The sequence below is a fragment of the Nycticebus coucang genome, chromosome 23, assembly GCF_027406575.1.
Source record: "Nycticebus coucang isolate mNycCou1 chromosome 23, mNycCou1.pri, whole genome shotgun sequence".
Lineage (NCBI taxonomy): Eukaryota > Metazoa > Chordata > Mammalia > Primates > Lorisidae > Nycticebus > Nycticebus coucang.
The window spans coordinates 268,985-341,073 of NC_069802.1; the positions used below are offsets into that span (position 1 = coordinate 268,985).

The 72,089-nt window shown below is 43.8% G+C and overlaps 1 protein-coding gene, 1 non-coding gene and 2 pseudogenes across 2 annotated transcripts; all 4 read right to left on the bottom strand.

The window, feature by feature from the left end:
- Positions 1-588: 588 nt before the first annotated feature.
- Positions 589-23,271, bottom strand: LOC128575783 (fructose-1,6-bisphosphatase isozyme 2-like; annotated as a pseudogene).
- Positions 7,973-8,106, bottom strand: LOC128576143 (small nucleolar RNA SNORA70). Its single transcript, XR_008377257.1, has one exon. It is a non-coding gene; the product is annotated as a small nucleolar RNA SNORA70 (small nucleolar RNA).
- Positions 11,236-11,648, bottom strand: LOC128576020 (biogenesis of lysosome-related organelles complex 1 subunit 2-like; annotated as a pseudogene).
- A 5,550-nt stretch (positions 23,272-28,821) lies between the features above and the next one.
- Positions 28,822-38,619, bottom strand: LOC128575784 (fructose-1,6-bisphosphatase 1-like; the record flags this gene model as incomplete). Its single annotated transcript, XM_053577445.1, has 5 exons — positions 28,822-29,204; positions 30,850-30,969; positions 32,052-32,189; positions 34,841-34,974; positions 38,529-38,619. Coding segments are annotated over 5 exons (681 nt in total), but the record flags the coding sequence as incomplete, so codon positions are not given.
- Between the last annotated feature and the right edge of the window lie 33,470 nt (positions 38,620-72,089).

Consider the following 72,089-nt stretch of genomic DNA (forward strand, 5'->3'; position numbering starts at 1 on the left):
GAGCTGTGAGAAGCCTCGGGTAGAGCTGTAGGAACTGGTAATGGCATTGCGTCTGGGGATGGGGATGCCACATGTGTACGTGCCGGCCAAGGAGCTCGCAGAAGATGTGCACGATCTCTTATTCAAGGGGTCCTCTGAGCTCTGTGAATCGGGACCTTTCTTCAGACACTCAGGCTTAGGCACCAAAGGAGCGGGGACTCCTTTGGCCACCAGGGGCTCAAGGGCTGAATGTCCAGTCCCACTGCTATCATGGCAACTTCTTTCATTTACCTGGCCATCAGCAAATATTTGGTCTTCTCCCCTCACTGTCTTTTTCATCCTGTCTTTGAGGGCACTCGGACAGTCTCCTTGGCACTTGGGTCTGGGAGGTCATGTGATGGTGAGGACATGCTGAGCTGATCACCTGCCCTGGTCCTGCAGAATGAGTCCATTTTCTGTCAGGAGGGGGGATCCTCACAGTCCCTGGGCGGCCACCCACCTGAAATGACAAACAGGTAGCAGGGTCTTCTTGTTGGGGCAGCCATTCCAGGACACCCTGGGAAGTACCCCCACATGGGAACACCCGGGCTGTCGAAGTGGATCCCATCTTCAAGGTACCATCGCGTAGCGCTTTGAGGACATCCCACAGTCCCTGTGGCAAGGCCTCCTGGAGGCGGGGAGCAGAGGAGTAGGGAGCAAGGGGTAAACATGGCAGGCAGGATGGGTTACCCTGGCGGGAGGTCGGGTCCGGGCAGGTGGGCGGCAGTCCGGCCTCTCCTGCGGGTCCCTGCCCTCCTGAGCTGGCGCAGGCTGCTGCGGGCCAGATTTGTCCAGGTAACTGTCCATGAGGGCAGTTCAGCAGGGTCAGGTCCTTAGAATAGGGTCCGCTACTCTGGGAGGTTTGTGTTGACTACTTTGCCAAGGTGAAGGGATCAGTGTTCGCTGTTCTGTATTCTGAGCAGTGCACTAGGTCCTAAGTTCCAGCGTCAGGAGCCTCCATGACCAGCCTGACTGAGCACTTAACTGGCAGCACCAGGTACAGCAGGAGGGCAGGAGATCAAGCAGAAGTGGAGGAGAAACACTCCGGATGGCCATGACACTCGCTCTCGGCCTGTGTATGTGCAATGTTGTCCATCTTTTTCACGTGTGACGCTGGTGTTGACAGCATGGCTACTACAAGAGGGCATACACACTACTCAGACTATGATGAAATTAATGGCCTGATTCTTCACCCTTGTCGGTATCCACCATCTCAGCCATGCAACTTTGCACTGCCCTTCTACTCAGCAGGTGGGTATAATTTTCCAACCCTGAGCTCAGCATGTGTCTGGCTCTGGTCAATAGGAAATCAGCCAAAATGAAAGCTGTTGTGAAGGTATCATTTGGCCTGCTGACCTTGACTTTCTGTCATCCCTGGGAAAACATATGGGATCCAGACATCTAGTCTGTGTAGGATGAGAGATTTGTGACACTGAGCTGCCCTAGCCAAGTCTAGATAAGAGCACATCTCCTAGCCAACCTGCTGATGCACAAGAAATATTCATTCTTCCATATCCCTGAGTTTTGTGGTTATTTGTTATACAGCTATAACTAACTGCCACATATTCTAATTATTTAAAAACCCACAGAAAGACCTTGTAGTAGACATTGACCAAGGACATGATTCATTCCTCAGAGCACTAATGGGAAACTGGAGGAAAGAAAAGTTGAATGATGAGGAGAATTAGTCGAGGAAGTTTTAATTCTTATATTTGGCATTTCAGAGGACGAAGACACCACTATCCAGAGAAAATCTGAAATGTGACTGTACTGAAACAAGACAGGAGCCAGAATCAAAACATGTGTAAAAGTGTCAAACAGGAACAATGGAGAAGGATGCAGAGCTGGGCGTCCACATATAATGTCACAATTTCAATATACCAAGGATAAAGAAGACAACCTAAAGGCTTCTGGGAGTGTGTAAGTGGAAGAGGTAAGATTAGATTGCCTTGTGCTTCTCACCAAGAAAAACAAATTCTGGAAAATAGTAGAGCAATCATTTCAAACTCGATTCTTTCTCTTTAGCCAGTGTCTGATATATTCTCAGCTATATCAGCAGTCAAATGAAATCACAAAATAAAAATCTGTTTGTTGTGAGGATTCTGAAACTTTACTCCCACAGATGTTAACAAAAGAAAAAAAAAAACATATTTCCAAGCATATAATCCAGCCAAGGGCTTCTTTACTCTTTGCAGAAGCTACATAGGAGTGCAAAGGCAGATTTGTAAATTATGTTCTCTGCTCCCTGCCCTTTTTCTTCCTACCACTGGCTCCATCTTTATCTTCAGCAAGGGAACTTGCACCGCCCATACAGAAACCAAAGCCTACAAGTCTGAGTTCCATCCAAGCCCACCTCAAGCAGGTTCTACTGGCTGGCCCTCAGCTCTCACGAGAACTTTGATCTGCCTGAGGAGGGAGAAGCCAGGGAATAGACCTGCACAGGCTCTGGGAGTGGCCTAGGGACCAGGTGCACAGGGAATTCTTGAATGTCACGCCCACAGTCCATAGTCTTGAAGGAGAGGAGATGAAGTCGGGGTAGGTCCCATAGACTCTTCACTGCCTAGGAAGGGGCAAGAGAAGAGCCAAAGCAGGGCCTTATAAAATCTGAGATGCACAGTAGGGGCCCCAGATGCCCAAATATTGGGGTGGTACTAAGTCCAACCACATGAAAACTGAATCCAAAACCAAGACCTAGAACACATTCAGGAAACAAGAAACAGACAAATATATCACGTACTTAGAATAGACCCATGCTTAAGTGAGCTTAGCATATGATAATTATAACAAAATGTAATACAATTATCATTTATTGAAAGCTGAGTATGTACGATATTCTCATTGATTTCATTTCATTTATGGGAAAACTAAGACTCAAGTGAAGTAAAATTTATAGTTCACAAGACAGTGCCATGACCATGCTTCTACGTGCTGCCCCTGTGTATACTAAATGTAACAGTATTTTATAGGATGGAAGCAGTGGTTCAAGCCTGTAATCCTAGCACTCTGGCTGGTGAGGCAGAAGATCACTTGAATTCAGGAGTTCAAGTCAAGCCTGAGCAAGAACAAGGCCCTGTCTCTACTAAAAATAGAAAAATTATCAGGGTAGGTACTCTGGATGCTGAGGCAGTAGGATCACTTGAATCCAGGAGTTTGAGATTGCTGTGAGGTCAGCTGATAACATAGCACTCCAGCCTGGGAAAGAGAGCGACACTCTGTCTAAAATAAATCAATAAATAAATACATACATAAATAAAGCATTTGCAATTAGTGGTGACTGGATGAATTTTCAGTAAATAATGTTGGAAAATCTTGTCTTAGATTAGTCCAGGTAACCTGGTTTCTATAGCCTCAGTGGTTTAACACCATAAGTAAGAGATCATTTCCCTCTCTCCAAAACCTAAATGGGTGTTTTGTTCCTGATTGGCAGTGATTTGGGGATCACAGTTTCTTCTATCATAGTCCCACCTTTAAAACAGGCTTTCCCAGATTCATGGTCATCTGCACTAGGCACAAGGGAAAAGATCAGTGAGGATGGCGGCGAGAGGCTTTTATGCATCAGGCCTAAATGGAGTTCCCACTTTCTACCCACATTCCATTGGCCAGAGCTCAGTCTCCTGGTCACAGTGAACTGCAGAATAGGCTCAGAAAGGTGAAGGGCTGTATACCAAGGAAAAAGGAAAAATGTTTCATCAAACATTTCTATCTGTTTGGGAAAAAAATTAAAAAGTGGGGAAGAGGAGCAAGATGGCGGCCAAGTAACAGCTTCCTTGCAACTGGGCATGATGAGTCTGGGGAGACAAGACTCCAGGCATCTCTGGCTTGTGGGATCTGATCATAATCATCCCTTTGAGGACACAGGGAGTCAGCAAGAGACTTCTGGACCCCAGCAGGAGGACAAAAGCAGTGGAAAACTGGCAAGTGGTTGCATGTCTTCATTCTGTCTAATCCTACTGGCAGCTGTAAGTAAAGCGTCAGTGAGATTGGAAACTGGAAAGGCATTACCTGTGAGATGCTTTGGTTTTTTGGATTGGCACTCAATTGAACTGCCTTGGGAGAAATTGGACAAGAATGTGGGGGACTTTGAGCATTGTCTTGGGCCCCAGACTGAGCTAATAGTGTTCATCCGTGAGCCACAGGGAGCCATTGTGAGAGAAGTACCACATCAAGTTCTGCCCTCAGGGTCGCAGAGCAAGGATCAGGTGGGAGCTAGTAATCTTGTGAGTGAGTAGCCTAAAGGCGGGGACTGAGATGCATTGCAGCCTTAACCCTCAGGGGCACTACCTGCAGAGCCAGTAAGAAATGACCAGGCTTTTGATATATTTTTAAAGCCAGGCCTCTAGGGGTGTTAATGAGTCACCCCTGGACTCATGACCACCAGAAAATCCAACCAACTCTCTAAGGAGTGATCTCCCTTAGCACATCTGCCAGGCAAATGAGTGGTAAGGTTTGAAATATAGTGAGACTCCATCTCAAAAAAAAAAAAAGAAAAGAAAAGAAATACTTAACAAGAGAAAGAAGAGCAACAATCTTCATATATTTTTCAGACACTCCACATAATTGGCTGAAAGCTTGATTCTTTCTTTCTTTCTTTCTTTCTTTCTTTTTTTTTTTTTTGAGACAAAGTTCACTGCGTTGCCCTTGGTAGAGTGCAATGGCATCACAGCTCATAGCAACCTCTAACTCTTGGGATCAAGCAAACCCCTTGCCTTAGCCTCCTGAGAAGCTGGGACAACAGGCACCTGCCACAATTTCTGGCTATTTTTTTGGTGCAGGTGTCACTGTTCTCCATCTGCCCCCTGGGCAGGGTTCAAACCCACCAGCCTGGGTGTATGTGGCTGGTGCTGTAACCAGTGTGCTACAGGCACCGAGCCAAAGCTCATTCTTTCAAAGGAACCATGCCATTTTCATTACCACTCAAAAGCTTCTATTATCCAGTGTTCTGCAAGTGTTTCTTTTTATTGCTTCTACCGAGTAGAAGCAATAAAGGGACATGACACCCTACATATTGCATCTATACTGTAAATTTTTGTATCAGTTACATATTCTCTTATATTCTTCATTAGTAATTTCTTGCATGTTAGTCTTGGCATAGAAATAAAATTACTGACCTATGGGCAGGGATCATACCATTCGTGTCTTTCCTGTCTCTTCCTAGACCTAGGAGTGAGGCCAATAATGATCATTGCTGTGTCCTCAGACATGAAGAAGCACTCAGCTCAAACTGAACACTTGGTTTCTCACTTGATCTCTCTTTCTCTCTCCCACACCCATACTTGTAATGAACAATTAAAATATAAATTGCACAAAATTCATACTCACTTTCATCTTTTCTAAAACATAGCCTATGAGGTAGTGCTGTTATTCAGAAAAACAAGTACAACTGAGTGAGTAACTCTATAGTTTGGAGCTTAAGAGAGATTCTGGACTGAATTTGTAAATTTTAGAAGTATGGTCCCTACCTTCTTTAGAAATAATTTCTCCTGCAAAAAACTCATTTGTAAAGGCAAGCATTACCTTTGGTAGGTAAATTTTAGCTATAAAAGATATTGATTGCTTATGAAGAAAGACAGAGTCTGCCACACTTACAGTGACCAGAGCCATAAACAATGGCATCAACTTCTTTCAGCTGGGTTCCCTAAGCCACCACCCAGACAGGACCCCACGGTGACAGCAGGCTCCATGTTGGTAGCCTGGACTAGCTTCACTCACCTCAGGGAATTTCTTTTTCTGCACATATTCAGCGGTGGAAGCATCAGAATACTTGGCATAGCCCTCATTTAGGCTGTAAATCTTTCCTTTCTTCTTAATCTTTACATATTTTTCCACCAGGACAAATTCAACAAGAGCCTAGGAGGATTAACAGAGACAGCAGGAATAAGGGAGGAGCCAGGGAACAGCAGCCAACAGCACACTGAACAGCACCCAGGGCATTAGGGGGTGAAGCCTGCTGGAGAAACCAGGGTTTGCTGTGGTCATTCTGGGAGATGGTCCAGGGATGTTTTCATGAATGGCAGAAAGGACAGTGACGATTTGGGGCCTACACAGAGAGCTCAAACAGCCACAACATGAGAAGCAAAATAATTCAAAGGAAAGAGGCCTGGCATGTTCTTTTTTTTCCTTTGCCCCTTCCACTGGCACTGAGGCCACTCACCTACAAGGACCCTGACCATACAGATGTCCCAGTTCCTCATCACCAGATTAATGTTTTCAGGAGAATTTGGGCCATCAGCAATGAAGGAAGAAGTTACCTTGACGCATGAAGGATGCTTGTTTTGACCATTAAATTGTGGGCCAGCTATGTTGTTTAATGATTTGGTTTTGGAAACCACTGAAGTCTCTGTATATCAACACTCTTACCTGGGGGAATAAATTCCTTCAGTCAGAAACTGGATTCACGGGGCATAAGGACCAAGTTATTAAACTCTAAAGGCATCCTCAGACTTATTAATAAAATTGTACCAAGTGCCCTGCAGTCCCTGAGGGTCATGTGGTCAACACCTGCAGGGCATTGTTCCAGCACCCCTTCATCTACTTCTGGCGGCAGCAGCCCCTAAGGATGTGGTCAGCTAGCTGCAGAGGTCACCTTAAACTCTAGTGACTCTCTAAGTCATTAGGAGGAGCATCAGGGCCTAGAATCCAAATCTATTTTGATGACTGACAAAGACTTTAAGAGACTCTCCAGATGACGGTTCACAGCTGGCAGTTAGAGCAAAAGGTTCACAAGGAACACTGAAGATACTTCCAGAATGGAAGGAGGCAAGGCCACCCTGACCATGTCTGAAATAAGACAATGACAAGGATACTCAACAACACAAAAATCACTACGCATTCCTCTCTCTGCCTAACATCAGTGATGACGGCTCCTTCACCAATGAGTCTCTACTCTCACTTTCATCTTCCTGCCTCCTAGATAAAAAGTATTAAGACATCTAATTATTAATTGCACCCACTTCCAAGTCACATCTGATCCAGAAGAGATCCTCTCTTCCTAAAATCCTTGAAATCACCAAGCCAACACTCAGGTGTCGAATAAGCCCAGGCAGACCCCTTCTCAGCACAGTGCCCCTGGTTCCTCTGGGGGCATCCCCCTGGCCCAGTGAGCCCAGCTTCTCTTTATTATAATTTTGCTCTTGATGGTCTTTGGTTCATGAGCTTTATTAACTCGCTATGGGCTTCTGTTGCTTTGGAGCAGTCCAGCACTGTTTTCACTTCTGAAAAGCACCCTAACTTCCACTAAAGAATTAGCTCTTTTCATTCATGCCAGTCTAGGAAGACTCATGTATGGGCCTCTTCTAGTCCAAGGTCAGACATTAGCTTGAAAATTAGATACTCATTGGCATTTGAAACCTGAGTGAGAAATAGAACTTGTGGTGGTTTCCAGACCAGACTGGCCAGGCTCTGAGACCACTCCTGAGCGCCCTGTTTTGGGGCCCTCCAGACCTGTCCATGTACAGCAGCCTAAATCTTCAACATGCCCATTAATTGAGCAGGGTCAACTTCTCTCTTGCTTTTTTTTTTTTTTTTTTGACAGGAAGTAGGATTTATTACTGGTAGGCACAAATGACAGGCAACACAGTATAAGTCCTCATGAGTGCAGGGCTCACCACTTGTCCAGGGCCATGACTGGGGATGTATTTGACCCCACAGACATCTGGGATGAGTTGCTTCTCAGCCACCATGTTTTCACATTTATCAAATTTAGATTTAAACTTGGTAAAACCCCACTTCCTGGAGATGTGAATATTCTGGAGGCCAGAGAACTTGAACTTGGCCCTGCAAAGGGCCTCAGTCACATGCTCCTTATTCTGTAGTTTGGTGCAGAGGGACATGATGACTTGACCAGTGTGAACCCTGGCCACAGTGCCCTGGGACTTTCCAAAGGTACCACACACACCTGTCTGGACCCTAGATTGTGGACAGCACAAGTTCTAACACATGAACAGGTATTGTAAAGGAATGTCTCCTAGGTCCCTTAGAGGAACCTATAAAGCAACAGGCTGCATACACTACCAAGGAGGCTGCCGTTTGCAGCCATTGCACACCAGGCCCCCATGAGGAAAGGAACATGGTTGGCTTAATTAGCTGCAGTTGTCTCTTGCTTTTCACCGAAGAGCATGGAGGATGCACAACAGTCATCTAAACAGTGGTAGTCACCAGCCTGTCGGCATGGAGGAGCCCATTCTGCATTGGTGTGGGCCACAAAGGGCCGGTTTATCCACCCCTGGGCCCGCGTGTGGGAACTCTCAGGCTCCTGGAACATTGTTTCCTGTTGTGGGGTGGCAGTGATGCCTTACTACACTCTGGAAAATATGTCTCTTGGTGACATATTGTTGTCTCTTGTGTGACCACCAACAACCACTGATGATTAACGTGGCCCCCACACACTTTGGTAAGAGGCACCAGATCCTTGTCACTACAAAGCAGTATCTCCCGTTTGTAATGAGCACCTTGATATTGAGTCTCTCTTTCATGGGGAGCTTGGTTAACCGTGGGTGGTCACTCTGCCCTCACAGCATGTGTGTTCTGACATCATCAAGTTATGAGCCCTGCAAGCCCACAGGTCAGACAGGTTCTGTGCACCCCACCAAGGATCTGTATCCTGTGTGACCCTGCTCATAACCTGCTGGCCGCCCTCCATGGGCTCTCTCTGTGACAACTGCCATAAACTACCTCAGCTTGACATCAGCATCCAAACAAGCCCTAAGCCTCAGACACTGGGTCTTTGCTGCAGTACCCTTATAAGTACCAATATGATCCAGAGGGTTTTCAGGCTAATAAACAGATCAGAAAAGATTATGCTTTGGTTCATCTCTTTTTATGTCACACAGACAAGCTCTGGTTCCCCTATGTGTCCAGATGGGCCTATCATCATGATTGAGGTCAGGAAGCAGAGGTTGTGTGCCTGTGACTCCTTGCATTGGGTCCCTGAGTCAAAGGCAACTCCTGCTATCTTTAGAACTGCTCAGAAGGTTCTGGAAATATTTTGCTTGCATTCCACATAGTGTGTTCCAAATTTAGGAACAGGTTAAACACAAAATAGCCTGAGGGTGACTCCTGACACCCAAGTCATCAGTTTGACCTTGGACAAGTTACTTACCCTCACTTTTTTCATCTGAATATAGGAATAATAGTAGCACCTGCCTCCCAGGGCTGCTGTAATATTTAAATACATTATAGATTAAAAATTCCATAGAACATGTATCTACATTACTACCACTTATTAAAAACTATATAACTAAAAAAAGACTATATAACTGTTAGCTGTTGTTCTAGAACAATTGTTGGAAGACCACTTTAATGTCTGATAGTAATATTTATAAACCATAAAATGTCTTTGAAAATAAGGGCAAATTGGGGCATCAGCCAACTGGCACAGCAATGGGTCTTGGTTTAGATGTAAAATTATTTCTATTTGAAAGTTCCTAGTGTCCATACTGCAAACTCCATTCTGTCAGTTAACTGTCCTGTTTTGAAATCTGCCAACTCCCTTCATTTTACATGAATGTATTAACAGGCAAACTCTACAAAGGCTGGAAAGTGTGTGTGATCAGGGCTGTATCTCCACTGCAGCAGTGGTGCTTTGTGAGATAGTGTAATAGATGGTAATAAACATTTGTAAATCAGAATTAAATTAAGGACTGACCTTTCATGTGTGTAACCACAAGAGGCTTTGAAATGGCCTTCAGTCAACATTATTTGAGTTTTCACAAGACCTGACTATACTTGGCAAAGCATCCAGCATTTAAAGGTGAAATTCACAGGTCATTGTACAGATGCTGCTGCTCTGTACAATGCATGCATGAAGCATGGATTCTTAGTGCATTCCACATAGTGTGTTCCCAGGCATTTTCATTCTTATATTATGGAGTTCCCACAAATTAAAAAGGTTGAATCCTTAAGGACAGATCTGAGTTGATACAATAGACTCTATAGACCTCCCTATTCCAAAGTGCCCTGACTTGGACAGAGGCCTTTTGCATTTTCTGATAATGGTGTTGGTTCCCTAAACCAGGCTCTCTCGCTCCCAAAGCAAGTATAAAGAAGGACCATGAAATTATCCCAGGGGACTGGAATTAAAGCAGGGGACCATGGAGTACCCAGGAATAGATGTCATAATATTCTTTTTAGAATTTATTTTATAAAATGCTTTCTTTTATGAGGGGCAACCTCCACCCACCCACTCACTCAACACAAACACACATTTGTCTTTGTTTATATCACATTTCCAAGTGGAAGCACATGTCATGATGTCAGCCATCCCCGGATATCTGACTCATATAGAAAAGAGACAAGAGGAGTCCATCCCATACAGCACGCTACTAAAACACTCTTTTCACTATTTCCACCCAGTCTAGAAGTCTCTACCTATTTGGGACTCTCACATGAAAGCTATAACCCAGCTACAACTTAACAATAGGGGGAAGTGGGAAAGGGGGTGGGTGGGTAGAGGGAGGGGAATCGGTGGGATCACACCTGTGGTGCATATTACAGGGGTATTTGCGAAACTTGGTAAATGTAGAATGTAAATGTTTTGGCACAGTAACTGAGATAACGCCAGAAAGGCTATGTTAACCACTGTGATAAAAATGTGTCAAATGGTTTATGTAGTGAGTGTATGATGCCCCATAATCATATCATTATATACAGTTATGATTTAATAAAAAGATAAAAAAAAAATAAAAAAAAATAAAAAGATTTTGGTGATATTTTCAATGTTATGGAAAAGTACATTACTGACAATCACAAAGTGATAAGCTGCAAAGAAGAAGTCTGTTTTGGTTTCTAAATTTAAAATCTCCTTAACAATACATTAGCATCATTAATTTAAAACCTGTTTACACAATAATTCAAAAACCAGCTTCTTCAGATGATAATGCAATTATCAACCACTACCAGAGACATTAGGTCCTTTCATTTGAGTCTGCTGGCAAGCCCAGGTGTATCCTGAACTTAAAGAGCATCTCTCTACTGAGTGGATGAAGACGCATTCAAGTGGAAGGTAAGGACTTATAAGCGTGAGTATCAGAGGGACACTGCCCGAAGGAGGTTAGCACGTAGCCACAGTCCTCCTGTTTACCCCAGGGGTGGATGTTCCTGGGATGACCAGAAGAGTTTCCTTTTGAGGAATCTGGACAATTTACTAGTCTCAGGATTTAGGTCTTACAAAACGTTCTTCTCCATTAAAAGAGACTTTGTTCCATAGAAACAAGTTTTTCATCATTTCTCCAGCTTCTTGTGCTTGGCTTCCAGCCTTTATTGAATGTTCATCCAACTTACAAGCTGCCTGCTCAGGAGCTGCCACCTCCTCTGTAACCTTGATCTGACCCTGATAAGGCTGCAGTCAGCCGTGTTTCTGCCTTAAAGTCCTTCAAGTTTCTACTTGCTTACAGCAATGTCTTTCATTTCAGGATACTTCAAGCTGGTGAGTTTATTCCTATTTTCGAGGACCTTATCGTCTTCACTGGTGGCCGTGTCAGGTATGTGGCCATTTGGGAAAACACATCCTGGCGGAGCTCGGTGATGTCAGCTTCTGCAGGTTCCTTTGCTTTCTCGGCTATCTCCACCACCACGTCGTCTCGAGTGGGCACCTCATGTGGGGTCACCAGGACACCCTCCATCACAGCTGCCATTCGGCGCTGCTGCCGCCATGTTCAGTACCTACCGGGTCAAGCATGAAGAGGTCTACTCCCTGCCCAGTGGACAAGGCCACCAGGGTTACACTGCCATACAGAGCATAACCTGTGGCCACAATATTGTGGCCAGGCTGCAGGGTGTCCTTTTCAGAAGGCTCTTCCACTGTGGTCTGCAGAGAGAGAAATGTGCTTTCTTATTGTTGTTTCTGCAAAGAACCCTTTGCCAGGGGCCTGAGCTTCAGGTTTCTTTGACCCACCAAAGGGATTGCAGTTCTGCGAATTTCCAGCTGCAGGGAATGTATCCAGAGGAAGCATCCTGCCAAGAAAAACCCTCCAGGAGGCTACAACCTCAGCCCTTCCTCATCTTTCCAGGCCATGCTCCTGAGCCATTCAATTACAACTCAGATCACTGAGTTCTGAGCTGTTCCTCATCCCACATACTCAGCAGCCCTCTGAGATGACAGCATTATCGCCTCCATGGCACAGACAGGGAACAAGTTGGTTGGATAGCTCGGCTGGCCTCAGAAAGCCTCAGAGCTGCGCTCACACCCAGGCAGCGTGACCAGAGCTCCTACAGTTCCACGTGTTGCCCTTCAAGGCTTGTTCCTGCCGGGCCCTCCTGGGGACCCCTGTGTACAATTCAGAGCACATTCTCAAGAAAGATGTTCCCTTTGCCATGTGGCACTAACAGTGCTTATGTGAGTGGAATTCAGACAGACAAGGGAGGGTGCTGAAGAAGGAACAGTGATGCTCTCCATAGTGGGACAGCAGGTGACACTTGATCTTGTATCCCATTTTTCCTGAGGTCCCTGAAATCTTCCTTCTCCTCACCTCCCAGGTCTCTAAAAAGGCAAGTGAATAAAATCTCATGAATTTTGGAATATAGATAGCAAATGTCCAGCCTCCTTTTAGAGAAAATAGTTTTTCATTACTTTTCAGTATTAATCATTATGCATAGACGTTATTCCTACCGATTCAAGGGCTAATTTTAAGAGTGTTGGCAGAAGAGAAGATTGATAAACCCAGACAATTGATCAAAAATTCAGTTAAACCTCAAGTCTCTCGTTTCGTAGGCAATGTAATATGGTTATACTAAAAACATCTCAGAAAGCATCAAGCTTAGATAAGTGTGATTTTAAGTTGTTGCTGTTTGAATAAGGAAGAAATAAAAACATGTTCCCACAAAAACATAAACAAGATTGTTCATAGCAGCATTATTTGTAATACCCCCAAAGTGGAATGACTCAAATCTATAAGAACCCATCAGTGTGGCAGCGCCCATAGCTCAGTGGCTAGGGTGCCGGCCATGTACACCGAGGCTGGCAAGTTTGAATCCGGCCCAGGCCAGCTAAAACAACAATGACAACTGCAACCAAAAAATAGCTGGGCCTTGTGGTGGTTGCCTATAGTCCCAGCTACTTGGGAGGCTGAGGCAAGAGAATTGCTTAAGCCCAAGAGTTTGAAGTTGCTGTGAGCTGTGACACCACCACACTCTACCCAGTGCAGCAGCTTCAGACTCTGTCTCAAAAGAAAGAAAGAAAGAAAGAAAGAAAGAAAGAAAGAAAGAAAGAAAGAAAGAAAGAAAGAAAGAAAGAAAGAAAGAAAGAGAGGAAAAGAACTAATCAATGGATAAATAAAATGTGGTATGTCCATGCAATGGAACATTATCATATTTGGAAATAGAAATGATATTTAATACATGCTACAACACAGATGAGCCTTGAAAACATGTTCAGTGGAGGAAGTCAGACACAAAAGGTTACATATGGTCTGATTCTGTTTTTATCAAATATCCAGGATGGAAAAATCTGTAGAGACTGAAAGTAGATTAGTGGTAACACAGGTCTGAGGGCAAAGGGTGGAGGCTCATTGGAATAGGGTTTCTATTTAGAGTGATGAAAAATTCAAATATTGATTGTGGTGATAGATTCACAACACTGTGAATAAGCAAAATCTATTGAATTTTACACTTTCAATGGGTGGATTGTGTAGTAAGTGAATTATGTCTCAACAAACACATAACCATATAACTGTAGTAACTTTGTTGTAACTGTAGTAAGTTTGTAAATAATTGCAAAATTAGAAGCCATTACCTACTGTCCTTCAGTGGGTAAGTAAATTGTGATGCATCCAGACGATGGAATTTTATTCACCACTAAAAAGAAATGAGCCACCAAATCATGAAAAAAGATGAAGGAAACTTACATGCATACTAACTGAAAGAAGCCAATCGGTAAAGGCTACAAACTTTGTGATTCCTACTATGTAACCTTCTGGAAAAGGGGAGACTACGCAGACAGCAAAAGTATCAGTGACCAACAAGGGTTGTGGGGAGGGCGGATGAACAGGCAGAGCACAGAGGAATGTTAGGGCAGTGACATTGTTCTGCGTGACACTATAATGGTGGATATGTGTCATGATGCATTTGTCTAATCCCACAGAATGTACAACACCGAGAGGGAACCTTAATGTAAACTGTGGACTTCGGGTGACAATGAGTCAGTGTAGAGTCATCAGTTGCAGCACAGGCACCACTCTGACTTGGGGTGTGGATATGGATGGGGAGTATGTAGGAAATCTCTGTAGTTTCCACTTTTGCTGTGAACCTAAAACTGCTGTAAAAATAAAGTCTATTAAAAATAAGATGAAAAACAGAAGGAGGAGTAGGAGGAGGTTGCTAGTATCTCACAAGGTTCAATGTGAGTTGCACCAACTTCCTGAAGTGTTCTGTATCCCCACTCTCCTTCCCTCGTAGCAGAAGAAGTAATTGCTCTGTAATCTCTCTTTTCATTGTGTGTTACTCTAACTTTCCTTCCGTTTTTTTCTATCACATTTTATTACAGTGTTTAAAGGTCTCACCTCCTGCGCTGTGACCTGCCCAAGAGCACAGGCAGTGTCTTATTTTGTTGACATTTCTACAGTACTGGGGTACGATCAAGACTCATTAGTTGTGTGACTGTACAAAGGGCATCCACAGCTACTGCTTTAATGCAGTTTTAAAAGATTGTACCTCAGAACCTTTTCTTCTTCATGCTTTTGGGGATCCTGAAAACAGCTGTCTCCAACAGGTGATCCTAGGGAAAGTGGTCAGGATGGGAGTGAGTGAGCATAGAGGAAACTTGCTAGAAACTGAGGACCTAAGGGACTCCTAAACTAGTAATTGACCTGTACCAAGTCTCGTCACAGAGTTCTTCTAATAGAGCTTTTGGGAAACATTCTGCTGTGGAGACAACATAAGCAAGTGCAGTGTGGAACTCGGGACCAGATGTCCATGGGGTGAGGTCAACTTGGAAATGCCATGGGTGGTAGTGGCCGCTCTCTCCTGGAAGCCACCACTGTCACCTACCAATGGCTGCCTGAAATGCTCTGAGAGTCCTTACAAGGCTTAGCACTTAGATACCACGTATATGGAAATGTGTGAAATGTTTTTCTTGGAGGGATGGCATTTTAAACTTTCAATATTGAGGATGTAAGATTCCTTTACCGGGAGTCATATGTAGTACATGAATAGTTCTTGAAAGTAGTTTTCTGAGAGGGAAATATAAAAAACTATGAGAATACCAGTGGTAAGAGTGGGAAAGAAACATTAGGTAATAGGTAAGTGGGTACCTAAAATAGTTTTGTTTGTTTTTTTAACTTCTTAAATTTGCCAGTGTTTAGTGGACAAAGAGAGTATTCTTAGCTACACAACTGCTTTAATTTTAAGACTAGGGCATAGTTTTTACATTAAGAAATCACTTATGAATATTGTTTATGATAGGAACATTGAGAATGTAAGAGATTTCTTTTTCAGGGCTCTGCTACCCACTGTCTGATCTACAGAAGTCATTTACCCTCTCTGAAGTATGGTTTGATTCATTGAAAACATGAACACAATAGTGATTCTGTTGTGAGCCCACTCTGATTGCCTTAAAGCCTGGTTCTAAAAATCCATTGAGATTGCTGAAAGCAAATTTTTATATCAAGAGATTAAAAAATGTATTTTTCACAGTACATGCTACTGTAGAAAGGATGAGTACTATGAGGTTATGCCACTAAATATCAAGGAGTTCATTGTTGGTGATACAAAAAAAAAAAAAACCCTGTTGTACCTTTAGTCTATTCTTCCCTTAAAATTTTGTTTCCCCCCCCCCATTGGTACCATTAGTATTTTTTTATTATTAAATCATAAAGAGGTAGTTCATGTATACATTAATGCATTTATCGGGTACAATGTGCTGATTTTATATACAATTTGGAATTCTTACATTATACTGGTTAATATATCCCTCACCTCATTTACTTAATTATTGTATTAAGACATTTATGCTGTATACATAATAGATCCGACATGTACCCTTGCAATATGCACCATAGGTGTGATCCTGCCATTCACCGTCCCTCCATCTGAGCTCTCCCCTCCCTTCCCATCCTCCCATCCATCATCCTGGGCCACAGTTGTGATCTATTCTTCATATGAAAGTGTGAGTGATTGTAAATTGGTTTCATAATAGTACTGGATACTTTTTCTTCCATATCGGTTTCATAATAGTATATTGGATACTTTTTCTTCCATTCTTGAAATACTTTACTAAGTAGGATATATTCCAGCTCTATCCATATAAACGTAAAAGAGGTAAAGTCTCCATCTTTTTTAAGGCTGCATAATATTCCATGGTGTACATATACCACAATTTATTAATCCATTCATGGGTCGATGGGCACTTGGGCTTCTTTCATGACTTGGCTGTTATGAATTGAACTGCAATGAACAATCTGGTGCAAATATCTTTGTTACAAAGTGATTTTTGGTCTTTTGGATATACACCTAGTAGAGGAATTGCAGGATCAAATGGCAGGTCTACTTTAGATCCCTGAGTATTCTCCACGCTTCTTTCCAAAAGGTATGTATTAGCTTGCATTCCCACCAGCAGTGCAGAAGTGTTCCCTTTTCTCCACATCCACACCAACATCTAGTAGTTTTGGGATTCTGTTATGTGAGCCACTCTTACTGGAGTTAGATGATATCTCAAAGTGGTTTTGATTTGCATTTCTCTGATGATTAAAGATGATGAGCTTTTTTTCATATGTCTGTAGGCCATGCGCCTATCTTCTTCAGAGAAGCTTCTATTCAAGTCCCTTGCCCACAACACACAAATTTTTTTCCTTCCTAGAGATTAAACTTTAGTGGAGTAAAAAGAAAAGGAAAACTTTTCATAATCCCCCCTCTCGTGAAAGACCACGCTAAATATTTCAGTGCATTTCCTTTCAGTGTCTGTTGGACTATGGCGTGTGCACATGTAGCACAGTTGGAATCATGCTCTGTGTACAGTTCTGAATTCTTATGTTCTCCTTCAGCTTTTTATCTTGAATCTAACCTTAAGCTATTTAACATTCCTCAAAAACATTCTTTTTAATGGCCATTACTAGTATTTATTTACCTTTAAATTGTTTTTATTTTTCTTTAAATTATTTTTAATTACAACACGATGAAGAATAGTTTTCCCCATAAATAATGTAGTTAGACCTTGATTATTTCACTAAGATACAGTCTTAGAAACGAAATCAATGGTTAAAAAGAACATGTTGGGGAGGAGAGAGAGTGATTGGTGGGATCTCACCTGATGTGCACCTTATGTGCAAGTATTCAGCATGCCCCTTGGGTGGAGGACTCAACTACAACTCAGGAGAATTTTAGGCAGAGAGATGAGCAGATGTGGAGTATTCAAGAACCACCATGAAGACCTGTGTAGCTGAGGCCAACAGGGAAAGCCACAGGAGGGAGGTTAGAGTGGAGTGAGAAAGGAGGGTCACATCAGTTGAAACTGAAATTTGAAAACAAAAGCTTTATTTAGCTTAAATTGTGTGAGACAGGCAGGTATAAAAGTGCCTTGCATAGTACCTGGCAAACAAAAGGAGCTTAGTAAATTTGGCTTTACTCATCTATGCCATCTTTCTAGCTAATTACAAACTAATACACCCCCATGTCCAACGCCCAGCGTAGGAAAGAAGGGCCAGTGTCCCAGCAGTGATGTTGTGTTAGTACTGCCCTGTAGCTGAACATTGGTGGCAAAACACTCTCTATGATAAGGTATTTGTGACTCCATCTTGACTATAGGCCCACCACCGCCATGCCCTGCACTAACCGACTTTATCACTGTACCAGGGCAAGAGCATGGGAGCTTTATTATTTATTTTCTGTATTAGTCTAACAGTTTGTCAGGCATGAAGGAATCTCTGCTGAACCCACAACCCCCTTATCAAAGTGTGGGGAAGGCGTGAAGGGTGGAAATGAGAAGCGGGGAGGGGAGAATGAGAGGCTGTATGGTACAGCTCTTCCCAGAAACTTACTTTTTACTGGATTCCACCAGTTCAAGCCCCCGGAAGGTGCCAACATGTGTTACTGGCATGTTAAGTGAACAGCTATGAACACCCACCCACCAGGCATTTCCTAAGTCACTAATTTATTGAATGAATCAATGCCTAACTATGGAGTCTTACTTTAACTAGTCGGTATAAGATTTACAACTAAACAAGCGTGTAATCTTGGTTTCTAGAAAACAAATGTCAGATACAGAGGAAAAATCCAAGGAACTGAAGCAACACCAGACAAGAATTCTCCCCAGCTCAGTAGCACCACCGTCTGGTGATCATGGGGACTGCATCCCAGGATGCACCTCCCTCTCCTTGGCAATGATAATCGCCTCCTTATTTTCCTCAGACACCAAGACACAGGTGCTGTAGGGGGACTGGAGCATGTTGATCACCTGTTGTGTCCAGAAGTTGCACAAAGACCACACTGCCAAACAAGCCAAATTTACAGCAGAGTCCTTTTATCGAAGAGCCGGCCAGCAACTGCCTCAGCATCCTAAAACAGGGTTTCTGAGAGCAGCCCCGAGTGCTTAAAGGGTCGGGTTTTTAAGGCCTGGTCTACATCCTGGTTGGCATGCAGGCTCTCCAGGTGCATCCGGGTAAGACAGCAAGCAAGCATTGTACAGAAGCAGAATTTTGTGGTTAGTTAGCTATATGTCATACACCCCCTATACATCTTAGTTTCACACATATTTGTCTCAGTATTTTCTCCAACTGGTATTGCTTAAAGGTCAGTACAGGGACAGTCAGTTTGTTTCCCAGGGAGTTAGCCAAGCAAGAAACTAGGAGTGAACTAGAAGCAAGAAATCAATTAGTACTTTCTCATTTATCTTAGGGGTGAACTAGACTCATTTCATTTCTTTTTTGAAAACATGCAGTCCAAATATTTGCCAGGAGTTAACTGGTATTTTTCCATTATAGTCTAGGCCCCACTTTTCTGCTTTAGCCTATGCCCACTTGGGCCTAACACACCAGGACATTAGATAACACGTCCAATTTCTTCATGTCGTCTCCTGTCACGTTCACGCTCTGTGCGATTCCATACCTTAGACAAAAAAAGGCTGAATGAAGTCCTTGGGGGGGGAGGGGTCAGTCCTAACTCCAGCAAAGAAGCCCTGACGCTGAGACACCTGCTGAGCCTCGCTCCCTCTGTGTCTCTGGAGTCTCTGAATTGCAGGTGCAGGAGACAGGTTCTAAGTGGTGGCTCTCAACCTTACTTCCTTTTCACCCCAGGAATATCCTTATATTACCTTAGTCTACCGATGTGATAAACCAGAATCCAGCCTGACCAAGTACAACCCACACCCAGCACTGGGAGGAGAGAAGGGGGGAGCTCATAAAATCAGACAGGTCACCTGAAAGCAAAGGACCATGTCTTTGCAGCACTGGATTTCAAGTCTTTGTAGTTCTCCCCACAGAGTGTCCTGCTGGCTCTAGGTAAAAGTCAACTGTGGTCACCTGGTGTTACTGGAACTGAGCAGGAAACTTGAGGGCAGAATTATTTTCTTTGCTTCTTCACAATCCTCCGAAGCAATAGAAGGAGTGCTACCGTGAAAGTTCTGTCTGCAGGCTTTGTGGCTTAGAGCATGAATGGCAGGGGCCTCCCATTTCCGCCCCCACCCACTCGGATGTTCTCCACTCAGCGTGGGAGGGAAAGTCCTTCTGAAATGCAGCCACATGCTTCCAAGTCCACCCAGAGGCAAAGCCCAGTCCCCACCTGGGCATCAGGTCTCACTGTGGAAGTTCTGTTTCTACATAGGCATGGCCTTCTGTCCCTCTCGTGCCCACTGAGCAGGCCACCCATAGCCTCCAAACTCACCAGGAGCACACCTGCATTATAACCACCTGCTCATTGGCTTTGCAGCCCTACCAAGGACACTCTCCCCACTGAGAGCCACATGGTGTCACCTCCCTCAAGTCTTGACTCAAGCCCTAGCTTGAGTGAGGCTTTCCCTGGCCGTCTGTCCAAAGTGGCAGCTCCCAATCCCAAAACTCTTTCTTGATTTATTGTCTCCTAAGCCCAGTGCTGTATGCTCACCATTAGATTTCCCCACTCTGCCTCCTTGCCCTTCAGGAAGCCTCCCTGGTCCCCTAGCACACACTCCATACACACCAACACTCCCTGTCTTCCCTCCACAGTGTTCCTTGGTCCTCATGGAACATCTTTCCTACTGGATTGCTTGCTTACTGAGGGCAAGAACTGTCCTTCAAATTTTGTTTGCACACTGTGCAGAGGAATAGGACATGCTCAATATCTGGTCACTGAATTATGAAGAAAGGATGGCAAGGAAGTAATCTCCTTTCCCTCCTTATGTTAATGCCCTTTGTTTGATGAAGGAAGTTCAAGTGGTTCTAACAGGTAGCCAGGGTTGAGAACCCAGGATCTACTTTAAGCTGGGGACAAACTCATTTCCCATCCTCTCTCCTGAATGAGCATCCCCCACCTACTGTATCCAAAACCTCAAGCTAGAGCATGGGTAACAAAGTGCTCTTCAGCCCACAGGACAACATCTTGAGCATTTTACCTAGAGCTAACTCTTCCTGACATTTTCTAAACAGATTGTTCTACCATCTGAGCATGAAGAAGCCATGGAGATGCTTCTGGGATGGGCAGGTGCCACCACTCCCTTCTTCCCACAGTCACGGGAGGAGGAAGAAAGGGAGACTGTCTGGTAACTTTTCAATTGCATTCATCAAGCCTCTTCCTGGAAACGTCTTCCACACAAAGGAAGCACAGGAGTGAGGGGCTCAGGTCCCCTCCAGAGGACAGTGGCAGGAGTGTGTGACCATCCCAGTCTCTGAGCAGAAAATCCTGGCTTCTTTGGGAGAGAGGCCACCTTTAGGATTTCTGAGAAGCAATTCTACGGTCCTTTTTTAATTTTTTTTTTTTTTTTAATTTCAGGTTAATGTGAGGGTACAAACAACCAAATCATAACATTTGAATTTGTTAGGTAGAGTCCCTCTTGTTCACGGTCCTTTTAAAGTAATCTCAGCATCTTGGTAGCAAGGAAGAATTTCCAGCCAGTGGGCTTCTCTTGCTACCACTCTGGATGTCTTTGACAGGTTCAGGGGCAGGAAGCCTCTGAAAGGGCAGAAGAGGTCTCCTGCCTCAGCAGCCCAGAAACAGCGGGTGCCCAGGCGTCCTAGGGCTGTGCCTGCCCCCTGGTGGCCAATCGTGGCATCAACCACCAGGAGAATTTCCCAGATCTGGGCCTGGAACCAGGGTAGTGATGAGCAGTCACTTCGCATTTATTTCAGGGCCAGGAGATGTCAAATTCATCACCATAGGGACTTACTCACCCTGGCAACAACCCTAAAACCTATGGATTATTAGAAACCTCTGCATTTTACAATGAAGAAACTGAGTCTTAGTAAGACTAAATCACTGCCTGTGACCACAAGGTGGGAAATGGCGAGTTAGATGAGCATATTAATCACCCACTTCCTAAGGCAACGGTTCTCAACCTGTGGTTCGCGACCCCTTTGGGGGTCAAATGACCCTTTCACTGGGGTCGCCTAAGACCATCCTGCATATCAGATATTTACATTATGATCGTAACAGTAGCAATGAAAGTAACTTTATGGTTGGGGGTCACTACAACATGAGGAACTGTATTAAAGGGTCACAGCATTAGGAAGGTTGAGAACCACTGTCCTAAGGCCACTTCATCAGGACACTCAATTACCACGAAGTAGGGGCTCTGTGGCAGATGAGTAAGAACCCACTGCAGTAGCTACTGTTTACCAGAGTCCAGGACAGAGGAGAAGCCTGGTGGTCTGAGAGAATAATCCTGAGATGTGGCTCAGGACACCATGCTAAGGACAGCAGGGCTGTGTACAGGGAGAGGCAAAGACTATCTGGTGTCACTCAGCAGGGCCACCACCCGGCAGGAGCAGGACAGGGCACGAGGCTGCACCTCACACTCAGGAAAACCCTTGAATGCAGCGCGCAGCCATGACTGCCAAAGCAGGTGGTGATAGGACCGTAGCCACCCATAGACAGAACAGAAAGTGAGCGTAGAGCGTGGCTAATGTGGACCCAGGACGGGGTCACCAGTCCTTATATACAGGAAGTCTGTGAGGATCTTGTGATAAGTACAACTTGTGATGTAATGCTATCACTTTTTTGTGTTAAAAACACTACATTTTCCAGAATAAATATTTTGAATTAATACACTTTTTTAACTCTTCATTTTGACTATCCCCTTCCCCCCAAAATATGGGTCCCTTCAACTCCCACCTCCACTAGAATTGCTACAAAGGGAATGGAAGCCTAAAGAAATAGTTTGTTTTTATTACAGACTTAAACTGGATATATATATATGTTTTTTTTTTTTTTGTGGTTTTTGGCCAGGGCTGGGTTAGAACCCGCAACCTATAGCATATGGGACCGGATATTTGGCTGCTGAATAAACTTGACCTCATTTTGTGCTTGGACGAAGCTCCAAAGAGAAGCAAGTGGAAGAACCCTCTGCACTCCCCTCCCAGGCCCGGCACCCCTTGAGCTTCCCGCACCCCAAGTGAAGATGAAGATAAAGAGTCATAAAAAGCAATTCATGTAACCAGAATGGTTGGATCCCTGTAATACTCTGGAATAAAAAAGAAAAAAGACAGAGTTACAAGCAGAACACTTCCCTGGGTGGTGAGGGAGGAGATGCAGGATGGGCCACGCCAAGTGTGCTGTTTTATGAATGATTTCCAGGTCTTCACCTGTTGGCAAGTTCATGGCAATAAAACGCTCATATCTACCAAAGACATAAAGAGATGTTTCCAGTCTCCCTTCCGCCTCTGCTTCTTTGTGCCAGTGGGAATCTCCCTATGCAAATACAAGACATGATAATTCAATATATGCTTTAATGCAACAAGCCACTGCACTTGTTATGAGAATAAGTAGTAACTGGAAAAACTATATGTAAATGTATTTCTATAATACGTGCCTTGAAATATTTTGTTCCTTTGTTCTTTGAAACAAGTCAAAGGTCCTGTCATCAAAATACATGATGGAAACTTGAAATGAGGCACATAAGGCCAAAAGCTTTGGAGCCCATTTCTTGCCCAAGCACCTTCAGTTTCCACATCCCAGCCTGTCACAAGGGTCCTCTGTGCACCTGCCCGCACCTGCTCCCCAGGACTCATATGTTGGCCCCGCCAGCCTTGCACACAGCCAAAGAGATGGCTTTGATGGCCGTCAGCATGGAGTTCAGCAGATGGGTGAGCTCCCTGGTCCCTTTACGCCCTTTTCCATAACATAGCGGGTCAGCGTGAGCATGTCCGGACAACGGGGCTTCTGTCCATTATTGTGGCTGCTACTGCTTCCAATCCTTCCTTTCTTTATGTAGGAAACCTTATTTACCTCCAAGGGCTGTGGCTCCACAGCATGGAAGCTGATAAAAAAAAAAAAAAAACTTGTGCTGGCTGTACCAGGAACTTTAAGGAAAAGAGGCCTAACCCACATGGCTGAAAGAACTGGACAAGCCCTCAAGGAGCTCTCTGATCTCACTGCCAGAGCACTGCAGCCATCTGTAAACAGAGCGGGGCTGCCCAGAAACATGGGTGGACTTTCTCTTGAGGAGATAATAAAAAGCACCATTAGGTAAAAAGTGAGAAATGCAGCTGATGAAAAGATCCATAAAACCATTTTGTTCCAGGGCTCAAAAGGATTCTTCCCACTGATAGACTCCAGAGCCTGAGTCTGCCAGGTGTAGCTGGTACACTGAGAGGTGTCTTATGTGGGTCACAGGTCACACAGTCACATAATGGCAATCCCTGGATCTCTTTAGCTAGGGTTCTTTCAAATAAGTCCGGAAAGGATGTTTCTTATCTCCAGGAGGCACTCATAGTTAGCAGATATTGAAATCGTGGCCTGGAGTTGTATTTCTCTACTGATTCGTGACTTTGAGCATCTTTTTCATGTATGTATTAGTCATTCCCAAATCTCTTCTTGGTTTTGTAAGCTGCTCTGGTCACAACAGACTGGAAGTGACACAAACAGACAAACTAGAGCCTCAGCACAGACTGAGGAGAGGCGCTGGGTGCCCAGCACTCTGTGGTGTCAGGAACAAGCAGAGGATGATGCTGGCCAGTGCCATCTATAAGCAGCCTGCTGTGCCCACAGGTGCGGGCAGGTGCACAGAGGACCCTCGTGCCAGGCAGGGTCCGAGGGAAGACCAGCTATTTCTACCACCATCCAGCCCAGCCTGACTCTGGCACAGCTGTTGTAACCCCTTTGCAGCTACTTGTAAATGTTAGAAGTTCAAGTTACCAACATGATCTAAAATTGCAGCTGGTGGCCTTTCAGCAAATGCCAGAGTTCTTCAGGGCACTCAAGAGGGTGGCTGTGGTGACAGCCCAGAGGGAAAGAAAACATCTGCCTTGTGGTTATTTCAGCACCGCTAATACATCAGTGACCACAAAGCTATGGGTGGCCTTTCTCGGCTTACAGAAATGTCCTCACAGACCGGGGTCTAAATAATAAGGACAAAACAGATGCTGTGAAGACTTAAGGAAGTCTTAGAGCAGGTCACAGAGCAAGATCCTCCACCTAAAGACTAGGATCTCGAGGGTGACTCTAGAGTATTAGGTGAGGTACTGTTCTTTGTCAGCAAAACTTCATTAAGATGCTCCATCCCCGCCCTCTCATGTAATTTCAACACACACTTTTTTACGGAGCCTCCGCATTCCTCCGCACAGCACAGCACAAGTCCCTGGGCATCCACTGACCTCCTGATCCCCATCCCAGAGAAAACACACCTGCCATAAGAGGAAAACTCCAGGGCACATTGGTTTTATACGACCCTGGTCTCTGGCTACAGCTGATTGGACCAGGGATAGACACTTGGCACAAGCTGAGCCAATCAGATTTTTTCTTCCACGGCTGTAACATGAGACACAGACCTGCCCCTGAATAGGATGATGCAGGAACTAGGGAGATAAGCCCTCAGGGCTGGGCAAGCAGTGGGTACTGGATTTCATGGGATCCCCTGAAGCTTTCCAACACATTCCCTTCCTGATTCACCTGGAATTAGAGGGCTTCTATTACTACAGTGAAAATGCCCTTGACTACAACCATAGGTATTACAGTTAACATGTCACGAATGGGGCAGCGCCTGTGGCTCAGTAGGTAGGACACCGGCCCCATATAGCGAGGGTGGCAGGTTCGAACCCAACACTGGCCAAACTACAACAAAAATTAGCCAGGCGTTGTGGCAGGCACCTGTAGTCCCAGCTACTCCGGAGGCTGAGGCAAGAGAATCGCCTAAGCCCAGGAGTTGGAGGTTGCTGTGAGCAGTGAGGCCACAGTACTCTCCTGAGGGCGATAAAGTGAGACTCTGTCTCTTAAAAAAAAAAAAAAAATCACAAATGAAGAAACAGAGGCTCAGAGAGATTTTTAAAATTTTGCCAAGCTCAGTCTGTCTTAGTCAGGACAGCCCAGGTTACGCTGCAGTAACAGGAGTCTGAAATCCCAGTCCCTAAGTACAGGGAAGGTTTGCTTCTCTTGCCCATCCCAGGCTGGTGGCTCAGCCTCTAGGTGCCTGCCGTATTGTGACCCTGTCACTGAAATGCACAGGTTCACAGATGGCATGGAGGGGAGAGAGAACACAGGACTGGGATTGGGAGTCAGCCAGTCATCCTTTCCACCCACACCCCACTGGCCAAAACCCATGGCCCTCACCTGATGTGAGAGAGGCTGGGTGGGTCGTCTTCCTGTGGGTCCAGGAAGAGAAACCAGTGTGGCTGGTCTTTACCAGACACCCACAGCTGGGCAGTGGCAGAGGTGGGACCTGGCCTCAGGCCACCCTGATCATACACCCAGTGCCATGTATCAGCACTGGTGCCAGCTGCCCTCTTGGCAGCTTTCCAGGACTCCCTGAGGGCAGAGGATGCCACTCTCCACTCAGCACCATCTCTGCCCTCACCACCCAGCTGTGCAAGCAACAGGGATATCTGCACCTCAGTGGCAGCACCTTAGTTCTTCAGGGAAACCAGAAGCAGCGTCTCAATGAAAGGGCGGGACCCTTGTGTTTAATCCTTCAGATCTGATCATCAGCCCGTGCCTATGCAGCGCCTATTTGATGAGAACAGCCGTGTGAAGGAAGAGATGTCTTCTGTGCTCTGTTGCATGTGACACCTGAATTACATCCCTCAGGTGCATGATTATCAAGTGTTTCCTAGGGCTGCCACAACAAGATAATGCAAACTGGATGGCTTAAAACAAGAAAAATGTATTCTTACACAGTTCCAGAGGCTAAAAGTTCAAAATCGAGGTACCAGTGGGGCCACACTCCCTCTGGAGGCTCAAGCAAAGAGTCCTTCCTGGCCTCTTCCAGCTGCTGGTGGCACTCTTTGGTTTCCTTGGCTTATAGCCACATCACTCCAGTCTCTGCCTCTATCCACATGTCCCCTTCTGCTCTGTGTGTGTCTTGTGAGGACATGTCATTGGATTTAGGACCTACCCTAACCTATTTAATCTAGGATGATTTCATCTCTACTCCCTAAAGCAGTTACATCTACAAAGACCCTTTTTCCAAATCAGATCACATTCATAGGCCCCATGGACCTAGATGTGGACATGTCCTTTCAGGGGATACCATTCAACCCCCTATGGGCATCTTGAAATTATTTCCAATTCTGAAGGTAAGGACCAGGCCCCAGTCACTCTGGAGATTTGGATGCTGATGGTGCTTAAATGCAGGCATGAGCTGTGCCTCCCTTGCACATGGGTCAGAGCCAGGGCTGCTGGTCTCTTCAAGTCACACTGAAAGGGCACCCAGCAGCAACACACCACTGTGGAGAAACTCCTCTGCTGCTTGGCTTTGAAATACTTAGAATTTGGGCTGGGCGCAGTGACTCATGCCTGTAATCCTAGCACTCTGGGAGACCGAGGCCAATGGATTGTTTGAGCTCAGAGTTCAAGACCAGCCTGAACAAGAGCAAGATTTGTCTTTACTAAAATAGAAAAACTAGCCTAGCATCATGGTAGGCACCGGTAGTCCCAGCTACTCATGAGGCTGAGGCAAGAGGGTCACTTGAGTCCAAAGTGTTTGAGTTTGCTGTGAGCTGTGACACCATGGCACTTTACCAAGGGTGACAAAATGAGACACTGTCTCAAAAAAAAAAAAAAATCCACAAAGTACTTAGAATTTGATTTGAAGCTCTACTGCAAACTTCCAAGTTCTTAACTTAGAAGGTGAGGGGTATGGATCCCCTAAGAGCAAAACGCACACCTGCAAGTGGGGGAGGCCTCTTCACAAATCCAGCTAACACTGGTGCTGAAAAACTAACAAAATCCCACCAGCCAACCCTGGCTTGGCCAGAGCACACTGCTCTCCTCTGTGATTTGATCCAAAGTAGGAAGGGCCTCCCACCTTTTAGGAGCAGTGTGACAATGTCAGGCCCCCATTCCTACTGCGTTCCTGCCATGTCCCTATGACACTCAGTGGGTGTGATGCCCTCACCTTCATCTGTCCAAGGGTGGCAGCCAAGACACTCCAAGGTCAAGTCCAACTGAGATTCTAAGGACCATCCGAGGAGAACTGCTGACACTGCTGCTGTTCTCTGGGTCTGTGTGTCTCTCAGAGAAAGAGAAAGACTTGCACGCATCAGCAGAATGTGGACAAGCAGTAGTTGAAAGCGCTGTGTTAAATGAACCAACAGCTTGATCCAAAGACACCACACAGAACACACAAAGGCAGAGGAAATGGGTCTTTGTTATTTTGCCCGGTTTCATCATGGCACCAGAGTGGGTGTTGTTTCCCTCTAGTGATCTCAGTGATAGGAAAAGGCTCCCACACCCTGCCACGTCTCCCTCAGCGCTTTCAGAGCCGAAGGCCAACTGAGCAACAGGAAGGTTAAAAATCAAAGGGTGTGCTGTGAGTCAGAGGACTTTCCAGAGAGGGCCTCCCACAGCTGGAGTGGGGGAGATACTGGCTTTGGGTCTGGTTGGTGGACAAAAGCAGATCCAGGGCTCAAGATCCAACTGTTTCATTCTGGAAAAGCATGGAATGAATGGGGAGCATTTGCAGAGAAAGAGGCAAGATTCACAGAGACACCTGTTGTCAGTTCCCAAGTGGAAATACATGGTTAGATACATTTTAAAATCTAGAGCTCATAAAAGGCCACATTTTCTATCAATGTCTATGTCTGATATAAAACTTGCCATGATCTTGGACTCTGGTCCACAAAGAACCAGAGTTAGCTGAGGGAGAAACTGTTTATATAGAGAGCTTAGTGAGAAACACACTTGATTGTGACAAATTGTTATTTCCTTAAATCCTGTTCTTTTGATGAATCCTTTCCCTTACGGTAACTAGATCTCAAAAATTATTAGGCTTTATGAGTTCAATACAGTCTTGTCCTTTATAGGAAATGCACCATTGGGTACCAATGTAAACTTTCATTTGTGACTCAGATGGTTATGCACAGGGGCCATCGCTGAGCTACTAGCACTCCCCTTTCTAGGGGGACACTGACAGCCTGGGCAGGTTAGCTCTGCCCAGCGAGACTGGAATGGAACGACAGGTGGAAGAAGCAACACATTAGCTCAGGTTCACAGGTCCTGGGGTCAAACCACAGCTCTGCCACTCATTGGCTGGAGGCCTGGAGCCCATTGCTTCTCCTCTCAGTCCTCCATCTAGTCAACTAGAAAATGGGTTCTTCACAGTATCTAATCCATACGGTCATTGTAAGGATCACAGGAGCTACCTAAGGTTAGACACGTGAGCTGGTATCATCATCATAATTATCATTTGACACAAAGCAATGAAGACCTTTTCCTAAAAGGAAGAACATGTTTATTTCTCCTCCATCTGCTCAGGATACATCTTGCCCACCCGTGACATCATGGAGACAGCATTTTGCTATGTAGCACCAGGCATTACACAGCTTTTGAGGGGGAAAGCAGCCACGCCTTTTATTTCTGCTGTCTAGGGACAGTAGGATGCGCCGCCAGAACGCGACGAGAGACAAAGGTCAGCGTGGAAGACACTCCTTCCGGAGTGGGCGAGGTCAGCCCCTCACTTGGCAGAGTGTTGCTGGTAAACCTCCCGGAACTCCTGCACCTTTCAGGGACCCCAAGATGAACGGCGCCCTCTGGTGGATGTCAGTGGGAACGATGTCTAGTACAGCTTCCTTGCCAGTGGTAGCCACACCCCCCGCCTTCTCCATGACATAGGCCATGGGATTACAGTCATACAGCAGCCTCAGCTGGAAAACAAGACCAGAGCAGCCGCCTCATACCCGAGGTATTACATAGAGAGGGGACTTGTTCTGTAGCAAAGTAGTGCAGAGCTGGTGGCAGTAACCGATAGTCCCTCTTTCCTACTATGAGGTTGTGAAAATTCCCTCCCAGCCTGGGTTACATCCGAAAGGAAACGGTTAGCCATTTGTTCAAATTCAGCCATTCATCAGGCCAGTAGATTACCTGATGCAAATTCGCAACAGACCACCTGGATGCAGAATGACATTTTGGCAGAACTGATGAGTCCCTTCTCTTTATAGCATGGAAACTGAATTTAATGAGTGACAGTGTGTGTGTTTTGGATGGAGCTTAGGCTATTCTAAAAGCATCAGAAAAATCCATGGTAGTGTCTGGCTGCAGACATCTGGAGAGCAGACTGGCTCCTCCAAACAGTATAATATTGTTTGCAACCCTGTGTGCATTCCCTTTACAACTCTCCTAAGGTCCGAGGGCTGGAATTTTGTATGTTATACATCTTGGCAGTTACGTTAAATATTAACTTTTTACCGTTATGCATTTTCATGCAGCCTGCCTACTGAGCAAAAGCTTTTTGCAGGTGTTTCCTGACTCTATTTTCACGTAGGTGTCATGGCCAGATTGGAAAAACTGGGGGGAATAATGAAGGAGCCTTAACACTTGTATTCAGGAACAATTTTTGGAGGCATTGAGAAATGTGCTGTAAGGCAGGCTAATCTGATAGGCTGGGGTGCGTGAGGTGCTGTGGCAGAAACGGCATTCTAAGTAAATAAGGGTGCCTTCAGAAGACTGGAGAGCAGCTGCAGCAAACAGCTCTCACTATATCCAAATACATAGATGTCTAACTATCTTCAGGCGAGTAGAGGACTGTCTGTGTCAGCTCTTGCCATTTTCTCTTGGAAGAAGAAAATTCAAATGATAAAGTCAACCAGACGAATGAGTGTATGACAATGAGGTCTTTTCTTCTCTCATGTTTAAAAAAAAAAAAAAAGGTGAAAATAAACTAGACACAGTATGCAGCGGGCACACTGCCAACCTAGGGGGAGGAAAGCAGGTGTTTGTTACCCAGTGTGAGACAGCACAGCCCATGCTGGGGATGCTGTGAGCCTTGGGGCTATGTGGTCAGCAGTAACAGCTCACCTGAAAGCTATAGGTTTTCCCAGAGATTCCTTCCTTCCCTAAAAGGTAGCATTTCCCAAGTAGCAAATGTCAGTTCATTAGTCATTTCTATTTTATCCTTTTTGAAAACAACCAAAGACGACTCCTATTTGGGATATGTATTGGATTAGCTGCTTTGGAAATGAGCCTGGGCTGTTTCATTTCCCTTTGTGAATGGAATTCACCTTGCCCAAGCCAAACCATGTACCCACTGGAAGCTCTCCGGATGCTTAGTCCCCATCCTGAGCATTAATTCTCTTTCCCACAGCACTGGAAGGACTCTCAGGAGATCATTTTTATGTTTAGTTGGTATCATGTGGCTTTACCTTTAATCTAGAAAACAGTACACCACCGACATCCTTAGCAACTTACTACAGCATAACAGCTACCATAACCTTTCCATCTTCCTAAATCAAATCCCTCAGGCTGAAAATGCAATCTACTGCTTGTAATTCACTCTCCAGGCCATGTGCTTACTTTTCTGTTCAGGCTCTTCTTAGTAGAGGGGTACAGAAAGATCCCACCATAGACCAGAGTGTAGTAAACATTGGCCACCATGGAGCCCACACACCAGGCACCACAGTGAGCTAAGTTATCCTGCAAGGTTAAGAACAGCAATGACCAGGGTTGCAGAAAATAAAGAAAGCAAGTTCCCTTTGCGTCCCCTGTGTGTGTTTGACTCCACAGCCATTCACTGTGCTTGGGGCTGTGCTAAGATGTGTGAAGCAGGAAGTGGAACAACGGAGACAGCTCACAAGAGGTCACATCACCCACGGAACCCCTGAGAAAAGTGTGGTTGACTCTGGCTATGGGGAAGGCCTCACAAAAAATGTGCCATTTAATAACACTGTAAAGGTGCAGAAGGATTTCTGCCAAGCTAGGGAGAAGATACTGCCCAAGGCAAGGTTTAGCAACATGGAGAAGGGAGTGGGCTGCTGTCAGTGGGCTTGTAGGAGGGGCCTACAGGACTAGAGAGTGTGCAGGGTGGAGGAGGGAGGAGAATCTAGGGAAAGTGAAAGGAGATGATTCAGATGGAGAGAGAGCTTGCAGCCCCAGCTCTCAGGAATACCAATGTCATGGGAATAATATTTGAGCTTCATCCTCAGAAAACAGCTGGTGTCTGTGGGTTTTAAGGAAAGGTATGACAAAATCAGCTATTCCCATGCAGAGCCAGCTCTACCATCAGCCATTTCTCCTCTTCATAGTCACTAATTTGTACTTCTTTAGAGAGATACCAAGACAAGGGTACCTCGGTAGGAGAACCACACTTTATACCATCTGGGACCAGGGGCCCATAGAGGGGAAAATGCCTCATTGCCATGCACTCATTCATCTGGTTGACTTTATTATCTGGATTTTCTTCTGCCAAGAGAAAGTTGCAAGAGCTGACACAGACAGTCCCACATTGACATCTCAGGACAAGAATTCCAGTCCCCAGTACGTAGATGAGAACTTAATTGCAGCCTTGGTGCAGATTGAAATCCAACCACCTCCCATCCTTGCTTTCTTTCACTTCAAAGGTGAATCATGAATCAATGAATTTCCACATACCTTAAGAGGCCTAAGTGAGACCCTTTAATACAAGGGTCCCTTCTCCACTCAGAGGAAACCCCCCTCTCTCTAGACCTGCCCCTGATGCCAGACCACGGCCTCAGCCCCATCCCAGACCCCTCATTTACTGGGGGGAACTTTTTCCTCTTAACATACTCAGTGACAGCAGGGTCAAAATCCTTGGCGTAGCCTTCATTAAGGCTGTAGATGGTACCTTTCTTTTTGATCTTCACATCCTTGTCCACTAAAATGAACTCTCCCATGTCCTTTAGAGACACAGAAGGGAAGGTCAGGAGATGACCAGCTGTCTCCCCCAGGTGTGGACACATGTGCACTTCACTGTTCTAGGCTGGGGACGTGGCCTCACCTCACCCTGGGGCATGAGTGACTTCTGCCATGTTCTCCAAGAATTGCAAGAAGGGGAGGGAGAGAGAAAGTGGTGAGGACAAGTGACAAGGAAATGGAGAGGGGGGGAGGATGCTGCAGAAGCCATCGGGTGATAAAAGAGCCTTTGACTTTGCAAGTCAGTTTAGTAAATCAAGAAAGAAACCGCGCAGAAATAGGGAGTGCAAAACAGCAAAACAGCGAAAGCCCCAAGAATAAGGCCTGTGTGCCCAGAGCGATGGAGGATGTGCGAGCCGGTGCGAAAATAGGCCGCGAGTTGGTCCCGACAGCAGGTGGCTGTGGGAGAGACGGGGGACTGCAGGACCAGCCTCCGAGTGACACCGGCGCTCAGGGCTGTTCTCAGCTTTACATTTCTATCCTGAAGCAAGTGTTCCCTTCTGCGCGTTGCCATAGAACAAAATAGAACCCAGAGTTTGGGTCCCAGCACGTTTAGCTTCAGACCTATGCTCAGTGACCGGTAGTTTTCTGGGCGCGCCTCCTCCCCACACGGAGCCACAGCGCTCAGCGTGTGCCCTTGGGGTCTGGGTTCTCCAACGGAGGTTTAGGTTGGGGAAAAAGTGCTAAGTGACTACTGCTGGTCTGGATTAAGGATTGTTCTTTACTATTTCAGTAGATTTTGGGGGTCCACGTGCTTTTGCTATAGGGGTTAAATGTAAACTTCTGAAATGATGTCTCCCGCAGCTCCCGGGTGGACTGGACTAAGGATTCTCGTGGGCCCCTGTGTGCCGCTGGTAAGAGGTCCAGCTGGGCTCCGTAGTGTGAGAGCTGAGAAGAAGGGGGCCATAGCCACATCTGCCCCGGCCATATATTCCCACGACCCAGACTGGTTCCTGCTCATATGGGGTATGCCAAATCCAGAAAGTAGCCATCTCACAACCGGGGCTGGTGCAAAGCCCGGGGAGCTGTCCAGACACGCGGTCCCAGTACCCAGACCAGAGTCCCAGGTGTGAAGGAGAGAAGCCCCCCTGCTTATGGAGCCAAAAAGTAACTGTTCTTGGCGAGTTAAAGCCCTGTAGAGACGCAAGTAGAGCGGTGGTGGTGGTTTCAGCAGAAACCATCAGCCTGTCCTTGCAGCCCAAACGAAGACGAAGCGCTTGGCCTCTCCTGGGAGAGCCTTGCCTTTCCCAGCAGCAGCGAGCAGGGGGTGCCGGTGGGACCCCAGCAGGCCTGCACTGCTCTCAGAGGGCAAAGACCACCAAACACACGAAAACTTACTCCAGGATACCGCCTCCAATCTACAAACGAGAAGAGATTTCATTTTCCCCACACATTCATCAACTAAAGGTAGCAGAGAAAGCACAAGAAGAATGTCTGGGATGGCAGGAAACGCCCGGCGAGGCACAAATCAGCAAACAGAAGAGGAGCCTGAACCTGCGTCCTGGCCTCAGATGAAACTTTGCTCTGGATCCCCCATCATTTCCCCTGAGGTCGCCCCATTTGCAGACTTTAACTGGTGCTCTGACCCTACCCTGGTTTTATTTATTGAGCGCCCCAGGCTTCCAGCTGTGTAAGAGTGCCTGGGACTAAGGTGCCACTTTGACCTGCCCCACCTGCTGCTCACACCCAGGCCTTACCCAAGCAGCCCTTCACCCACAGGGGTCACACTGGCTGCACCTTGCTCTCTGTCAGCCAGAAGCACCACATGCATAGCGTGTTGCATTAATGACAACCCACAACACAGCTAACATTTTTAAAAGGGCATAAATCGAATTCATTTCCCCAAAAACATATAATGAAGGTGCCAACATATTAAAGATTATTCTTGGAGTTTGTGTTTCAATGGTGGGTTTCATTGTGCCAGGTAATAAAGAGATGACTTTTCTCAATTTACCTGCTTTGTTGATACTGTCACCTAACTCAATGAATAAATAACTCAAAAATTAGTAATGTATACCTTGTTATCTCCATCTCCCTCTGCATGGAAAAAATTATCCACAAATTAAAATCGTTAATGAACATTTTTCATGGCACCATCAGCTCCTCTCTATAAGGTAACTTTTCTCAATGAGGTAGAGTAAGGGATTGTCTTCATATTCTTCTTTAGGTTTATTTCCTTGAGGTGGTCAAAGCCTTGTCATGACTGCAAGAACTAACTGGAGATTTGTGAGCATGCTCACAGAACCAAATATATTTGGGAGCTATTTTTGAGGAAATAATATTATTCGCGGCTTTGGCTGAGACACTCGTTCATCTCAGAAAAGCCCCTCTTGGTGGGTAAGTAGGTAGAAAGTCTGGAAATGGACAGAGTGGGTGACTAACAGACCTCCTGCAGCTCCACCCAGCCATAATGAGATTTAGTTGGCTAGCATATTGTTTCCCACATTAGAAACATTGTGTGCTTCAAAATCCAGTGTTTCTTGAACCATCAGAAGCCTTGGCAGGCTGGGCCCTCTTCCCAATAGAAACTGTTGGACTCTGAGTTCACCTCAGCTCCCCCCACAGCTGCAGCCTGCCTCTCCAGCACATCCACTCACAGCCACCAGCCAAGGCCAGCCCCTGTCAGGTCTCTCACCGGGTCCAGCATGAAGCAGTTGACACCACACTCCATGGCAAGCACCAGCATGGTGGCGCTGCCATAGCGGGCATAGCTGGCTGCCACCAGGTTCCTGCCTGGCTGTAGAGCATTCTCTGAAGGCTCATTAGTTGATTTATACAGTAAGAAATAAACCAAAGTATGTTTTTGTTTTGTTTTGTTTCATGGTTCTTTCTTCCAGTTCAAGCATTACCAGGAGGCGTGATCAGCCACCCTTCTGATGAGATAGGGCGTCTTCCCAGAGGGGCCTCCCCCACACATCAGTAATATCCTGATTCTATTACCACAGAAGCCTTCCCACCAGACCCCACATTTCCTGCATCTGGATTCTTCTTTCCAATCAGCGTCCTTATTCAATTTTTGTAATTTGATATTCTCTCATCTCTCCACTATCACTTCCAAAAAGGAGCATGCCTTCTTGCGAGCTCCCACTAATTTAATCTTATCATGGGAATCAACGTCTTTCACCTGCCTGCTCCATCTTCATAGGTATTGGTCTCTGCTTTATTTCACCACTTAGGAAATACAGGGAAGATACAGGGGGTTCCGGAGGCTTGAGGTTTTGGAAAAGAAAGTAGGCCTGGGGCCATGAGCAAACACTCATGTCACCAACGACCTTTCCTCACAGAGGCAACCAAACACTCCTTTTGAAACTCTGCTTTTAGTTGTGGGGACGGGATATTTTTAAAGAATATCTCAAATTAGCACATGTCTGGTAGGGGGTGGCCAAGCTAGAGAGAAGTCTAAAAGTCATCTCCCATGAAATGGGAAAGTCTAAGTCATCTCCCATGAAAGATGTTTAGCTTAGAGAGAAGTCTAAAAGTCATCTCCCATGAAAGATGTTTAGCTTAAAGAAGGAAGTAGGGGTTGGGGGGCAAGAAAGCTGTGGTCAAATATGTAAAAGAATCTTATTTTCTGATGTTCTAAAGACCACGTGAGCAATAATAGGATTTGGACTCCACCTATGGACAAAGCATGATGGTGTCCCAGCATCTCAGGAGAACATGCTCCTTCTGACTATCTCAGCCAGAGCAGAGGGCCCCTGAAGAGAGGTTACAGCAGGGGCCACATGGACATGGAACCATGTGCCCTGCCGGTCCCTTTTAAGCCTTTTTCCAGGCGTTGTGTGGCCATGGCCTGATCACTGCTGGAGGTCACAGTTACGGATTTCTCCCTGAGCATGTGTGCTGAATTCCAGCACAGAACCTTCTCTGTGGAGAGCCAGACGGATCTCCTTGGAAGCAACATCTACATCAAAGTTTATGCCCAAGCCCTCAAATAGTTTCAAACAATCAGTAAAACTTTTGAAAACTGAAATGACTTTAAAAGCTGTGTCACACTCATCATCTCTTTTCATCTTTTAAGTCACTCCAGGTTTATTGAGAAGACTGTGGAGACTCTTGCTGACAGCTCTGTCTGGCAATCACAGTTCAAGCCAGTATTGCAAGCTGGTTTTATTGTTGTTGTTGTTGTTGATAGCCAAATTCTATCCATTTTCTCCTTAAAAGAGGCTTATATTGGGGTGTGGGGTGAGGTAGAAAATGGGTCTGGCAAACATCAGTGCTACTTTATTTTTTGGTTAAATCATTATCCAGAGGTTTTCTTCCATAGGAACGAATTTTGCTATACACCTTTCTTGCTATACTACAGATTTGGTACTTTGCAAGAAAAATTATTTCCCTCCATGTCTATAACAGGAATGGTATGTTTCTTGGCATGGCTTGGAAAACAGATGAATCATTGCCTTTGCCTTTATGGCATAAGAATTTCAACCTTTTTTTTTTTTTTTTTTTTTTTTTTTGAGTCTCACTCTGTTGCCCTGGTATCATGTCATAGCTCACAGCAACCTCAGACTCCTGGGTTCAAGCAATCTAACTGCCTCAACCTCTTGAATAGCTGGGAGTGTAGGAGCCCACCACAATGCCTGGATAACTTTTCTATTTTTAGTAGAGACAGGCTCTCACTCTTCCTCAGGCTAGTCTCAAACTCCTGAGCTCAATCCACCCTCTTTCACCTTCCGGAGCATTCAAACCTTCTATTACTCAAATTGATTTTGGTGTGGATCTGCCTCTCACCCAAGACAAAGAAAAATGCTCTCTGATGACCAAAGACAAGTGTGCCACAGTGATGCTACTTTTTGTGAGTTTGAAAAGCAACTATGCACAATATCAGACAATAAGTCACTTTTAGAGATCAAATACAAATTTAGGTATAATTTCTACTTTTTGGAAACAGAGAGCTCACAGCAACCTCAAACTCCTGGGATCAAGCCACCCTCCTGCCTCAGCCTCCTGAGTATCTGGGACTACAGGTGCCTGCCTGGTACCACAAGCAGCTAACTTTTCTATTTTTAGTAGAGACAGGGGTCTCGTCTCACTCTTGCTCAGGCTGGTCTCCAACTCCTGAACTCTGCTCATCCACCCATCTTTGTGGGTTTCACTTGAATAAGTTAATGCCTCTCTGGGTAGTATTCCAGAACAGAGTTCAATTGAATTAACTGCTTCATTTATTGAGATGTAGAAACAGAGGTTTAGCCACAAGTCTGTGAGGTTTCCTTTCTAAAATAACAAAAGCTGATACTAAGAGGACGTATTTTATATTTTATAATTTTTTATGATGGGTTCACAGGTATTTATTTGGCTTTTCACCTGTCTTTATAATCGAGCCTGCTCTCTCTCTCTCTCTTTCTCTCTCTCTCTCTCTCTCTCTCTCTCACACACACACACACACACACACACACACACACACAAACTTAAAAACAAAAAGGAAAGAGAAGCTCTGGAGACAGCTCAGCTCCTGCAGTTTGAAGGCCCAAGGCAGGGTCTGGGTTCACCTCCTGCTTTCTATGACTCAGAGCAGGGCTCAGCAAACTTTTCCCACAATGGAAAGATAGTATTTTAGTTTTGGGGGGTCATAGAGTCTCTAGAATAACTATTCAACCATGACAGAATAGCATAAAATTAGCCAATGGCTGAGAGGAACAGGGTAGAGTCGCAGGAAGGACCTGTAAGAAGGAGAGGAGACCATTCCAGGGACTGGAAAGGCTTCAATTTGCAGAAAAAGATAAAAGACAGAGTCGAGTCTGAACAGGACTCAGCTCAGCTCTCACACAGTTTCAAGAGGCTTTCACTCCTTCCACCCATGTTTCACTATTATATTCTCTCTTAATGACCTAATGGATCTTTATTCTGCAATTAAGCCTGAAAAACGCAGAACTTGAAGGCTGGCATAGTGGGTCATGCCTATAATCCCAGCATGCTGAGAAGCTGAGGCAAGAGGATCCCTTGATGCTAGGAGTTTGAGAACAGCCTGGGCAATATAACCAGACTCTGTCTCTACAAAAATTTAAAAAGTTAGCTTAGAGTGGTGGTACATGACTGTAGTCCCCACTACTTGTGAATATCTCTTGAGCCCAGGAATTCAAGGTCATATGAACTATGATTGTGGCACTGTGCTCCAGCCTGAGCCAAAAAGCAAGACCAAGTCTCTGTGAAAAAAAAAGAAAAAGAAAAAGAAAGAAAACAAAAACTCAGGACTTGACATACAAATCTATTCAAGCCTCATTTGATTCGCATTCTGTCTGCTCCACCACAGCGAAATAGGACTGAATGTTGAACCTTAACTTTTTTTTTTTTTATCCAAAACCAGGTGCTTGATACATCACATTTTACCTTTCTATTGTTGCCAAAAATGGTTCCAATGGCCACAAGGCAGTTATTGTTGGAAGATCCATCAAGGGGATCAAAACAGACCACATATTAACTCCGAGCAAAGACAAAAGAAATACAACTTTTCAAAAATAATTATTTTTATTTTTATTTATTTTTTGAGGCAGAGTCTCAGTTTTTTGCCCAGACCAGAGTGCCATGGCATCCGCCTACCTCACAGCAACCTCAAACTTCTGGACTCAAGTGATCCTCTAGCTTCAGCCTCCTGAGTAGCTGGTACTATTATGCATGCACCATCGTGCACAACTAATTTTTCTATTTTTAGTAAAAATGGGGTCTCGCTTTGCTCAGACTGGTTTCAAACTCCTGAATGCAAGCAATCCTTCCACTCCAGCCTCCCAGAGGATTACAGGTGTGAGCTACTGTGCCCAGCCAGAAATACAACTTTAAAATATTGTAACAAGATAGAGAGTATACACTATGTGTACATTGCAAACATTATAACAAGATACAAAATATACACTAAGAGAGTAAAAGTAGGAAGCTAGAGGAAAGTGCAAGAAACATGGGTGTTATTTATTTGTACTCTGTCATGGAAGATATAAGGTGACATACCGAATGAATTAATATGTATATTTATATACACACCAAAAATAATTAAACAGAGAAAACAACACTTAGAACTGGAGGTATAGATGAGGATAATGGATACAGATAAATAAGTCACAGTTTTCTATGTCGTTGATATAGTCAAATCACAATCTCTTTTTTTTATTAAATCATAGCTGTATACATTAATGCAATCATGGGGTACAATGTGCTGGTTTTATATACAATTTGAAATATTTTCATCAAACTGGTTAACAATTCACATGTACCTTTGTAAGATGCACCATAGGTGTGGTCCCACCAATTACCCTCCCTCCACCCAGCCTCCCCCCTCCCCTTCCCTCCCTCTCCCCCTTCTCTCTTCTTAGGCTATAATTGGGGTTATAGCTTTCATAAGAAAGCTATAAATTGGTTTCATAGTACAGCTGAGTACGTTGGATACTTTTTCTTCCATTCTTGAGATACTTTGATAAAAAGAATATGTTCCAGCTCCATCCATGTAAACATGTAAGAGGTAAAGTCTCCATCTTTCTTTAAGGCTGCATAATATTCCTTCGTGTACATATACCACGATTTTTTAATCCATTTGTGGGTCAATGGGCACTTGGGTTTCTTTCATGACTTGGCTATTATGAATTGAGGTGCAATGAAAAATCTGGTGCAAATATCTTTGTTATAAAGTGATTTTTGGTCTTTTGGATATACATCTAGTATAGGAATTGAAGGATCAAATGGTAGGTCTACTTTTAGATCCCCAAATATTCTCCGTACTTCTTTCCAAAAGGGACGTATTAGCTTGCACTCCCACCAGCAGTGCGGAAGTGTTCCCTTTTCTCCACATCCATGCCATCATCTGTAATTTGGGGATTTTGTTATGTGAGCCACTCTTCCTGGAGTTAGATGATATCACAAAGTGGTTTTGATGTGCATTTCTCCGATGATTAAAGATGATGAGCATTTTTTTCATGTTTCTGTAGGCCATGTGCCTAGATTCTTCAGAGAAACTTCTGTTCAAGTCTCTTGCCCACAATGAAATGGGATTACTTGTTCTTTTCTTATTAATAAGTTTGAGTTCTCTGTGGCTTCTGGTTATCAAACCTTTGTCAGAAGCATAACCTGCAAATATCCTCTTCCATTCTGAGGGCTGTCTGCTTGCTTTACTTACTGTGTTCTTGGCTGTGCAGAAGCTTTTCAGTTTGATCAGCTCCCAGGAATGTATTTTGGTGTTGCTTCAATTGCTTGGGGAGGTCCTCCTCATAAAGTATTCTCCCAGGCCAATTTCTTCAAGTGTTTCTTCTGCACTCTCTCCAAGATTATAGTTTCATGTCTTAAGTTTAAACCTCTTATCCAGTGAGAGTCAGTTTTTGCTAATGGTGAAAGGTGTGGGTCCAGTTTCAGTCTTTTACTGGTCGCCAGGCAGTTCACCCAGCACCTTTTGTAAAATAGAAAATCTTTCCCCAAATTTATATTTTTGATGGGCTTATCAAAGATCAAATGATGATAAGTGTCTGGGTTCATCTCTTGGTTCTCAATTCTGTTCCATACATCTATCTCTATTTTTGTGACAGTAGCATGCTTTTTTGATCACTATAGATTTATAGTATAGTTTGAAGTCTGGTAGCATGATTCATCCTTATTTGTTTTTATTTCTGAGTAATGTCTTGGCTATTAGAGGTTTTTTTATGGTTCCATATAAAAAGAAGTACTATTTTTTCAAGGTCTTTAAAGTATGACGGTGGTGCTTTGATAGGGATTGCATTAAATTTGTAAATTTCTTTGGGTAATATGGACATTTTAACAATGTTGATTCTTCCCAGCCATGAGCATGGTATGTTTTTCCATTTGTTAACATCTTCAGCTATTTCTTTTCTCAGAGTTTCATACTTCTCTTTATAGAGATCTTTCATGTCCTTTGTTAGGTAAATTACCAAATATTTCATCTTCTTTGGCACAACTGTAAAGGGAATAGAGTCCTTGACTGTTTTTTCAGCTTGACTATTACTGGTATATATAAAAACTACTGATTTGTATTGATTTTGTATCCTGAGATGCTACTGTATTCCTTGATCACTTCTAAGAGTTTTGTAGTTGAGTCCCTGGGGTTTTCCAGGTGTGAAATCATATCATCTGCGAAGAGTGAAAGTTTGATCTCTGACCCTATTTGTATACCCTTGGTCACCTTCTCTTGCCTGATTGCGATGGCTAAGAGTTCCATAACAATGTTAAAAAGCAGTGGAGACAATGGGCAACCGTGCCTGGTACCTGATCTGATTGGAAACGTTTTCAATTTTACTCCATTCAATATGATATTGGCTGTGGGTTTGCTGTAGAAGGCCTTTATCAGTTTAAGAACAGTCCTTTCTATACCTATTTTCTTAAGTGTTCTGATCATGCAAGGATGCTGGGTATTGTCAAAAGCTTTTTCTGTATCTATTGAGAGAATCATATGGTCTTTGTTTTTCAGTTTATTTATGTGATGTATTATAGTTATAGATTTATGTATATTGAACCAACCTTGAGACCCTGGGATAAAACACACTTGGTCATGGTGTATAATTCATTTGATATGTTGCTGGATTCTGTTTGCTAGGATCTTACTGAACATTTTTGCGTCTATATCCATTAAAGATAATGGTCTATAATTTTCTTTTGTTGTTGGGTCTTTTCCTGGTTTGGGGATCAGGGTGATATTTGCTTCATAGAATGTGTTGGAAAGTATTCCTTCTTTTTCAATGTTTTGGAAAAGGTTAAGTAATATAGGTACTAGTTCCTCTTTGGTAGAATTCTGATGTGAAGCCATCTGGTCCCAGACTCTTCTTTTTGGGGAGATTTCGTGTAGTTGATTCTACTTCAGTACTTGATATAGGCCTGTTCAACATTTCCAATTTTTTCTGAGTAATTCTAGGAAGTTGGCATGCTTCCAAGTATTGGTCAATTTTTTTCAGATTTTTATATTTCTGAGAATAAAGTTTTTTGTAGTATTCATTAAAGATTCTTTGAATTTCTGTCGTGTCTATTGTTATTTCACCTTTGTCATTTCTGATTAATGATATTAGGGACTTAAATTTTCTATTTTTGGTTAGGTTGGCCTAACCATCTCATTTGAACCTCAGAACAGTCCTATGTGCTAGATACACTATTATCTCCATTTACAGATGACAAAATGGAGGCACAGAGAGGGGAAGTAACTTGCTTGAATTCACACAGCTGGTAAGAGGCAGAGCATGGGTTTGAACTCATGTCTGTGACATGTACTACAAAGTCTCTCTAGAACAGTGATTTTCACCATGCCTCCACAATTGTCAACTGGTGTGCCTTGAGACAATCTTAGGTGTGCAGCAAAAATTTTTAAAGATCATTAATTTAGTTTCGAAAGAAGTTCAAAGCATAGTAAGTATATTCTCTTTTTTACTCTTTTTTTTTTATCAACATAGTTTAAGTGTGCCGTGGAAGTTTAACTATAGGTAAAGTGTTCCATGAGATTTTTTTTAAAAGGTTGAGAAACACCACTCTAGAACCTACTCTAAAAAAAGGAGAAACCAAGAAGTTGGCCATTTTTAGTATAGAAGAACAATATAGATATAACTCGAGGACCCAGGCTTACTTAGCGTTCTTCCTCATTCTTGGTCTGTAAATAAGCAGGAGGCACCAGGGACCAGACTCTCCCCTTTAATCACTGATCTTTGTCATAGATTAATTTTCTCCTCTATTGTCTCATACTAACTCAGACCAGAGTTGCAAAAGACCCCATCACTTTACATCTTCAGCTGGAATGGTAAGTGTATCTTTCCTGAAACAAAAAGACCACCTCAACTAATCAGATTGTTTGTTCTAACTGTGCTGTAAGCCTTATTCAGTGGTGTCCAACCTGTGGCCCGTGGGCTGCATGCTGACTTCCTGAGCACATTTTTTTGTTTATCTGTGTGGCAGATATAATGAAAAATATTTTGCTAATCAGCTTTCATTAGTGTTTTATATGTAAATCATGGTCCAAGGCAACTTTCATTCTTCCAAAGTGTGGCAGCAAAGTAAAAAGGTTGGACATCCCTGCCTTGAAAGATGTTGAAATTCTGTTAAGCTTCCCTGAACTTTATCTATATAAACAATCCCAACCTTTTATACTTTCTAAAACTGGATTCCATTCTTTGGAACCTGTGCTTCCTGAGCAGCTGCCCTCAAACTTGGTGTTTATGAATAAAGTTTCTTTAAGCTAGATTCTGACTCTTTTGATTCTTTTAGGTTGACATATCCAAGTTGGTGCTAACGCTTACAATCTTCACGTGGCTACTTTCATTTCCTCAGCATCTACGGTGTGTCTGTCCTATGCACTTGGGACCCTCCAGTGAGCTGATAAACCTCTGCCTCTGGAGAGTGCATGGATTCTCACTGGGAGTTGGGGAGAGGCAGATTTATCTGTGTGATAAACCTAATCGATAAGTAAGTTACGGAACAAGACAGGGATCAATGCTACACAGACATGAAAAGGATAATTTAAAGGGAATTAGAAGTGCAAGGTGGGGAAGTAGCAATTTTTGATACTAGGGTCATCTGGAGCATGATGGTCAGCCTTAATAGGCCTCACTTCCTTTTCCATAAACTGGAATTAACACCTGCTCATAGGATCTCTGCCATGATGCGATGAGGTGTGCTGTTCAGCACAGCCCAGCCCCTATTCAGACTAATACCCACAAAGTTGTCACCATCACTATTATTTACTTGAGTTTTGTCCACTAGACCTGTAGTCCTCTATCCCCGGGCCACAGCAGGAGCCACCCCCAATCCCTCGCATCACCACCTGACCTCGCCTTCTGTCATGGCAGCTGCCACATTAGATTCTCATAGGAGCACGAACCCCACTGTAAACTGTGCATGTGAGGGATCTGGGCTGTGTGCTCCTTACAAAAATCTAATGCCTGATGATCTGAGGGGGAGCCGAGGTGGTGATGCTAGCCCTGGGAGGTGCTATCTAGTTGCAGGAAAACAAACTCAGGACTCCCACGGAGTCTGCATTATGGTGAGTTATATAATTATTTCATTATATATTAGTATGTAATAATAATAGAAATAAAGTGCATAGTATATATAATGCACTTGAATCATACTGAAATCATCTCAGCCGCCCTCCCCATGTCCATGGAAAAGTTTTCTTCCATGAAATCAGTTCCTGTGCCAAAAAAGTTGGGGACCAGCTGCTGCATTAGGCCACCTGTGCCCACAAAAAGAGAAAGTTAGTGACCCCATGGTTTGTGGAGTTTACACTGTCTCTTCCACGGGGGCCACGGAGCCGAAACTAATTTTAACACAGAGCAAAGGATGTTTTGATCCACAGTTAATAGAAAAGGTTTTCAAAGAAAATGCCCTTGAGATAGAAAACAAAGATTTCACTCTCTGTTCTTTTACTTGCCACAGCAAGAGTTGGTGGTGCCCCATGATCACATTAATGTACACAGCTATGATTTATTAATAATAAAAATAATAAAATTAAATTAAAAAAAAAAAAAAGAGTTGTTGGAGGAGGGTAGAGCCAGGCTGAGGAGAAGGTGAAAGAGCCAGGAGGCCCCAGGGTCAGAGGAGGAGGTGACTTCCAGCAGGGGACAGGAGAGGAAGAAAAGGCCAGAGTTTCAGCTAGCAACCTGTTTCCAAATGCCCTGCCCAGAACATACTCAGTAATGGTTTGTTTGAACAAATGCCTCCCACAAGCCAAGAGTACCCAATGAATTTAGAACTCAAGGAGCAAGATAGAACTGGGGAACCTCAGTTAAGGTCAAAGGCCTGCTTAGTCTCATGGACTGACTATGTGGGAAGCAGGAGAAACAGCCTGCCCTGGAGTTGGGAGCTACAACCTGGGGCAGAAATAAGAAGGAATTACTCATCCACACTCAGTCTACAGTGTAGAAAACAATTCGCCAGTGGCCCTGATTACTCTTTCCTGGGCCAGTCTGCACCTTATAAAATCCCTCTCATTTAGGGCCAGCATTGACTTTCACGCCAATAGCTTTCTAGGCTCAATGCTTATGGGGTTTTTCTGGCTTTTTTTCTAGTCTTTTCCTTCTCACCAGTACCATAGGGAACTAACCAAACACTGACATAGAAATATGCTTCTATTTGTTTGTATGATAAATCTTATAAATCCCAAAAATTGTCTGTTACAGCTTACCTTGGTTAACTCCTAGGCTGGCTGGGAGGATATCACACATGTCAAATGCAGCTGGGTGCAGTGGCTCACACTTGGAATCCCAGCACCCAGGGAGGCCGAGGCAGTGGACTGCTGGAGCTCAGGAGTTAAAGACCAGCCTGAGCAAGAGTGAGACCCCGACTCTACCAAAAATAGAAAAACTAGCCAGGCGTATTGGTGCACACTTGTAATCCTAGCTACTCAGCAGACTGAGGCAAGAGCATCTCTGGAGCTCAAGAGTTTGAGGCTGCTGTGAGCTATGATGCCTCAGCACTTTACCCAGGGCACACTTTACTATCTCAAAAAATTAAATAAATAAAAAATTTAAATAATTAAAAAAAAAGATATGTCAAATGCTGCATGACAAACCTCTCCTATGGTTGTGCCAGATGCTAAGGAACTATTTGGTTTATCTTGTCCTAACAACGGCTTGCTGGTGATGCTGGCTGAGTGGCAGCTCCTCCTGGTTCTGGGAGCTTCAGTTAGACCTTTCTGGAGATAGTTCCCCACCTTTCCTAGTATGAGGCACCACTGTAAAATCAGAACATTTCATAGGTCCCATTAGTAGTACTTATCTTACTTATTTTAAAAATCTTTATTGACTAGCCGGGCACGGTGGCTCACACCTGTAATCCCAGCTCTCTGGGAGCCAGAGGTGAGTGGATCTACTGAGCTCAGGAATTTGAGACCAGCCTGAGCAAGAGCAAGACCCCATCTCTACTACAAATAGAAAAACTGCCCAGGCATAGTGGCAGGTGCCTGTAGTCCCAGCTACACAGAAGGCTGAGGCAAGAGGATGGCTTCAGCCTAAGAGTTTGAAGTTGCTGTGAGCTATGATGCCATAGCATTCTACCCAGGGTGACACTCTGTCTCAAAAAAAAAAAAAAGAAAAAGAAAAAGAAATTTTTATTGGCTAGAAGCTACAATAAATTCAATACCACTTGAAAGTGATTGTTTTGTGTCGCAATTGGTAGCAGCAGCCTCACACGCCAAGCACAGTTCAGCCTCCAGATGGCGTGTCAGCATGGTGAGCCTGCCGGGGCCCTCAGACAGAATTTAAGAACAACATGAGCATTGTTTTAAGGGAAGTATTGGAATGGACAGGCTGCCATTTGCCAACAGCTTCTTTAAATGCAAACACACATGGGAAAGGAATCAGCAGCAGTTAGATCCTCACCTTAGCCCTGCACTGGCGTCAACCTTTAGCTTCCCTGTCTTTGTTGGGCTCTTTATCTGCCTCCAACCTGAACTGTCTCCTGCCTTCCCACACCGCTACAAAGGGACATAAATTCTGACACACGTATGTCAGAGAACACTCAGTCGCTTGGCATTTCTCAAAGCAGGTTTTCTTCTCCAACTGATCAGAACAACAGCATTTCAGCTGTGCTCCCAACTTGCTCCCTTACTTGCTCCTGCTGGCCCCCAGGGCTTGCAGGCAGTCCCCTGCCCTGAGGGCCTGGCTCGGAGCCTACCTTTTGGGGATGGTCCCCAGGGCAGGAGGGAGTCATTCATGAAGCTCATGACAGTTCACGCTGCCTGGGTCCGCTGTTCTTCAATGGCTTGGCCCTTGGGGCTTGTTTCCTGCTCTCCCTACAAATATCTGAGCCCTGAAGACACACCAGTCCCTGCTTCTGAGCTTGATCCCGACTCACAGCCAGGCCTGGGGGACCCAATGCAGGCTCCCTCCTGTGAAGGTGACCCGTGGAGAGACAGGGTCACGACTGAGGGGAGAGGAGAGAGATTGGAGCTGCTACCAGTGTCTGACTGAGTTACTGAGAAGTCTGCTAAGGAAAAGGAGAATTCTGATTAGAAGGAGCTAAAAAACTCCAGGGAGACATTTCTATTCCTAATTGAGAGAGAAGTTCAGATCACAGCCAGGACCACTGTGGAGACACCCCATTCTAGATGATCTCCAGCCAGAGTCATAGTGTTTCTCTCTGCAGAGCTGCAGGTGAAGGGAAAGAGGAAAATGCTGCAGGGTCTCCCAACAAGAGCCCCTGTGACTGCTTTCTTAAAGGTAAAATGTAAGACTCACTCACTAGTCTACAGTGGGGGGGGAGGGGCTTCAGATCAAGGACAAGGAAGCAGCGTTGAGCCCAGACCATACGGCCACTAACGAGGAACCCTGGGGAGGGGATTCTTGACCATCCTACTTGTTATTATAAACTTTTGGCTTATCTAGCTGCTGGGAAGCAGTTTAATTAAAAGCTGAAGGAAGTTAAAAGTGGCTGTCAGCCAGGTCAGTGTACAAATCCCAACTCTGTCACTTACTAGTCATTGGACCCAGGCAGCCCCTGAACCTCTTCTCATCTCCATTCCTGTGGTCAAAACAGGCCCTTCTTGTAGAGCCACTGTGGCCAACAGGCTTGCAATGAATTTGGGTCACAATGTTACAGTGATTCAGCACTGCAGTTTAACAAGCTTAGTTCAAAGTGCGGTAAAAATAGGCCCAATGAATATTAACTTGATGAATTACTGCAACAATAAATTCTTCAGGAGAGGTATTGGAAAAAATGTTGTGACTGATAAATTGCGTGCAGGGTGAGTTTTACAAAGGTATGCTGAAACTTTGTGAGTGGATTTGGCACCATGTCTTAGAGAGTGCACTTCAGGAAAGAAATAAATACTGCCAGCCCGCCCCCCATATCCGTGGGTTGGACGTCTGTACAGTCAACCAATCGTGCATCAGAGATACTTGGGGGAAAAATGGATGTTTGCCTCTGTACTGAACATGTACAGACTCTTTCCCCTTATTATTCCCTAGACAATACAGTAAAACAACTATTTACGTAGCAGTTACCTTGCATTAGGTATTATACATGTAAGTCATTTAGATATGGGACTATCTTGTAGGTTATAGGCAAATACTCTGCCATTTTTTACCAAGGACTTGTGCCTTTATGGATGTTGGTACCCACCACATGCCCTGGAGCCCATCCCCTGTGGACACCAAGGGAAGACTATATACGGTCCTGCAAACGTGACCTTGGCACCAAGATAACTACATACTACTCCTGATTCTGCTGTTAAATTTGCTTTGTGACCTGACTTCAGACAAGCTGACTTCAGACTCACTGGTTTTTCATTTGTAAACTGAAGACATTGGGCCAGATTACTCTAAGACTCATTTCTATTCAGACAGTGGATCATTGTGTAATGGTCTCTGGTACTTCTGCAAGAAAAGCTCCTTGTAAAGCAAGTCAAAAATGGTTTTAAGCCAAAACACTGATCTATGTCTATTTCAACACATGGCACATTTTCACCAGAATAACCCCCACATTGTCACCATCATTGTTACTATTGCTTACTGTTTACAGGCAGTCCCTGAGTTACAAACATCCAACTGAGATACGACTCACACTTACAAAATGAGCCTATTGTAGGCTATTGTACCTGTTCCAACTTACATAGAACTTCAACGTAAGAACAAACCTACAGAACCTGTCTCGTTGATAACCCAGGGACTGCCTGGACTGTATTCTAGACTCTGCCCTAGGACATGTTATACATACAATTTCATTCAATCCTCTCAACAATTCTTACCATTTCATGAGATTCATTCACAGAAGAAAAGAGTTACACTCCCTGAAAAAAAGAATGGAGTTGTCGTGGACTGCAGGACTTAAAGCCCACTTATTAGTGGTTTGGTGTTTTGTGTACATTTTGCTAATCCTCACAACAGTTCTGCAAAGTAGGTAGTGAGGTCTCGTGTCTTAGTTAGTATTAGTTAAAGTTTTCTGTTGCTGTGTAACAAAATACCACAAGCTCAGGGGCTTAAAATTACACCCACTCGCATCTTGGCATTTCTGCAGATCAGGAGTCCAATGTGGCTTAGCTGGGTCCTCTGCTCGGGGTCTCACAGGCTGCCATCACAGTGTAGGCGGTCACCTTGTGTCATCGTAGTAGCCAAGCTCGCTGGTCCCCGTGATGGCTGAATGGTTGGAGAGCTGAGGTTTCTGCCTCCTTGCTGGCTGTCAGGTAGGGCTGTCCTCAGCTTCTAGAGGACATGTTCCATTCTCTGACATGTGGTCTTCACAACCCCAAGACAGTCCACTTCTTCAAGACCATCAGGAGAATTGTCCTGATTCTAGTGTCTGACCTCTAGACCTTCTTTTCAAGGACTTGTGTGATTGGGTCAGGCGAACCCATGATTGTCCGTCATTAACTCAAAACCAACCTATCAGGTACCTCAGTCATTTTTTTTAAACCTTAGTCACTTTTGCAGAATCCTTTCATCTTTGTCATGCAATATACAATAATCATGGGTGTGACGTCCTACCCTACTCTTGGGTTTCACCTCACTCAGGGCAGGGGGCTACCCAGGGCTTACACACCAGAAGGTGGGAGCCTTGGAGCCATCCTAGAACTCTACCAACACAAGTACTGTTTCATAAGTCACAGTCACATGTCTCAAGCCCCTTGAGTAGCAGACATTGACACTGGACATGCAATCAAGTGGGTAGCCCTGGCTCCGGCTCCTCTAACACAGCCCCCTGTTCTAAAAGCAAACTTTACAATCTCAAAACAAACCCTTTATTGGAGGTCGCCTGGAGTGAATGTTCGTAAAAGTACTTGACCACGTGTCACACTCACTGTGGTTCAGTCCTGAGCAAGATTCCCCAGGGAACCTGGCTCAGTGCACCCCTCTGTCAGTTCCAGGCCTGGGCCATCAAACCCAGGTACCCAGCAACCAGCCGACCCAAACCACTGATAAGTCATGTGACCCGAGGGAAAGGACACCCTCACTCCATTCTCTCTTTGCTCTCTTTCTTGCCTCTCTCTGCTGTCTTTGCCCAGGAATCCTACTCCTGCTCAGGAAGCTTCACCACCAGGATAATTTCCTGCTAGGGGGTGACAACTCCTCTCCTGCTCATCCCTGTGCCTCACACATACTAAGCACTCAACAAGTATCTGTTGGGTTGAACTCTCTCCCTCTCCTGATAATAAACGTGTCTTGGGCCACCTCTGTTTCCTTCCCCAAAAGTTTCACGTGTTTGAGGCCTGTGAGTTAGGTACCATTCCCCGTGCCTAGAGTCATGCAGGCCTCCAGCCCCCCAGTCCCCTGCCCAGACCAGGGAATGTTCCTGCAAGCTGGCTCAGACACGTCCCCCTTTTCTCTATGTGGGTAGCCACATGTTGTGTTCCTCCTACACTAGAGAGCAGAGTGCAAGGGACTGATCAGTTGGGCACATATTACATGCCGTGTGTGTGCATGTGCAATTATTGATTGCCTTGCATAGTAGTGGAATCTGATGTTCACAGATTAATTTCTGAGGCCATGTGGCTGTTCGTGTTGAAGGTAGGAGTTGAACCCAGAGCTGTGTGATGGCAAAGTCATGCTCTTCCCACACAACATGGTTGAATTTCACACCACCACACCCCCAATCAAGTACATGATATAGTCCTAGAAACTTTGGAACTTTTGAATTGTGTTTAGGTGGGTTTGAGTTTTTTGTGTTACTTTTTGTTTGTTTGTTTTGTTTTTTTGAGATGGGATCTTGCTCTGTCCCCAGGCTGGAGTACAGTGACATGATCATAGCAGCCTGCAACTCCTGGGCTCAAGAAATCTTCTTGCTTCAGCCTCTGGAGGAGCTGGGACCACAGGAGCCCAGCCACTCCTGCTAAAGGTTTTAGTTTTAAGGGGAACTTCTAGGGTTCTAGTAGGACTTCTTAACAGACAACGTGCATTTCTCAAATGTAGCAACCTATTCGTATGAGACTTGCTACTTCTATATAATATTCTGTACATGTCTGCTCCTCAGGGCATTTACTCCTCTGAGACATATTAGTCTTTCCCTATTTGAAATCTAAAGAGAGAAAGGCAGGAAGGGGCAAGAGTATGGCTGCGTGGGTGTGGGGTGAGGGATGGACACCGTGGCGAGCAGGGCAGGCCCCAGGGTGGCCTGCCAGTACAGAGATGACATGGGACGGGCACATCCACACAACTTTCGTGTGCTTCTGTCGCCACCTAGCCATCTTGGGGAGAAATGGCCCTGTCGGGCAAGTCGGCCTGGACACCCTCAACACTGTTCATCCCCACGCAGGTGGCCACCGTCAGGTCTTCCCACAATGTATCCCATGAGCTTCAGGTCTTTTTTTGTTAGCATTTTTCTTTAGTAGTTGTTTCCAAAGCCTATTAAAGAGAAATTTTTGTTCAGATTTTCAACATACTATATTCAATTGCCTTTCAAGTTTAGAACATTCCAAATTTTTTAAAAAGACATTAAAACAAAAGATTTCAAAGTATACATTACAAGTATATAATGTAACAAAATAAAGTACAAAACATGGTTGAGGGTTAAGAAACTAATCACAAGATTAACAGTATACATTGTTGTTAAACATATGTTTTTATTATGAAACAGAAAGTGCCAAGATTAAATAAAAGGTATAGTTCTAATTCCCCCAAGGTTCTTCTGAAAGGAGTCTCCCAGCTGTCCAGGCTGGTAATGCTGTAGGAAGCCCTGTGGCCAGATGTCCACCACCTGCCCTGGCAGAGTCAGCAGCAGCACATGTACACATGGCCTGAGTGAGGGGACACAGCTGAGCAGACCTTTGGAAGTGACCCCTAAAGAGAAATTTTGAAAAACTGTTGTCACTAAGGGTTGGCACCATTAAGTCCTGTTGGCCCAAAAGAAGAGGATCTGTTGCTTCTTTGGAAGCCCTCTCTTGTCTGAGGCACTGAGATGGCCCAGTACCCTCCCTGTGCGCATGCCCAAATTGCACCCAAGGCCAAGGTCAAATGCTGTCTCCTCTGTGCAACTCACTTCCATTTATTTCACACTGACTCCATGCCAGCAGCTTTAGGAGAATCTTTGTGTGATTCTCAGGACGGTCTCATGAGGTAGGCACGATTATTTCCATTTTATAGTGAGGGGACTGAAGCATGGTGAGGTCCACAGCTAGTCCTCGGCAAAGCTGGGATTCACATCCAGGTGTTCTCTCCAGGCCTACAACCCTCTCATCAGGTGCCCCCGACTTCCTCTGCGAACATTGGGTTCCTGTCTCCTAGTGCAGATTCTATCATCTCTTTCTCTAGACCAGAAACTCTACCTCCATGAGGACAGCATCCTCTACTGTGCTGCTTTTGTACACACAGCTTTTCACTTGTGGCGGATACTCAACAAAGGTCTGTCCATTCACTCGTTTAAGTGGTGACACTGTAGCTGCTTCAATTTGTTGTTCCATTTCAATTGTTGATTCTGAGTTAGTGTTTCCCAAGGTGGGATCTGAGAATGCCTTGTGTCAGAGAATAGTTATTTGCATATAAATGTGCTCTCACAGGAGGAAAGATAATCCCTCAAAAATTGCCAGGGAACAAAAGCAAACATGGGAAGGAATAGAGGGGAAGGGAGAGCTGCAGCCAGTCCGTAAGCAGGACCCTCTGGGAACAGCGGCCTTGGTTTCCTTCTTCTTTGTAAACTGATTAGCAAAGCAGGGAGCAAGGAGGGCCTTCTCCATCCAAGCAGGCTGAGTAGAGAGGCCAAGAAATACTATGCCACTGGTTTGCCAATTCTCAAAACCCATTGCGAGTCTGGCTGTGGCCCAAGTGACAGGCTATCCTGGGCCCTCCACGTGGTGCTGTCTGCACCATTCTACATCACCATGCTCAGCGGGGAGAGGGGCATCATCCGCCCACAGGACACTGCCAAGACAGGCAGAGGAAGGCAGGACCGTAAGCTTCAGTGTGAGAAAGGCCAAGAGAGAAGGAAACCCTGGCCCTGAGGCTGTTTAAGGAGAGGGAGGGATGAATGGGGTGACTCAAAGGAGAGTTTAGGGTGAGTTAGTAGGAAATTAAGCATCAGTGAATGGATGGTAGGAAAGAAATCACAGATGCAGACAGAAGACAAGTTCACTGTATTCACCTGTTGTGGGGGACATACACAGGCCAGCCAGCCATATGGGCCCTGGAGAGGTGTCCGGTAGTGGAGCACACCACGGCTCAGGGCACTGGGGACTGACCAGGTCAGAGCAGCTCAGTGTGGTAGCCACCACTGCTCCCACAGGGCACACTCAATCCACAACTGCTCTGAGCATAGGGAAGAGGGGTGAGAAACTTGAATATATGCGATCATAAGAGGACACAGAAGCTTGTCAGTAACAAAAGGAAAGCTGGTGCGGTGTGGAAGAGCAGCTCTCCAGGTCAGATCAGTTCCCGTCTTGGTGGGGCTGTGTTCCTTCTGGCCATCAGCATTGACTCTCCTGCAAAGGAAGGCAGCCCTGGCACCAAGCACCTTTCCAGCTGGCTGGTAGCTGCCCAAAAGTCCCAGGCAGGGCGGCCAGCTGGTCAGTTGGCCTGGGGCCCGGGGCCCAGAGAGCTGAGGCTCTCAGCCTAATCTCAACGGCCCCTGTGGCCTCGCCGCAGCCTCAGCCCACAGGTGGCTCGTCCCCACATGCCAGAGAAAAAACAAAACTCCTGCCAGGGGAGCAGAAATGGCTGAGTCATTTGTCTCTGGGTTTCATGTAATGTATGATTCTGCTCCTTTCCCCTCCCTAGAATTTCTAGAAGAGAGCCAGAATTTCTGACTTTCCAAGAAAAAAATGCAATCTCCATGAAAAAGATCAGATATGAATGTTTTCAGAGCCATCCCCTCAACTTCTATACGTTCCAAAAAGCTGCAAGGCCTCAGCCGCCCCCGTCAGGGTCTGCTGCATGCCCCAACTGTCACAGCCAGTCATTCCCGTAACATCTTGAGTCAATTTCTGTGGCTTTTTCTAATCCTTCCCTCTGCTTTGGGGAGTTCATTTCACATCACGGTGTTATTTGGGCCATCTAAAACTATTTCCATCTTCCCATATGTGTTTGGTTCTCTCTAATTGGGGAAAGTTATTTTTGGTGTTTCCTCTTCTTTCCAACTTTGTAGATCTGCCCTATTTAGGAAAAAAAAATCTAGAACAGTTTTTGTTTTTTTAGAGGCATACCGGAGATGCCTTTAAAGTACTTCAAGCAACATTTTCACGTTCAAGATGGAAGTCAGTCAGGGGAGCCAAAGTTCAAAAACCTGGATTTTAGCCCTGGCTGTTGGTGCTGAAATAGAAAGAAAACCAAGCATCCAACTTACCCTTCAAGACGCGGTTCAGTGTCATCTCCTCCAGTCTCTCTTCCTATCCCATCCCAGGAAGATCCACATTGCCTGGAATTCAACAATCAAATCAGAGCTATACCTTTATTTTTTTAATATATTTCAGATACTTACTTATACCCCCAAAGGATTCTGCCAAACTTAAGGTATCTTTATAAAACTAAATATGCATTTAGTTTGATTAAATTAGAATTAATCTGTATTAGAAGCAACGTCTATCAACTGGTACACTTTTAATTTTTTTACATAAGTTTTTTTGTTTTTTAATTAGTGGCAGGATCTTGCTGGCTCTATCACCCAGGCTAACCCTAACCCTAACCCCAGCCCCAGCCACACCTCTAACCCTAAACCAACCTCACCCCTAACCCTAACACCCTAACCCTAACCATAACCCCCAAACCTAACCCACAACACTAACCCTAACGCCCTAACACCCTAACCCCCTAACCCTAACAGCCTAACACCCTGACCCTAACCCTAACCCTAAAACCTAACCCTAACACTAACACCTAACACCTAAACCCAACCCCAGCCCCAGCCTCAACCCTTACCCTTAACCCTTACCCTTAAACCTAAACCTATACCAAGCCCCTAACCCTACACCATACCCCTAAATCCAACCCAAACCCTAAATTTAAACCAGACACCAGCCCCAACCCCAACCGCTAATCCTAACCCTAGCCCTAACGCCAACCCGTAACACTAAACCTGACCCTAACCCTAACCCTACCCTCACCCCTAACCCCTACCCTAACCCCAACTCCAACCCCTAAACCCTAACCCAAACCCAACCCCTAGCCTGACCCCTACCCTAACCCTAGCCCTAACCCAAGCCTTAGCCCTAACCCTAAACCTACCCCTAACCCAAACCCTAACCCTAACCACTAACCCTAACCACCACCCGCAACCACAACCCTAACCTAACCATAACCTACCAAACCCTAACCCTAACCCCTACAACTACCACTAACCAAAACCCTAACCCTAACCACTAACCCTAACCTCCACCCCCAAAACCAACACTAAACTAACCCTAACCATACCCTACCCTACCAAACCCTAAACCGAACCCTAAGCTTAACCCCTAAGCCCTAACACCAGCCCTAACCCTAACCCATAACCCTAACCCTTAACCCCAACCCTAACATAACCCTAGCCCTAAACCTGGCCCTAACCCTAGCCCTAATAATAACCCCAACCCCAACCCCTATGCCTAGCCCTAGCCCTAACACCCACACCCGCACCACCCCCACCCTCACCCTAAACCCTGGCCATGGCCCTGGCCCTGGCCCTGGCCCTACCCTAAACCCTAACCCTAACACCTAAACCTAAACCTAACCCCAACCCTAACCCCTACCCCAACCCCTAACCCCAACCCCTAACCCTAACCCCAACACCAACCCCAACCCTAACCCTACCCCTACCCCAACCCATACCACAACCCTAACCCTAACCCCAACCCCAGCCCCAACTCCAACCCTAATCTTAACCCCTAGCCCTAACTCAAACACTAGCCCTACCCCTAACCCCTAGCCCTAGCCCCAAACCTAACCCTAACCCTAACCCCATAACCCTAACCCCATAACCCCAAGCCCAAGCCCTAACCCTAACCCCTAAACCTAACCCAAACGCAACCCCTAAAGCTAACCAAACCCCAACACCTAACGCCAACCCTAACCCCAGCCCCAACACTAACCCCTACACCTAACCCTAACCCTAACACTAGCCCTAGCCCTAACCCCTAGCCCTACCCTCAAACCTAACCCTAACCCTAACCCCACAACACTAACTCCTTAACCCCAACCCCAACCCTAACCCCTAACCCTAACCCAATCCCAGCCCCAACCCCAACCCCAAACCTAACCCCAACCCCTAACCCTACCCTAACCCAACCCCAAAATCAACCGCAGCCCCAACCCAAACCCCTATCCCTAACCCCTAACCCTAACACCAACACCAATCCCAAACCCTAACCCCAGACCCAACCCTAGCCCTAGCCCTAACCCAACCCAAGCCCCTAACCCTAACACTAACCCCAGCCCCTAAACCTAACCCTAAATCCAACCCTAACCCTAACCCACCCCCACCACAACCCTAACCCTAAACCCAACCCAACCATAACCCAAACCCCAACCCTACCCTAACCCTAATCCCAACCCCAGCCCTAGCCCTAACCCCTAAACCTACCCCCAACCATAACCCAACCCGACGTTACCCTACCCTAACCCACCCTAAACCCAACCCTAAACCTAACCCCAACCCCAACCATAACCCAACCCAACCCTACCCTAAACCTAACCAAACCCCAACCCCTAACCCCAACCCCGACCCCATAACCCTGAACCCACGACCAGGACTCTGACCATAACCCTAACCCAAAACCTATCCTAACACTACCCTAACACTTACCTACCAAAACCCTAACCCTACCCTAACACTAACTATACCCTAAAACTAGCCCTAGACCAAACCATAACCGCAACCCTAGCCCCAACCATAACCCTAACCATACCCCTGACCCTGAACCTAACACCCTAACCCTAACCCTAACCCCAAACCCAGCCCTAGTCCTAGCCCTAACCCCAAACCCCCAACCACAGCACCAACCCTAAACCTAAACCTAGCGCTAGACCTAACCCTAACCCCTAACCCCCAACCCAAAACACAACCCTAACACCAAGCCTAACCCTAACCCTCTAACCCTAACCCTAAACCCTAACCCTAAACCCTAGCCCTAGCCCCAAACCCAGCACCAACCCTAGCCCTAATGCGAACCCAAAACCACTCCAACCTAACTCTAACCTCTGACCCAGACCTCGATCCTGACCCTAACCCCACCCCTAACCCTACCCCAAGCCTAACCCCTAACCCAAGTCCAACCCTAACCCTAACCCCTAACCCTTAACTTTAACCCCTAACCCTAACGCCAACCCCTACCCCTAACCCTATCCCTACTCTAACCCCAACCCTTACCCTAACCCTAACACTAACACAACCCTAACCCAACCCTAATCCCTAACCCTAACCCTAAACTCTGACCTTAGACCCTGATCCCCAACTCATGACCCTGACCCTATCCCCTAACCCCACGCTCCTTCCCACTTGTACTTCTGTGGAACTGTATGTACCCTCCCACTCTGGACTCAGGAGAGATGCTGCCCCATGGCACTTGTGCCCAGGTCCTAGTCCACTAATGCTGAGCCATGAGTCATCCCTGGTCCTGCCCATCTCTGCTTGGTTTAGTCACTCAATGGCAGTAACAGAGCCCTCCTCAGCACCATGATCTATGTATCCAGTGGTTTAGGGGTAAATACACAGTGCTTGCAGAAAGGAAAGGTCTTGACTGGCTGAAGGACAGGGGCTGGCTCAACTCCATAGCAAACATGGAGCTGGGGACAGTAGAAGCATCTGGGGACAGTAGAAGCAGCTGGGGCCAGCTACCAAGGGATGGAAAGGTAGTGTCTGGACAGCCTCTCTCTCAGGGGGACACTAGGCAACAGGACTCAGCTTGTCATCTTTCTATACCTTAGGACAGTGTCCCTAACCCAGCACACCCAAATGCCGATCTATAGGAGAACAGGCAAACAAACACAATGGAATATGGTCCAGTGGAATAAACTATTGACACCCCTACAAAGGGGTGAATCTCCAAGTATGGAGTATTGCTATCCCAGCATAGGGATGATCTTTCAAGCAGTTACACTGAGTGAAAGAAGACAGACCACAACTGAACAAAACCCCCAAGTACGTACTGTATGGTTGTACTGACATGAGATCCCATAAAATTTATCTCATCTTTGGTGACTGAAGCAGATTCATGCTCTTGGGGGTGTCTCAATAGCAGCGGGTAAGGGTGGGAGGAGGGCACATTTATAATCTTAATCACAGCTGTGCCCTTGTGCTATATGTGAAAGTCACACCAAAAAAACTGTCAGTTTTTCTATCTGAACATGTTCAGTTTACTGTCTGCCAGTCATACCTCAATAAAGTTGCTTTAAAGAAATAATCAAGGTCCTCAGATAAGAACAACGAATGGAGGGAGGCATTGGAGGAAGGATGGAGATGACCATGTGGAGAGGCCATGAAAGCTATAGGCATGCTGTGGCCAACACAGCCATGGGAAGACTCCATCCATCAAACATATAGGTTTCTATCTTATGCAACTAGAACAAGAAGAACCAATTAAATCCAAAGTAAGCAGGAAAATAAAAGTAATTAAAATTAGAGAAGAAATAAATAAATTTATTTATTTTTTTTTTGTAGAGACAGAGTCTCACTTTATGGCCCTTGGTAGAGTGCCGTGGCCTCACACAGCTCACAGCAACCTCCAACTCCTGGGCTTAAGCGATTCTCTTGCCTCTGCCTCCCAAGTAGCTGGGACTACAGGCGCCCGCCACAACGCCTGGCTATTTTTTTTTTTTTTTTTTGGTTGCAGTTTGGCTGGGGCTGGGTTTGAACCCGCCACCCTTGGTATATGGGGCCGGCGCCCTACGGACTGAGCCACAGGCGCCGCCCGAAATCAATAAATTTCAAAACAAGAAATCAATAGTGAAAATCAACAAAACCAACAGCTGGTTCTTTAAAAAGATCAATAACATGAATAATCATCTCAGGATAACAAAGAAAAAGAGACGGAGAGAGACACAAATTATTAATATCAGCAATGACAGAAGGGATATTTCTACAGACCCTATGAACATTAAAAGAATAAAAAAGGAATATTTTGAAGATTTTATTACCATAAATTTGACAACCTGAATGAAACAGACAAATCACTTGAAATACATGATTTGCCAAAATGCACATAAGAAACAAATAATTGGAACAGGCATGTATCTGTTAAAGAACTTGCAACAATAATTAATAACCTTCCAAAGCAGAAACCATCAGGGCCAGATGGGTTCACTGGTGAATCCTACCAAAAATTTCAGGGAAAAGTTATACCAATCTCAATGGCTCCCAGAAGACAGGAGCAAAGCAAATACTTCCTAACTCATTTCGTACTGTAGTACCAAAAACAGACATAAAAAGTAAAAAAAAGAAAGAAAGAAATACAGACCAATTATCTCTCATGAACACAGATGCAAAAAATTCCACCTAAACATTAGCACATAAAATCCACTAATATCTATAAATAATTATAATGGTGGCCAAGTTGGAGGTACTACAGATATGACAGGCATGTCCAACATTTGAAAATCAATTAATGTAACCAGCACTTCAACAGGCTAAACAAAGTAAGTCACATCGTCTTATCAGTAGATGCAGAAAAAGCATGTGACAAAAGTTAGCAACGGTTTATGATAAAAACTCTCCACAAACTAGGAATAGAGGAGAATTTTCTCAACTTCATGAAGAACACATACAAAAACCTTAATGGTGAGAAACTTAACAAATTAGATCAGGAGCAAGGTAAGATGTTCACTTTCACCACTGTTTTCAACATCATACTGGAAGCTCTACCTAATGCTATTAAGAAAGTAAAATGAAGAAATATGATTTTGTAGGAAGAAATAAAATGGTCTTTCTTCACTGATGACATGTAAAAAATTTTAAATAACCAAATAAAAAAACCAAAACCCTGAAACTAAGTGATTATGGCCATGTTGCAGATTATACAGTTAATGTGCAAAATTCTGCAACAAATAAGTAAAATTTGACATTAAAAACACATTATCATTTACATTAGCACACCCAAAATGAAATACTTAGGTATAAATGTAACAAATTATGTACAAGATCTATATGAAGAAAACTAAAGGCTCTGACAAATGAACTAAACAAATGGGAGAAATAGTCTGAAAAAACTTCAGAAAGCTTGTGGGAAAATGGAATTAAAAGACAAGAATAAGGCCGGACACAGTGGCTCATACCTGTAATCCCAGCACTCTGGGAGGCCAAGGCAGGTGGATTGCCTGAGCTCAGGAGTTCAAAACCAACCTGAGCAAGAGCAAGACCCCAAAACAGCCAGACGTTGTTGTGGGTGCCTGTAGTCACAGCTATTCGGAAGGCTGAGGCAAAGGGACATCTAGAGACCAGAGTCTGAGGTTGCTGTGAGCTATGATGTCATGGCACTCTACCAATGGTGACAGAGTAAGACTCCATCTTCCCCCCCCCCAAAAAAAAAAAAAAAGATAAAACGTATTAAGTCCATTCCTCAAATAAATTCCATAAAGTTCAAGATATTTTTGTGAGTGATGATACCACCCATTTAGTCTATCCTTAAAGAACTGAGGGTCCTGGGAATATGACCATGACAATGCAGTCTTTTTTACATTACTAACTAAATAAAAATGAGTTCCCTTTCAAGATTTTTTTTAAGTTAAGGAAACAAAAATCAGAGGGAGCCAAATCAGGACTGTAAGGTGGATGATTAATGATTTCCCACTGAAACTCTCACAAAATTGCCCTTGTTTGATGAGAGGAATGAACAGGAGAATTGTTGCAGTTGACAAGGACTTCAGCTAAAGCTTTCTTGGGTGTTTTTTATGCTAAATATTTGGCTCACTTTTTCAAAACACTCACATAATAAGTACATGTTACCATTATTTGGCCTTCCAGAAAGTCAACAGCAAAATGCCTTCCTCATCCCTACAAAATTGTTTTTTTTTTTAACCAGTCTTCTTTTGCCTTAACTGGACAGAGACAGAACATTGGCAATATAAAATGCACAAAGATACAGGAAAATATGAAAAGTATGAAAAAGATAAAGAAGACAGAGTTCAAAACACACTTCACTCCTTCAAGCAGTTACTCTACAGCCCTAAGAAAATGAACAGGCCCCATATGCCACACCCTTTCCACTTGCCTCCTCTCTCCTCCTGATCTGACCACTACTTCAGTCTAGGTGCTCTGGCTGTACCTATACTGAGCCCAGTTCCTCCTCAGTGCCTTTAATGAGAGACTCCTCTCCTCTGTGTGGGGGTCCCCAGCACTGAACCACTGCTCACACACCACCTCCTCTAGGAAGCCTGCCCAGATGCTGCTGCTGGAGGGGCACCTCCACACGTCTCCTTGCTGTGCTTTGTGTTCTCCATGCTGCTCATCATACTTTGAAAGTGCATTGTCCATTTATCTGTGTACCCGTCTGTCTGCTCCTCACCAGAATGGAGGACCATGACAGCCGAGACTTTTCTTTCTTTCTTTTTTCCTTGAGACAACACACCAGGCCCAGCCAAGACTTTTCTACACCCCTTGGCCACGGCACCGCCTGGTGGTGTGTGCTCCTTGAATAAATATATGGATAAACCAACAGATGAGTGAACACTTCTGCTGCAACTTTCTCAGCCAGGTTTCTCTTCTGCAAAACAGTCATGATGATAGCTTCTACCACCAAGGCTATTTTCAATAATTCATAGCACTTCTGGCTTTAAGCTGTTATCAGAGATGTACCATATTTAAATTTTAAAATGTAATTTACACAGCTAATTCCATCATTTTCACATTTCTGTCCTCATCAAAATAGAAAAGGATGGTTGAACAAAATGTTTGACCTTCCTAGTGAACTGTTTACATTGTGTGACCCACATGAGCCCATGGCCCTTGTTTGATGGCAATGATGGTGGCCACTGTTATCCTAAATAACCATTACATACAAGACACTGGAGACAGGTCCTGGAGAGGCCAAATGCCCTATGTGCCAACATCTAGAAATTACTTATTTACTTGCAAGGCCTGCTGTCATAGATAAGTTAAAAAACTGAATTCCATAGCATCAGTCAAGGATCCAGAGCATTCTGTGCACCCACTAAAATATTGACTAACTATAAATTTAGTCTAAATAAAAATACTTTAAAATTATAGCCATTTTAAGAACAACAGACATTTTAAACTTGCAATCTATAGAGAGGGGGATGTGTCTAACATACACTATGTTAATTAATAACATTAATAATATGTACTTATACTATAAGGGTATAAAAATAACAAAAAACACAAGAAAACAGAACAGCTCTTTAAAGAGATATCTTTGCTGTTCTCTGGACTTGCTGGCTTTTCTCTGAATAAAAAATAAAATTATTAGTCTCTCATCCACTTTCTTTCTCAGATTCTTAAAAAACCAAGACTTAATTACAACCTTTTTTTCCTTTTTCTAACCTTAGACTTAAAATTTTTAAAAGCCAATAAAGGCTCAGTGCCCATAGCACAGTGGTTATGGTGCCAGCCACATACACCAAGGATGGCGGGTTCAATCCCATCCCAGGCCAGCTAAACAACAATGACAACTGTAACAAAAAATAGCCGGGCATTGTGGCAGGTGCCTATAGTCCCAGCTACTTGGGAGACTGAGGCAAGAGAATAGCTTAAGCCCAAGAGTTTGAGGTTTCTGTGAGTTGTGACGCCACAGCACTCTACCGAGGGTGACATAGTAAGACTCTGTCTCAAAATAAAAAAATAAATAATAAAATAAAATTCATGAAAGAAAGGGAAGATTAAAAAAATAAATAAAAAGCTAATAAATAGGAGAAATATAAAGAAGGACATAAAAATAAAGATACACTTTTCTCACCTAATGTGCACAATGTACAGGTATACAGCATACCCTGGATGAAGGGCTTAGCTACAACTTGAACTTCACCTTAGAAACATAAACAATGTCATCTAATCATTTGTACACTCATATTAATCTTAAATAAAAATAAAAAGCTAAATAAATAAATTTTGGTGAAGTCTAATTTAAAAATATATACTTTTCATAAAAAATTTACATAAGAAAAAATCTTACAGAAAAACTTTTTATCTTAATTTTTTAAATTTAAGACAAAAATAGGACTTAAACATGTCAAAAATAGTTCACAGTCATGAAAGTTCATAAAATCTTTTTTAATTTTATATGTGATAAGTTAACTATAATAAAAAACCTCTAAAATAACAAAGTTTTCTGTTCTCAATTTATAAATCATTTCTTTTTTTTTTTTTTGAGACAGAGTCGCATGCAGTCACCCTGTGATTGAGTGCTGAGGTGTTATTGCTCACAGCAACCTCAAACTTTTGGGCTCAAGTGATCCTCTTGCCTCAGCCTCTCCTGTAGCTGGGACAACATGTGCCCCCCACAATGCCTGGCTATTTTTAGAGATGGGGTCTCACTCTTGCTCAGGCTGGTCTCGAACTTGTAAGCTCAAGCGATCCACCTGCCTAAGCCTCCCAGAGTATAAGTCATATTTACAGCATCATAAATTTCTGTTATTATACATATACTTAAACTAATAAAGGCATCAAAAGTTTAAAGCTCAAAGTTAATCTGCCATTATAAAATTAAAATACAAAATTTGTTAAACACTATCTTTTACCTACTAAAAACTGTGGTTGCTACATTACAAATGTCCTCAAAATAAAATACACTTAACAAAGTCAATTGCTCATTTAAAACTAAAACAAAAGGGGGGGTCTTCTTTACTTTTTAAACCACCAGCTACTTTTCTTTCCTAATTAACTCTACTGTGTCTGACTCTTAAAGTATCTATCTGGGCATATTCTTAACAAATGACTTCTTCTAATTTACATTATATTTCAGAAATTAATTCCTTCTCTTCCATTTATACTAAAAGGTAGTAAAAAACACCAAATATTAACCAATTCTAATTTTCAAACCATATATTTTCAACTACATAAAAATTTTATTTTTTCCCACTTAGACTATCCACTTACCACCAGACATCAACATTTACAACAACACCAAACATCCACCTATATGAACAACCACTAGACCAGTGATTTTCAACCACTGCACCATGACACACTGGTATGCTATGAGAGGATCTTAGGTGTGCCATGAAAATTTTTAAAGATCATTAATTATTTTCAAAACAAGTTTCAAACCACAGTAAGTATCTTTTTTTACTCTTTTTTTCATCAACATAATTTAAGTGTGCCATGAAAGTTTAACTATAGGTTCAAGTGCCATGAGATGAAAAAGGTTGAAAAACACTTCTCTAAACAAACATCAACTTCCGCCCTAACAGAGAGCTGATTACAAAGCCCACTACTCACACTGCTCTCTTTTCAACAAAAAATTAAAGCAGTCAATGACCCATTTCTCAAAGAACTGGGCTCTGCAAGTAAAAGAAAAAATATTAGACAGTTAATAAGACATAAACAGGACAGCTAACAAATACAACTAAACTACTTTAACTATTTTAAACTAACTTAAGTCAGACAAGCCTAAGTTATCATACTAAATTAACTAAAAATAGCACTAATCAAGACCTTACAAGAAAATTTCCTTAAATTAAAAACTCATCAATGTCCCAAAGACCGTCTGACATATAGTCATATGTCATATAAAGTATTGTTTACAACACCCTAACTAAGACCTTAGGAAGAAGACTCCCCCCGAAAAATATAACTAACCAAATATTTAGTCTACAATAAAAAGTCTTTAAAACACACAAAATACCAAGATCCCTAAATAAACTACTCTCAAACACCTGACTGGGATTTGTGGCCCAGAACAGAGAAAAAAGACACCAGACTCCAGCTAAAACAATACATCCCTTAATCTTCTTAATCAGACTATAATAATTTCTCAAAATATAGACATTCTACCTTTCCATCAAGATAAAATATATAAAGTTATTTAATTCAAACAATAACACATATATCAAATTTTATTAAGAGTTGTGGACACTACACTATTAGACATCATATGCCTTTCCTACACCATATAAAAAACATATAACACTAAATAGACACACCTAATAAATATAATGAAAAATGACATCTCCCCAACACCTGCCATAGTGATAATACACCTATTCAGTACTACCAAATAAGCCTCTTTATCCATTTTTTATAATGCCTACTATGACTATTAGTCTTAATATTCAGATTAGCTACTTGATCTGCTCTATAACAAAAGCCTTAAATACTACTTCTCAAGCTTGAAGTACTATTAATACAAAATTAAGACAAGTTACAAAAACTTAATAAAATCAAACTGCACTAAACAATGTCTTACTAAGACATAACCAGAAATGCCAAAATTTCAAAGATATATATTATTTTGGCAAATAATGCCCAATTAAAAAATACAGACTATTAATAACATAATCCAAAACACAACTCAAAGGAACAAATTCATTAACACTAAAATACAAACGCTATGGTCCTAACAGAACAATAGCCGTGTTGGGAGGGGTGATCCCCCTGTTACTCCAATTACTATCTATATTACTACACATGAAACATGCCTACTTTCCTGTCTCTTTACTCGCTGTATTAACTTACAACTAAAATACCTATGATCGGCTTGGTGCCTGTAGCACAGTGGTTATGGCGCCAGGCACATGTACAAAGGCAGACCCAGGCCAGCTAAATAACAAGGACAACTGCAACAAGAAAATAGCCAGGCATGGAGAGGCAGAGCAAGATGGCAGCTGAGTAACAGCTTCCTTGCATCTGGGCACCGTGAGTCTAGGGAGATAGGACTCCAGGCATCTCTGGCTGGTGGGATCTGCCTATCATCACCCCTGAGAGGATACAGGGAGTCAGAGAGAGACTTCTGGACCCCAAGAGGAGGACTAAAACAGTGGAAAACCTGCAAGTGGTCACGTGTGTTCAATCCGTCTAAACCCGCCCGCAACTGTAAGTTCAGTAGCAGCGAGACTGCAAACCAGAAAGACCTTAACTGTGAACTGTTTTGGTGTCTTTGGACTTGGCACTCAGCTGAACTGCCTTGGGGAGAGCCTGAGCAGGAATGCGGAGAACTTTGGCCTTTGTCTGGGGCCCCAGTCTGAGCCGCTGAGCCAGACGGAGCTAATAGTGTTTGGCTCTGGGTCACAGGCAGACATTGTGAGCAATCTGCCCCGGCAAGCTCCACCCTCAGGGTCGCAGAGCTAGAATTGGGTGGGAGCTGGTAACCCAGTGACCAAGTAGCCTAAGGGCGGGGTCTGAGCCGCCTTGCAGCCCTAACTCTCGGGGGCAGAGGGAGACCAGTTTTGGCACACAGTGTAAGTGGATAGCCACTTCAGCAGTGATTCCAGCAACAAGCACTTCCCTGGGAAAGCTTCTGCTCAGCAAGTGAACAAGTTCAAAGTGCCTTTTAAGTGGGCTGAAGAGAGATTTAGGGTGTCTACCTGCTGGGGTTTGAGAAATCAGCAGCCTTCAGTCGTATCAGAACTGTGATTAACATCTCATACCCCAGAAGACAACGTGTTGCCCAGACAATATTCAATGACATATACATACTGCTTTGTTTTGGGTTGTGTTTTTTTTTTTTGGTTTGGTTTTTTTTTTGTTTATTTTGATGATGTTGATTGTTGTTTTGATTTTTAAGTTCAACCTTTTCCATACAGATCCTTTTTCTTTCTCAATTTTTCTAGTTTAATTATAATTTCCCATTGCTGCCTATTTCAATAATTAGAACTTCATTCTTGTTAGTGTTTCTACCGCTATTATTTGGTTTTCCACCCAATTTTATCCTGTAAAGTTTTCTGTTTGCTTGTTTTGGTTTGATTTATAGCATTTTTATCTTTCCTCTCTATTTGGTGGAGGTGGGGTACTGTGTCTAATCAGGTTACCAAAGAGCTGCTGACCTCAAGGGAACCACCAAACTGGGCACCCCCAGAAGGTGCGGCATTTTTAAAGTTGTGTCAAAGTACCCTACTGTACACCTATATTGCTCTGTCTCCCTCTTTCTGTGCCTCTATTCTTTTCGTCAATATTCTTTTTACCCACCCCCTCTCCTTTCTCTATTTTTCTTTTTTTTTCTTTTCACTCCTTCCTCCTTTCTTTCATCCCTTTCTTGCTCTTCAACCTTCTCACAATTCTAGTCCTGTAACCCTTAGTACACAGGCACGAGAACTTAAAGAGCAAGAGGAAGTGAAAGGAAAATTAGGGCAAGGAAACAGATAAAAGAAATCACTCATGAGGAAGAATCAGCAGAAAACTCCAGGCAACATGAAGAACCAGTCCAGAACAACCCCACTAAGGGACCATGAGGTAGCTACTGCAGATGATTCCACCCATAAAGAAATGTTAGGAATGACAGAAAGGGAATTTAGAATACACATGTTGAAAACAATGAAAGAAATGATGGAAACAATGAAGGAAACTGCTAATAAAGTGGAAAATAACCAAAAGGAAATCCAAAAACAGAATCAAATAAGAGATGAACCATATGAAGAATATAAAAAGGATATAGCAGAGCTGAAGGAACTGAAACAGTTAATTAGGGAACTTAAAGATGCAATGGAAAGTATCACCAACAGGTTAGACCATGCAGAAGAAAGAATTTCAGAAGTAGAAGACAAAGTTCTCGAGATAACTCAGATAGTAAAAGAGGCAGAAAAGAAGAGAGAGAAAGCAGAACGTTCATTGTGGAATTATGGGACTTTATGAAGTGTTCCAACATACGAGTTATAGGAATTCCAGAAGGGGAAGAAGAATGCCCCAGAGGAATGGAAGCCATACTAGAGAATATTATAAAAGAAAATTTCCCAAATATCACCAAAGATTCTGACACACTGCTTTCAGAGGGATATCGGACCCCAGGTCGCCTCAACTCTAACCGAGCTTCTCCAAGACACATTGTGATGAACCTGTCCAAAGTCAAGACAAAAGAAAAGATTCTGCAAGCTGCCAGGAGTAAGCGCCAATTGACCTACAGGGGCAAATCCATCAGAGTGACCGCAGACTTCTCCAATGAAACTTTCCAAGCAAGAAGACAATGGTCATCTACCTTTAATCTACTTAAACAGAACAATTTCCAGCCCAGAATTCTGTACCCTGCTAAGCTAACCTTCAAAATTGACGGAGAAATCAAATCATTTACGGATATACAAACATTGAGGAAATTCGCCACAACAAGACCAGCTGTACAGGAAATACTTCAACCTGTTCTGCACACTGACCACCACAATGCATCAGCAGCAAAGTAAGAACTCAGAAATTAAAGGACAGAACCAAACCTCCACACTGATGCAAAAGATAAAACTAAGCAATGGACTCTCACCAAATAAGACGAATAGAATACTACCACACTTATCAATTATCTCAATAAATGTTAATGGCTTGAATTCCCCACTAAAGAGACATAGATTTGTTGACTGGATTAAAAAACACAAGCCATCCATTTGCTGTCTGTAAGAAACACACCTGGCTTCAAAAGAGAAATTAAAGCTCTGAGTCAAGGGTTAGAAGACAATTTTTCAGGCAAATGGACTTTAGAAGAAAAGAGGAGTTGCAATCTTATTTTCTGATACATGTGGATTTAAAGCAACTAAAGCCAAAAAAGACAAAGATGGTCACTTTATATTGGTCAAGAGAAAAATACAACAAGAAGACATTTCAATTCTAAATATTTATGCACCCAATTTAAATGCTCCCAGATTCTTCAAACAGACCTTACTCAGTCTGAGCAATATGATATCTGATAATACCATCATAACAGGGGACTTTAACACCCCACTTACAGAGCTGGACAGATCCTCTAAACAGAAATTAAACAGAGATATAAGAGATTTAAATGAGACCCTAGAGCAACTGTGCTTGATAGATGCATATAGAACACTCCACCCCAAAGATAAAGAATATACATTCTTCTCATCACCCCATGGAACATTCTCCAAAATTGATCATATCCTGGGACACAAAACAAATATCAACAGAATCAAAAGAATTGAAATTTTACCTTGTATCTTCTCAGACCATAAGGCACTAAAGGTGAAACTCAACTCTAACAAAAACGCTCGACCCCACCCAAAGGCATGGAAATTAAACAATCTTCTGTTGAATAACAGATGGGTGCAGGAAGAAATAAAACAGGAAATCATTAACTTCCTTGAGCATAACAACAATGAAGACACAAGCTACCAAAACCTGTGGGATACTGCAAAAGCAGTTTTGAGAGGAAAATTCATCGCTTTAGATGCCTACATTCGAAAAACACAAAGAGAGCACATCAACAATCTCACAAGCGATCTTATGGAATTGGAAAAAGAAGAACAATCTAAGCCTAAACTCAGTAGAAAAAAAGAAATATCCAAAATCAAATCACAGATCAATGAAATTGAAAACAAAAGAATCATTCAGAAAATTAATGAAACAAGGAGTTGGTTTTTTGAAAAAATAAATAAAATAGATAAACCATTGGCCAGACTAACAAGGAATAGAAAAGTAAAATCTCTAGTAACCTCAATCAGAAATGATAAAGGGGAAATAACAACTGATCCCACAGAGATACAAGAGATCATCTCTGAATACTACCAGAAACTCTATGCCCAGAAATTTGACAATGTGAAAGAAATGGATCAATATTTGGAATCACACCCTCTCCCTAGACTCAGCCAGGAAGAAACAGAGCTCCTGAACAGACAAATTTCTAGCACTGAGATCAAAGAAACAATAAAAAAATCTTCCAACCAAAAAATGCCCTGGTCCAGATGGCTTCACTCCAGAATTCTATCAAACCTTCAAGGAAGAGCTTATTCCTGTACTGCAGAAATTACTCCAAAAAGTGGAAGAAGAAGGAATCTTCCCCAACACATTCTATGAAGTAAACATCACCCTGATACCAAAACCAGGAAAAAACCCAAACAAAAAGGAGAATTTCAGACCAATCTCACCCATGAACATAGACGCAAAAATTCTCAACAAAATCCTAGCCAATAGATTACAGCTTATCATCAAAAAAGTCATTCATCATGATCAAGTAGGCTTCATCCCAGGGATGCAAGGCTGGTTTAACATACGCAAGTCTATAAACGTTATCCACCATATTAACAGAGGCAAAAATAAAGATCACATGATCCTCTCAATGGATGCAGAAAAAGCATTTGATAAAATCCAGCATCCTTTTCTAATTAGAACACTGAAGAGTATAGGCATAGGTGGCACATTTCTAAAACTGATTGAAGCTATCTATGACAAACCCACAGCCAATATTTTACTGAATGGAGTAAAACTCAAAGCTTTTCCTCTTAGAACTGGAACCAGACAAGGTTGTCCTCTGTCACCTTTACTATTCAACGCAGTGCTGGAAGTTCTAGCCAATACAATTAGGCAAGACAAGGAAATAAAGGGAATCCAAATGGGAGCAGAGGAGGTCAAACTCTCCCTCTTTGCTGACGACATGATCTTATACTTAGAGAACCCCAAAGACTCAAACACAAGACTCCTAGAAGTCATCAAAAAATACAGTAATGTTTCAGGATATAAAATCAATGTCCACAAGTCAGTAGCCTTTGTGTACACCAATAACAGTCAAGATGAGAAGCTAATTAAGGACACAACTCCCTTCACCATAGTCTCAAAGAAAATGAAATACCTAGGAATATACCTAACGAAGGAGGTGAAGGACCTCTATAAAGAAAACTATGAAATCCTCAGAAAGGAAACAGCAGAGGATATTAACAAATGGAAGAACATACCATGCTCATGGATGGGGAAGAATCAACATTGTTAAAATGTCTATACTTCCCAAAGCAATCTACTTATTCAATGCCATTCCTATCAAAATACCAACATCGTACTTTCAAGATTTGGAAAAAATGATTCTGCATTTTGTATGGAACCGGAAAAAACCCCGGTTCCATACAAAATGCATACAAAATAGCTAAGGCAGTTCTCTGTAACAAAAATAAAGCTGGGGGCATCAGCATACCAGATTTTAGTCTGTACTACAAAGCCATAGTGCTCAAGACAGCATGGTACTGGCACAAAAACAGAGACATAGACACTTGGAATCGAATTGAAAGCCAAGAAATGAAACTAACATTTTACAACCACCTAATCTTTGATAAACCAAACAAGAACATACCTTGGGGGAAAGACTCCCTATTCAATAAATGGTGTTGGGAGAACTGGATGTCTACATGTAAAAGACTGAAACTGGACCCACACCTTTCCCCACTCACAAAAATTGATTCAAGATGGATAAAGGACTTATATTTAAGGCATGAAACAATAAAAACCCTCAAAGAAAGCATAGGAAAAACACTGGAAGATATTGGCCTGGGGAAAGACTTCATGAAGAAGATTGCCATGGCAATTGCAACAACAACAAAAATAAACAAATGGGACTTCATTAAACTGAAAAGCTTCTGTACAGCTAAGGAGACAATAACCAAAGCAAAGAGACAACCTACACAATGGGAAAGGATATTTGCATATTTTCAATCAGACAAAAGCTTGATAACCAGGATCTATAGAGAACTCAAATTAATCCACATGAAAAAAGCTAACAATCCCATATATCAATGGGCAAGAGACATGAATAGAACTTTCTCTAAAGACGACAGACGAATGGCTAACAAACACATGAAAAAATGTTCATCACCTCTTTATATTAGAGAAATGCAAATCAAAACAACCCTGAGATATCATCTAACCCCAGTGAGAATGGCCCACATCACAAAATCTCAAAACTGCAGATGCTGGCGTGGATGTGGAGAGAAGGGAACACTTTTACACTGCTGGTGGGACTGCAAACTAGTACCACCTTTCTGGAAGGAAGTATGGAGAAACCTCAAAGCACTCAAGCTAGACCTCCCATTTGATCCTGCAATCCCATTACTGGGCATCTACCCAGAAGGAAAGAAATCCTTTTATCATAAGGACACTTGTACTAGACTGTTTATTGCAGCTCAATTTACAATCGCCAAAATGTGGAAACAGCCTAAATGCCCACCAACCCAGGAATGGATTAACAAGCTGTGGTATATGTATACCATGGAATACTATTCAGCCATTAAAAA